Below are 72,089 nucleotides of genomic sequence, written 5' to 3'. Positions count from 1 at the left end.
CTTTTTTTCTCCTCCATCTCCTCCATCTCCAGATTATGCAAACACTTCATTGTTTGACTTGATAAGCAACCCTTAATTGCCTTAATCGTTATATTTTTTATATAGACCAGAATACAAACACATATTGCTTAATAATTCATCAGAAGGCATGAGGTGGTGTGGTATATGGTCAATATATACCACGGCTAAGGGCGGTTCTTATACACGATGCACCAAAGAGTGCCTGGATATAGCCCTTTGCCGTGGTATATTGGCCATATACCACTAACACCCGAGGTACCTTATTGATATTATCTGGTTACAAGTGTAATTAGATCAGTAAAAATAAATGTTTTGGTCATACCTGTGGTATACGGTCTCATATACCACGGTTTACAGTCTATCAGAATTCAGGGATTGAACCATCAGTTTATGATGCAGCTTAACGCAGTTTTGCGGCCGGGCGAGCATCTGGCTAATTGGGTATTTCACGTGTTGTGGAACGAGGAGGCAGTAAGCAGCATGTCAGACACAGACAAGGGGGAGCGGAGGAGTCGAGGCAACGGGAAAGAACACAAGAGGAAAAAAGTTTGGTCTTCTAAAGGCTGCCTGTCAAAGGACAGACAGACCGAGAGACAGACTTGGAGGGAGGTAGAAGGAGGTAGGGAAGAAAGGCAAGTATAATTGGGGAGACAGAGTGGATTATATTCCTCCGCACGTTAAAAGGTGCTTCAGAAACCCAGGGAATGGAAATAAAAATATTGTCAGGTTGTTTCGATGGTCACAATCGGTGGATTCTAAAGCTACTGTATATAACACAACAAGACCCACTAAGTGGATACCAACATCTAGAACAAGTACTGACACAAACACATGTGCACATTTGCAACATCTCATGCCGACTACTAAATTAAACAGAGAGGACAAAAATGATAGACTGGCCACAGAAGCCATGGATGATGTACATTAGCCAATCAGGATGCACCATGTCCTTGAGACGCTCCAGGAGCTTACCATATCACACGTACTTGCCGTACGGTTCACACTGTAGGCTGTGGAACACTGCAGTGGAACCGTTACAGAGGAACACAAAACACTGCAGATCAGTTTACATGGACAGGATTAGACCAAGGGGGTGGTTTATCACAGATACAGTAGATTAGAACATGGAAACCGTATTGATGAGAGATGGATCAGCTAAGTAAAGGCTTTGGTTTCTGGGCTAGTAGTGATGTCCTGATCAACTCTGTATTTAGCTGGTGAATGGCTTTATGAGTTGTGAGGATGTTTTTATTTTTTGTACCACTGATTTAAAGGAAAGATCGTGCATCTCAGAGATATTATTTTAATGTGTAGGCGAACTATTGCCGTTCAAGCAGACAGAAATTTGGACAGTATGACGTAGCCTTGTGATAAAGACACTGACTACATTGGACGTTAATAGGAATATGACTTTTAGATGGTTAAAATGTCTATCATACATGTCAGATTTCAATACTGGCAGATGTCATAACGTGGGAGGTTGTCTTCTCTCGAATGAGCCATTGATCGTATTTTTGCAATATTGTACCTCGAGAAATGTATATTTTAACAGACGGTCCATGCATTTTCTACTATTTGTCTGCCTCTTCAGGCCAGGGCAGGAACCAGTTCAGGGTACAGAACTGAAAAAAAGAACGGAATATAATCAGAACCAGGAATGAAAGTGATCTATACAGATCTTTTTGGCCTTCCTGTGACATTGGGTTCTGTAGGTTGTGGAAGGCTTCCCGAAACATTTGATCTAAGTTAAACAATTTAAAGTTAATGCTACTAAATACTAATTTAGTGTATTTCACTCAAATCTGACCGTGACTCCATTTTGTTGCTCCCGGCCTATAGACAAACTAAAACAGGAAACGCTCGTGCCCAGGTCAATACAACACTGGTCTGACCAATCGGATTCCACGCTTCAAAATTGCTTCGATCATATGGACTGGGATATATTCTGGATAACCTCAGATAATAACATTGATGCATACGCTGACTCGGTGAGCGAGTTTATTAGCAAGTGCATCGGAGATGTCGTACCCTCAGTGACCATTAAAACCTTCCCTAACCAGAAACTTTTAATCATGGAAAGGTGACCGGAAACACGACCGAATAAAAACAGTGCAGCTATTCACTCTGCAAGGCAATCAAACAAGCAAGCAAACCGTCAGTATAGAGACAAAGTAGTCGCAATTCAAAGGCACAGACACGAGAGGTATGTGGCTGGGTCCACAGTCAATCACAGATGACAAAAGGAAAACCAGCCCCGTCGCGGACACCAAAGTCTTGCTCCCAGACAAATTAAACCACTTCTTTGCTCGCTTTGAGGACAATACAGTGCCACTGACAAGGCCCGCTACCAAAGCACGTGGGCTCTCCTTCTCCATGGCCAAAGTGAGTAAAACATTTAAATGTGTTAACCCTCAAAAGGCAGCCCTAGCTGCGTCCTCAGAGCATGCGCAAACCAGCTGACTGGTGTGTTTATGGACATATTCAACCAATCCCTATCCCGATCTGTTGTCCCCACATGCTTCAAGATGGCCACCATTGGTCCTGTTTCCAAAAAAACTAAGGTAACTGAACTAAATAATCTCCCCATTGCACTCACTTCTGTCATCATAAAGTGCTTTGAGAAATGAGTCAAGGACCACATCATCTCCACCCTACCTGATACCCTAGACACACTCCAGTTTGCTTACCACCCCAATAGGTCCACTGATGATGCAATCGCCATCACACTGCACACAGCCCTTGTCACGTTCTGACCTTTATTTCCTTTGTTTCATAGACAAACAAACAGACTGCCCACCCAAATCACGCCCTGACCATACTAAATAGATACAAAACAAAGGAAATAAAGGTCAGAACGTGACAGTACCCCCCAAAGGTGCGGACTCCGGCCGCAAAACCTTAACCTATAGGGGAAGGTCTGGGTGGGCGTCTGTCCGGGGTGGCGGCTCTGGCGCGGGACGCGGACCCCACTTCACCATTGTCTTAGTCCGCCTCCGGAGTCTCCCGCCTGTCCGGCGCTGCTGCCGAAGTCTCCCGCCTGTCCGGCGCTGCTGCCGGAGTCTCCCGCCTGTGCGGCGCTGCTGCCGGAGTCTGAGGCACCAGAGCTCCTCAGCCCAGAGGCGCCAGAGCTTCCGCCCCTCTGTCCCGAGCTGCCGCCCCTCTGTCCCGAGCTACCGCCCCTCTGTCCATTGAGAAGAGTTGCCATGGTTAGGAAGCCACGGAGGTGGACAATTCGCTTGAGCGATCAAGGAGGCCTACAAACCTGACTCAGTTACACCAGCTCTGTCAGGAGTAATTGGACAAAATTCACCCACATTATCGTGGGAAGCTTGTGGAAGGCTTCCCAAAACATTTGATCCAAGTTAAACAATTTAAAGTTAATGCTACTAAATACACTGCTCAAAAAAATAAAGGGAACACTTAAACAACACAATGTAACTCCAAGTCAATCACACTTCTGTGAAATCAAACTGTCCACTTAGGAAGCAACACTGATTGACAATAAATTTCACATGCTGTTGTGCAAATGGAATAGACAACAGGTGGAAATTATAGGCAATTAGCAAGACACCCCCGATAAAGGAGTGGTTCTGCAGGTGATAACCACAGACCACTTCTCAGTTCCTATGCTTCCTGGCTGATGTTTTGGTCACTTTGAACTTTGAATGCTTTCACTCTAATTGGTAGTATGAGACGGAGTCTACAACCCACAAAAGTGGCTCAGGTAGTGCAGCTCATCCAGGATGGTACATCAATGCGAGCTGTGGCAAGAAGGTTTGCTGTGTCTGTCAGCATAGTGTCCAGAGCATGGAGGCGCTACCAGGAGACAGGCCAGTACATCAGGAGATGTGGAGGAGGCCGTAGGAGGGCAACAACCCAGCAGCAGGACCACTACCTCCGCCGTTGTGCAAGGAGGAGCAGGAGGAGCACTGCACGAGCCCTGCAAAATGACCTCCAGCAGGCCACAAATGTGCATGTGTCTGCTCAAACGGTCAGAAACAGACTCCATGAGGGTGATCTGAGGGCCTGACGTCCACAGGTGGGGGTTGTACTTAGAGCCCAACACCGTGCAGGACGTTTGGCATTTGCCAGAGAACACCAAGATTGGCAAATTCGCCACTGGCGCCCTGTGCTCTTCACAGATGAAAGCAGGTTCACACTGAGCACATGTGACAGACGTGACAGTCGAGAGACACCGTGGAGAACGTCCTCCAGCATGACCGGTTTGGCGGTGGGTCAGTCATGGTGTGGGGTGGCATTTATTTGGGGGGCCGCACAGCCCTCCATGTGCTCGCCAGAGGTAGCCTGACTGACATTAGGTACCGAGATGAGATCCTCAGACTCCCTGTGAGACCATATGCTGGTGTGGTTGGCCCTGGGTACCTCCTAATGCAAGACAATGCTAGACCTCATGTGGCTGGAGTGTGTCAGCAGTTCCTGCAAGAGGAAGGCATTGATGCTATGGACTGGCCCGCCCGTTCCCCAGACCTGAATCCAATTGAGCACATCTGGGACATCATGTCTCGCTCCATCCACCAACAATGCACCACAGACTGTCCAGGAGTTGGCGGATGCTTTAGTCCAGGTCTGGGAGGAGATCCCTCAGGAGACCATCCGCCACCTCATCAGGAGCATGCCCAGGCATTGTAGGGAGGTCATACGGCACGTGGAGGCCACAAACACTACTGAGCCTCATTTTGACTTGTTTTAAGGACATTACATCAAAGTTGGATCAGCCTGTAGTGTGGTTTTCCACTTTAATTTTGAGTGTGACTCCAAATCCAGACCTCCATGGGTTGATACATTTGATTTCCATTGATCATTTTTGTGTGATTTTGTTGTCAGCACATTCAACTATGTAAAGAAAAAAGTATTTAATAAGAATATTTCATTCATTCAGATCTAGGATGTGTTATTTTAGTGTTCCCTTTATTTTTTTGAGAAGTGTATTATTGAGTTTCCTGTTGAACAACAGCTCTGCAGGAGACATACCATGTTTTAGTGGAGTAGCCCGGTGGTTTAACAAAGCTAGGTACGGATCTATCTTCGAGTCGGGAGCTTTCTTAAGCAGTAGTTTCACTGTTTTGACACCGTTCTCGACTAACCCATTAGTTTGTGGGTACAGTGGGCTGGATGTGACATGCTTGAACGCGTACGTACAGTTTAGCAAAATCACTGAAAGCTGAACTGTGAGGCATTTTCCATACGGACTATGTCTCCGACCCCATGACGAGTAAGGAATTACTTAATGCGAGTTATCAACTGACTAGCAGTAGTGTCCTTCAGCAAAGCTCTCTGGGTAATGAGTGTAATAGCGCATCAATAATGCATCTCCTGCCCTCAAGAGAAAATAGATATATTCACTACTTTGCCTCATGGTCTCAATACCTATTTTTCCTCATCCCACATTGGCTCTGCTCTGTTTGACCTGTATTTCTAGTATGTTTCACAGGCTCTGAATGTCTACTCTATATCAGCATTCACCTTGGGCCAGAATAACACTGCTTCTGCACATAATTTTGACCTTTCCATCCCTAGATGGCTTTTTCTGTAACACACTTGATATCACAATTCTTAAACCCTTAAATAGAATTCCATCAAGTAGAGATAGCTCATCCCTGTATTGACCACAAGGGTATGGTATAGCTTGTACAGACCACTCACATGTTATGAATTGAATCACCTTTTGCAAACATCTTCTTTTGCAGTAGCATGTGATATAACTGTCCACATTCCATCTGAGACTGGGCAAGTCTTTCTGATAAGGTTTACATGTATGGTCTCGTCCTGCTCGTACATCTGGTTTGGTTCTGAGCTGTCAAAAGCTCTGGACAATGTGTCTGCCACTAACAATTGTTTCCCTGGCCTGTACTTGAGTTGCAAGTCATATTTCAAGTTTTGTAAACAGTCTCTATACCCTTGTTGGTGTGTATGTTAGACCCTTCTTTGCAATAGTAACCAAACGTATGTGATCTGTTTCTGCCAACACTGTTTTACCATAGATAAACACATGGAATTTCTCACATGCATGTGGCAGTGCCAATGCCTCTTTCTCAACCTGAGCACAGTTACACTCAGAAGTTGTCAGAGCCCTGGAAGCATATGCGACTGGGTGCCATCTAGTGCCATATTGCTGTAACAACACTGCACCTAAGACTGCTTTACATTTACATTTTACATTTAAGTCATTTAGCAGACGCTCTTATCCAGAGCGACTTACAAATTGGTGCATTCACCTTATGACATCCAGTGGAACAGTCACTTTACAATAGTGCATCTAAATCTTAAAAAGGGGGGGGGGGTGAGAAGGATTACTTATCCTATCCTAGGTATTCCTTAAAGAGGTGGGGTTTCAGGTGTCTCCGGAAGGTGGTGATTGACTCCGCTGTAGGCAGGAGTGTACACTATGCCCTCCACCACAATATAGTATGCACTTCTTCTTTGGGAATGTTGGCAATATAGTGAAAAACACATGATGAGCTGTATGAGTGACGAGTCCCAAAGCTCAGCAAAAGGCATCTTCTTTCTAAAAACTGACAGACCGATGTTTTCAGACAAGGCACTAAATACACTATGTGGCAAAAGTATATGGACACCCCATCAAATTAGGGTATTTTGCCATTTGCTGAAATGTGAATCAAATTGAGCACGCAGCCAAGCAATCTCCATAGACAAACATTGGCAGTAGAATGGCTCTTACTGAAGAGCTCAGTGACTTTGAACTTGGCATCTTCATAGGATGCCACCTATCCAACAAGTCCGTTCATCAAATTTCTGCCCAGCTGTCCCGGTCAACTGTAAGTGTTGTTATTGTGAAGTGAAAAGGTCTAGGAGCAACAACGACTCAGCCGCAAAGTGATAGGGCACACAAGCTCACAGAACAGAACCGCCAAGAGCTGAAGCGCATTACAATCACTCAACACCCACTACCGCGTTCCAAACTGCCTCTGGAAGCAACGTCAGCACAAGAACTGTTTGTCGACAATAAATGTTCGTCGGGAGCTTCCTGAAATGTTTTTCCATGGTCGAGCAGCCGCACACAATCCTAAGATCACCATGCGCAATGCCAAGTGTCTGCTGGAGTGGTGTAAAGCTCGCCGCCATTGGACTCTGGAGCAGTGGACAAGTGTTCTCTGGAGTGATGAATCACGCTTCACCATCTGGCAGTCTGACGGACAAATCTGGGTTTGGTGGATGCCAGAAGAACACTACCTGACCCAATGCATAGTGCCAACTGTAAAGTTTGGTGGAGGAAGAATAATGGTCTGGGGCTGCTTTACACAGTTCAGACTAGGCCCCTTAGTTCCTGTGAAGGGAAATCTTAACGCTACAGCATACAATTACACTCTAGATGATTCTGTACTTCCAACTTTGTGGCAACAGTTTGGGATAGGCCCTTTCCTGTTTCAGCATAACAATGCCCCTATGCACAAAGCAAGGTCCATATAAAAATGGTTTGTTGAGATCGATGTGGAAGAACTTGATTGGCCTGCACAGAGCTCTGACCTCAACCCCATCGAACACCTTTGGGATGAATTGGAAAGCCGACTGAACCAGACCTAATCGTTTAACATCCGTGTCCAACCAGTGCTCGTGGTGGAATGGAAGCGAGACCCCGTAGAAATGGTCCAACATCTAGTGGAAAGCCTTCCCAGAAGAGTGGAGACTTGTCGCAGCAAAGGTGGGACCAACTCCATATTAATAATGCCAATGATTTTGGAACGAGATGGACTGTGTCCAAATACTGTTTGCCATGTAGTGTATGTAGGTGATTAGATGTGTGATCCTCTTCATTTTAACTGTGCACATTTGTCTTTTTAAAAAAAACTGCTAGCTAGCAGTGTTGATTACGTTACGTTGCGTTAAAAGAACGACAATAGCTGGCTAGCTAACCTAGAAAATCGCTCTAGACTACACAATTATCTTTGATACAAAGACGGCTATGTAGCTAGCTATGTAGCTAGCTACGATCAAACAAATCAAACCGTTGTACTGTAATGAAATTAAATGAAAATGTGATACTACCTGTGGAGCGAAGCGGAATGCGACCGGGTTGTTGAGTTCTATTCAGAAGACGTTGGCTAGCTGTTGGCTAGCTAGCAGTGTCTCCTACGTTAAGGACGACAAATAGCTGGCTAGCTAACCTCGGTAAATTAAGATAATCACTCTAAGACTACACGCTCTAAACTACACAATTATCTTGGATACGAAGACAGCAAAGACAGCTATGTAGCTAGCTAACACTACACTAATCAAGTCGTTCAGTTGAGTGTAATAGTTTCTACAGTGCTGCTAATCGGTGGACGTTTGCTAGCTGGCTAGCTGCTGGGCAGAGCAGTGAAGACTACGTTAGGACGACGAAATACGATAATTACGCAATTATCTTTGATACAAAGATGGCTATGTAGCTAGCTAAGAAGAAATTGCTAAGATTAGACAAATCAAACCGTTGTACTATAATGAAATGTAATGAAAAAGTTATACTACCTGCGGAGCGAAATGCAGATGCGACCGCTCGCTCCAACCCGGAAGTAACATTCTTTATAGGCATCTGCTGAGATTTTGGTTTTTGCGCTTTTCATCATAGAACCTCAGCACTGGAGCTTGCGTGATCAATGCCTTGAGCTCCTCTTTCTGGTGATTACTGCTCTGTAGTTTTACACAGTAGATGTCTCACCTGACTTGTGTGAGTTGCCAATTTACATCTACCTCCAGCACCAATGTGCATGTCCCTGAAGTAGCAATTGCTTCACTACTGTAATTTTCTGGAATTATGTTGACCTGTGCTCCAGAGTCAAAATCGAACACAATGTCAGTTCTATTAGACTTGTAGGTAGCAGCCCTCATCTGGTCCTGCAAGTGTGACTGTTCCCACATAGTGTACTGTATTTTTTGTCTCTGCTGCTTGCATTTGAGTGCAAGTGTTTTTTCATGCCACCACAGGTGTAACACCCTTTTCTATATGCTGGGCACTGGCGAGGTCTGTGCTCTCCTCCACAGTTGCCGCACAAGCGCTGGTTCCCTGAAGTGCGCTGCTGACTGCTGTAGGGCGCTGTCCTTCGAAGTCAAATCAAATCTAATTTTATTTGTCACATACACATGGTTAGCAGATGTTAGTGCGAGTGTAGCGAAATGCTTGTGCTTCTAGTTCCGACAATGCAGTAATAACCAACAAGTAATCTAGCTAACAATTCCAAAACTACTACCTTATAGACACAAGTGTAAGGGGATAAAGAATATGTACATAAAGATATATGAATGAGTGATGGTACAGAGCGGCATAGGCAAGATACAGTAGATGGTATTGAGTGCAGTATATACATATGAGATGAGTATGTAAACAAAGTGGCATAGTTAAAGTGGCTAGTGATACATGTATTACATGATATAGTGTACAGTTAGCCGTTTAGAAGTAGCTCTTCCTTTGCTAACATACTCCACCTTGCATACTGTGTCACTACGAACACCACTGTCCATTGACCATATGTGACTCTGAGTCACCTTTCAAGCTTAACACATTTGTATTGCTCTTTCAATTCATTCTCATAAACTAACTTTTCTCTCAGTCCCTTGTCGCTCAACCCAATAATAATTATATCAGCGAGTCTGCAATTTGACCAAAATTACATGGCTGACATTTCAGTTAAGTCCATAATAAATTCCTCAACAGTCTCTGTTTTATTCGGACATCTACTTTTGAAAACATAACTCTCAAATGTCTTGTTTCTTCTGGGAGTACAAAAAGACAGAAATTTGGCTAATACCAGTTCATAATCTGCTAGCTCTTCATCCCTTATCGTCTTTTTCAGCCACTCCTATTTCCATCATTTGAACTGCTTCCATTGCTCTTCAGCATTGCCGTTAAGTTTCAGTTCTGTTGGAGGCTTTAGCTGCTCCATGTCGTTAGCCAGTTAGCACTGCAAAACGACTAGGTACATGCACTGCACGCTCCGTTAGCTCTGGCGTGGTTATTTTTTACATCAGTCTGGTTAGCCCAGTGGCTAGATAGCTAACATCAGCTAAAGTTAGTTAGTTGACGTGAAGCCTCTTGGCACCGTTAAGCATTTTTTACCAAAACTCCATGATGGATGAGTTAATGGTGAGTTCTGTCACTCCTGGTACCATGTTGTATTTTCTTGTCGAAGAAATACTAAAGAAAACAACAGTTGTTTAAAACACAAGTCCTTCTTTATTCAAGTTAACTGGAGTCATGCAAGTATAGTGCATTGAGCTGAGATTTTAAGCGGACTGCACGTTCCTTAAGTGATCACGTGGCCTCTGATACGATATGCCACAAAATGTACAAGCAATAAATAATGTATGTTTGTGTGACAATAAAACGGACTGCTAGAAGGTGGAAACATTGTATCTAACGGTCTATAGCGCCAAACATCCCACCACGAGCAGGTTGGCCTGTGAGACAACCACAGTCATTGGTAACGATGTAACGACCAAATGTTGTGAGCTGATAAAATGCATGTTAAATTGCTGCTTAAAATGTTGTTTCGAACCGTGCTCAAACAAACAACCCAATATCATAGAACTCGGGGCGGCACGGTAGCCTCGTGGTTAGAGCATTGGACTAGTAGGCGAAAGGTTGCAAGTTCAAATCCCCGAGCTGACAAGGTACAAAATCTGTCGTTCTGCCCTTGAACGGGCAGTTAACCCACTGTTCCTAGGCTGTCATTGAAAATAAGAATTTGTTCTTTAACTGACTTGCCTAGTAAAATAAAGGTAAAATTAAAAAATAAAAAATACTTCAGGAGAACAAACACATTTGCCATGCACATCTCTGATCATGCATTTGTTTCGACCAGATTTTCTATGCAGGTGACTTTTATGAACTTCAGCTGAGACAATTTTATAAACCTATGATAGAGTTGTAAGAATGCAATGTTTTTTGTGTTATTGACTAATTCTAGAGATTTGATTAACTATTGGATTTCAAGTAAAAATATTACATATTTTATTGTAAATACATGGGTCTTAGTTATGAAATAAAAAATGTAATTTCTTAACTCACTCCAAAATAACTTCACAGAGTCACACTCATAAAACATGTGTATAACAGTTTTCCCTTCTTTATCACAGTGTTTATCATTTGTCCTCTAAGTCCTTATTCTAATTATTTTATTTTAGGTACTTCAACTTTTGAAACTCAATTTAATGGGTTTCTATACAGATGGTGGGGCATTTTAACCTGTTAAAATGATACTCCCGAATCTCTATGATTAATAAAATATTTCCTTGAATGTACTTTTAACAGAGCTGAGATTTACTTCAAAGTGCACTCACCCTATTGCTTACACCAATCAAGTTGTTTCATATCTACACAAGTGCCTAGGGAGGAGAGGTTAGGGTTACTACTGTCCTAACTATACTTACCCAATAAGTACATGACCTAGAGATATCCCTTATTGGGACAGTGGTTAGAGTGTTCGTCATCGGTGTTTGAGACTTGCTAGGGGAGTCACCCTACTGTAATTCTTAGCAATATATGCGAATGTCATTATTTTGCAACAGTTACAACACACTTATCTGGTCTAATTAAAATGTGTTTCTCATTGAAATATGGGAATCTGTAGAATTACCACTTGCATGTGTGGGTATGGATGTGTAGAATTCCCACATCCATACCCATACATACAGTAAGAGCCGGCCCTAGCCTTTGGGAGCAAAACATTTTAGCAGCCCCCATCTTGACAGTGGAGAGAAAAAAGTTGTATAGTTAATTTCCTGCAATTCTACACATTTTGCCATGGGGAGGAGATTTTTTTTGCAATTTTATAACACATTTCCTTCAATTCTACACATTTTTCTATTGGGTGGAGAGAAATGTTTATGAGAGTGACTAACAAAATCAATGGCGGCCTCCCGGTCGGTAGATCGACCTTGATTACAGCAAGTATAAATAGCTGGCTAGACTCACATAGGCTAATTGAGTGACTGACATAAGAAGAGAACCTGCTGATGCACAACCATATTTCGAAATTGCACCTTGTGCATTCCACTATTCTAACTCTCAAAGGTAAGTTGAGACCCCATGGACTCTACAAGGTGTCGAAAGCGTTCCATACGGATGTTGGCCCATGTTGACTCCAATGCTTCCCACAGCTGTGTCAAGTTGGCTGGATGTCCTTTGGGTGGTGGACCATTCTTGATACACACAGGAAACTATTGAGCGTGAAAAACACAGCAGCGTTGCAGTTCTTGACACAAACTGGTGCACCTGGCACCTACTACCATACCCCGTTTAAAGCCAGTTAAATATTTTGTCTTGCCCATTCATGCTCTGAATGGCACACATACACAATCCATGTCCCAATTGTCTCAAGGCTTAAAAATGAATATTCCTACCTTCATCTACACTGATTGAAGTGGATTTAACTAGTGGCATCAATAAGGGATCATAGTTTTCACCTGTATTTACCTGGTCAGTCTATGCTATGTTTTGTATACTCAGTGTATATCATTAATTTCTAAGTTCAAAAATGGATGTTCTGCCGATTCCACCTTTAACATATTGTGATTTGTCCCAAGTGATTCTCTTGCAATTTTTTTTCTCCACATAACTTGGAGATGGAATTCTGTGTTGTTTTGGTATAACTGGCATAATCATTGCTTAAATTGAAAATGTGAGAAAATATAGACATGCTACATCAGCAGCATCATTAACACCTGGGCCATATTTAGACTGATGTGATTCCTATTCAGAAACACATGTTTGTTTTACATGGTATATGTTGTGTCGATTTCACAAAGACATACAATTCTGTTTGAGATGTTCAGCTATCTAGAATTCTACCGATTCCCATCTTTAAATGAGAAACTAATTTTAATTTGATCAGAAAGGTGTTGTAATTGATGCCAAGTAATGACGTTAATATACACTGAACAAAAATAGAAACGAAACATGCATTTTACTGAGTTTACAATTCATATACGGAAATCAGTCAATTTAAATTAAATTCATCTATGGATTTCACATGATTGGGACTACAGATACCTAAAAAAAAGTTAGGGGCGTGGATCAGAAAACCAGTCAGTATGTGGTATAACCACCATTTGCCTCATGCAGCGTGACACATTTCCTTCGGATAGAGTTGAGTTGATCAGGCTGTTGATTATAGCCTGTGAAATGTTGTCCCACTCCTCTTCAATGGCTGTGTGAAGTTGCTGGATATTGTCGGGAACTGGAACACGCTGTCGTACACCTCAATCCAGAGCATCCCAAACCTGCTCAATGGGTGACATAGCTGGTGAGTATGCAGGCCATGGAAGATCTGGTACATTTTCAGCTTCCATGAATTTTGTACAGATCCTTGTGACACGGGGCCACGCATTATCATGCTGAAACATGAGGTGATGGCAGCGGATGAATGGCACAACAGTGGGCTCCAGGATCCAGTCACAGTATCTCTATGCATTCAAATTGCCATCGATAAAATGCAATTGTGTTCGTTGTCCATAGCTTATGCCTGCCCATTACATAACCCCACCGCCACCATGGGGCACTCTGTTCACAACGTTGACATCAGCAAACCGCTCACCCACACAACACCAAACAGGATGTCTGCCATCTGTCCAGTACAGTTGAAACCGGGATTCATCCATGAAAAGTACACTTTTCCAGTATGTCAGGGGTCACCGAAGGTGAGCATTTGCCCACTGAAGTCGGTTACGACGCCGAACTGCAGTCAGGTCAAGACCCTGGTGAGAATGACGAGTACGGATAAAAGCTTCTCTGAAGCGGTTTCTGATGGTTTGTGCAGAAATTCTTTGGTTGTGTAAACCCACAGTTTCATCAGCTCGCCGGGTGGCTCGTCTCAGACCATCCCGCAGGTGAAGAAGCCGGTTGTGGCGGTCCTGGGCTGGCGTGGTTACACGTGGTCTGCGGTTGTGAGGCCGATTGAACGTATTGCCAAATTCTCTAAAAGGACATTGGAGGTGGCTTATGGTAGAGAAATTAACATTCAATTTTCTGGCAACAGCTCTGTTGGACATTCCTGAAGTCAGCATGCCAATGCACACTCCCTCAAAACTTGAGATATCTGTGGCTTTGTGTTGTGACAAAACTGCACACTTTAGAGTGGCCTTTAATTGTCACCAGCACAAGGTGCACCTGTGTAATTCGATATTTTATTAGATATTTTATTAGGATTCCCATTAGCTGTTGTGAAAGCAGCATCTTCTCTTCCTAGGGTCCACACAAAACGGTCCACATGAAACATGACATAATACAGAACATTAATAGACAAGAACAGCTGAAGGACTGAACTACACATAATTTTTTAAAATACACACGTAGTCTACTTATAAATACATACACACAAATTATCTAGGTCAAATACGGGAGAGCCGTTGTGCCGTGAGGTGTTGCTTTATCTGATTTTTTAAACCAGGTTTGCTGTTCTTTTGGGCAATATGAGATGGAAGGGAGTATAAATAAATAATGTTCTGCATTTGGGTACTGTGAAAAGTCCTCTGATTAGTGAAGTGATTGAAGGCACTGAGGAGACATGAAGTCCAAACCTAAAATGAGAGACCCAAACAGGATTGTAAAGTGGCCGACTGGTGTCACCGTAACAGCGCATTTTTATTTAACCACAGTTTTCTACATTACTAGTCCAACTCTATTTTATTTTTGGTATGTTCAGCTCAGTTCAGTAAAGCTTTATTTCCAACATTGAGGAATTGGATATGTAATAAATGTCAAAAATGAAATTATCAAATACACAAGAACCTATACCAGTGTTTCCAAAACTCGGTCCTCTGGACCCCAAGGGTTTTTGCCCTACACAGCTGATCAAATAATTAAAGCTTCATGATTAGTTGGTTATTTGAATCAGCTATGTAGCCCTAGGGCAACAACCAAAAAGTGCACCATTTGGGGTACTGAGGACAGAGTTTGGGCTATACACTCAAACATATTTTACAATACTTCAATCTAATATACATGTTATACAGTACATACAGTGCCTTGCAAAAGTATTCATCCCCCTTGGCGGTTTTCCTATTTTATTGCATTACAACCTGTAATTTAAATGCATTTTTATTTGGATTTCATGTAATGTACATACACAAAATAGTCCAAATTGGTGAAGTGAAATGAAAAAAATTACTTGTTTCAAAAAATTATAAAAAATTGAAAAGTGGTGCGTGCATATATATTCACCACGTTTACTATGAAGCCCCTAAATAAGATCTGGTGCAATCAATTACCTTCATAATTAGATAAAGTCCACCTGTGTGCAATCTAAGTGTTACATGATCTCAGTATATATATACACCTGTTCTGAAAGGAGAGTCTACCACTAAGCAAGTAGCACCATGAAGACCAAGGGGCTCTCCCAGCCAAGGCTGCCAGTTGTTTGGTTGGCATAAACCAGGAGAAGACAGGATATGTCACACCCTGATCTGTTTCACCTGTCCCTGTGATTGTCACTTATTTTCCTCAGTGTATTTATCCCTGCGTCAGTTTGTCTTGTATGTTTTCCAAGTCAACTAGCGGTTTTTCCTGTTATTTGCTATTCTCCTTTTCTTGTCCTCCCGGTTTTGACCTTTGCCTGTTTTTGGACTCTGTACCCACCTGCCTGACCCCTTAGCATTTTTCCTATTTTTTTTTTTGGGGGGGGGGTTGTTGTATCATTTGATTTACACAACATGCCTACCACTTTGAAGATGCAAAATATTTTTTTGTGAAACAAACAACATAACTATTCACCGTCCCAAAGTCCATACTTTGTAGAGCTGCCTTTGTCGAACACCAAACATGTTTGCTTATTTCTTTCTTTAAGCAAGGGCTTTTTTTCTGGACACCTTTCTGTAAAGCGCAGCTCTGTGGAGTGTACGGCTTAAAGTGGTCCTGTGGACAGATACTTCAATCTCCGCTGTGGAGCTTTGCAGCTCCTTCAGGGTTATCTTTGGTCTCTTTGTTGCCTTTGATTAATGCCCTCCTTGCCTGGTCTGTGAGTTTTGGTGGGTGGCCCTCTCTTGGCAGGTTTGTTGTGGTGCCATATTCTTTCCATTTTTTAATCATGGATTTAATGGTGCTCTGTGGGATGTTCAAAGTTTCATTTTTTAAAATTTTATATCACAACCCTGATCTGTACTTCTCCACAACTTTATTCCTGACCTGTTTGTGGCTGGACACTTTGCTGCTTTCTTTTTTCAGTTACTGTATATTACCATGTTTGTAAATACGTAGGTAGCTTTTTTTATCTGACAAGAAAATGAAGCTAGATAGAAATGTAGCTTACCCTGCATAAGGGCTGGGAAACAACCCTTCCCCCCCATAAAACTGATATAGGATTAAACTGACTGTCAGATTCAGTTCCTCTTCTCTTTGAGTGAACCAAAGCAAAGACTTGTGGCACTTCTAGATATATTATTTTGTGGTGGTGGACTGTACAGGAAATGGTAACGAGCTTGACCTCAAGGAGGACAGAAAGGGAAAGGGGATACCTATAGTCAGTTGTAGAACTGAATGTATTCAACTGAAATACATCTTAGGTCTTCCATTTAACCCAGTAGGCCTTTCCTGCACTGAACATAAGTCCGAAGTATTATTTTGTATAGTATATATAGGTTTTGAGTTGTTGGCATGTAAACCAGGCATGTAAGCAGGCATGCGATCTTCAGATCATGTCAATTGTGATTTATGAAAGGTGTGAGTTTCTTTTAGAAAAAGACAACATAATGATGCTTGAGACATGTTATAGCTGTGCCACTTTAAGGTGAAGTAGTAATAAACAGGCGGTCAGTGTTTTGAAGTACAGTAGACCTAGGCCAGACTGTAAAATAGATAGCCAGTACTGGACAACTTCTCACTTCATGACACTTCTCTTTACACTCTTTACGCAAGCCAGGTTTGCCAGGTCCAGCAAAAATATCTAGACAATAACCAATCAAAACCAGCCCAAATGTTTTTTTCACAGCAAGAGAGGAGTTGCCACATTCGTCCAATAAACCCTTTTTCCAAAATGCTATCGTGCCAATGAAGGAGTATCAATGTAACTTGTAACGACATTAGAAGCTACATTTTCGTCAAAATAATCATTATTGCGAGCTGTGACATAAAGAAATTTGAATATGTTGCAAGAATATCTGGATACAGTCGTTAGCCGTGGTATATTGGCCATATACCACAAACCCCCGAGGTGCCTTATTGCTGTTATAAACTGTTTACCAAAGTAATTAGAGCAGTAAAAAGTTTGTCATACCCCTGGTAATTCAGTCTGATATTCCACAGCTTTCAGACAATCCGCATCCAGGGTTCAAACACAGTTTATAATTGTAAATAAATCCCTTTTGCACATGTGCATAACTATAGATAAATCCAACAGGCAACTTTGAGTGATGACAGTTGGACAGAGGATCTCAATCTCTCTGCAAGAAACTCTTGGACGAACTAAAAAAAACAAATGTTATGTGCCAGATGTTAAGACTACAACTGTTATAAATGGACCATTTGCGAGATGTACTTGTCATTTCAATAGGCATACATAGTAAAATCTGGGTTTATGATTGCAACTCAACTTTGCCATGGTTTGCTCAGCTGCAGGTAGTCTATAGCCATTGATATGCCTACATCTAATTTCAGATGTAAACTGAAGTTATAGGCTATTTATTGAATATGTTTGCCAGCTCCAGATAGGCTACACAAGTGATAACGCAATTTTAACATATTTATTGTATCCAGTGGTGGAAAAAGTACCCAATTGTCATACTTCAGTAAAAGTAAAGATATCTTTAATAGAAAATTACTCAAAAGTGAAAGTCACCCAGTAAAATACTACTTGAGTAAAAGTCTAAAAGTTTTTGGTTTAAAATAAATGTCATTTCTAAAATATACTTAAGTATCAAAAGTAAAAGTATAAATCATTTCTAATTCCTTATATAAAGCAAACCAGATGGCATCATTTAAAAAAAAAATGGATCACCAAGGGCATGCTCCAACACTCAGACGTCATTTACAAACAAAGCGTGGCGTGATGTTCTCTGAATAAGTGTGTGAATTAGGTCATTTTCCTGTCCTGCTAAACATTCAAAACATAACGAGTACTTTTGGGTGTCAGGGAAAATGTATGGAGTAAAAAGTACATTTTCTTTAGGAATGTAGTGAAGTAAAAGTTGTCAAAAAATATAAATAGTAAAGTACATATACCCTAAAACACTACTTTAAGTAGAACTTAAGTATTTTTAACTAAGTACTTTACACCAAATGGTTGGCTACAGTCGCCTACAATGACAGATGCATATGTATCATTCGCCACATTTAATGTCAGTTTCATTGAGGACTTTTTCCCCACAACAGAAACACTAGAGGGAGTTCCATAACTTCTTTTTTTTTTAAATGTCCACTAGCACAAATCTCCTCTCAACCCTTGAGACCCAAGAACTGACCTTGAGTAAAAACACTTCACTTGATACAGTTTCTCCATAGCGAATTTGTCAAATGCGCTCTAGCGCGCCAAAAGTTTTTTTTCCAGTGCTATGTCGACAATATTTCTTAAACGCGCATCAGTCCTAGCATTTAGCATGCTTTGTTGAAAACGGGTTGGAAATAAATAGGTGTCGCCTTAATGACAATTTTAAATAGACTTAACTACAAAAGGTCACGACATGCGCATGTGCTGCTTTGCCTCCTCACTCACGTGACTCAGTTGCAGCGCTGTCGTAACAAACCACTTCGGTCCTCCCCACAACTCAAGTCACTTAATCACTCAGAGACAGTCTGACTCAATGCCGGATAGTCAGCAGGTCACAGTAAATATATATTTCTCTCTGCAAGAAAGACATTTTTCATAAGAGCAATGCCACGGTGGAGGCAGTGAGGTAGGCCAAAAACCGGCGAACAATACATTTTCACCCGCGACATAGTTTGTAATGAAGAACAATTAGCAAAAAATACGCGGACATGGCAACCCTGCCGCAAGCCAGCAAGCAGTAAAAAGAGCCACATGACCTGGGTAGAAACAGAGATATTCGAAAAAGAGGAGAAAATAATCCCATCGACAATTGTCTGCAAAACGTATAACGCTCCGGCCAGCACCGTCGACCAATTGCGTTCACGTTGTCATGCTGCGTCAAGGGGTTGCTAAACTAATCGTAACGCAAACTAATTCTAAAAGTCAGGATATGAGAAACCTGACTGTTTTCGTCGAAAGTACGCAATGTTACGATTACAAAACTATACGATATTTCAGAGAATAAATTGCGCATCTCATATCTCAGAAAATATTTGTAATATTGTACTTTTCGTTCACGTAATTTATGTTTTGGAAGAAAGCGCCTAATTGACTCCGATAAGCACCTGTGCCAAAATCTCCCATAATACACCGCGCGGCTCATTGACAACCCTTGGGCAAAGACACAAAAGCGTTAATACAATTCCCATCTCCTCAAAAGTGAATATCTCTGGTAGAAGGAAGTCGCCAGTTAGATAGCAACAGCGTCAGAATACCCGTATCCAGCAGAAATCAGATCTCTCTCGCGACTCCCCATAAATCGGGTGGAACGACGAACAAGTTGGTGGAAAATATAAATTAAACATGTACTTAAAACTTGTTTACGTTACATTAGTCCTTGCATTGGTAGCTGCAACAACAGTTGCGAGCGTAGGTAAGTTTGCGACCTAGTAAAGCACAGCTTGTTTTTGCGCTCTCTGCATAAGAAAGCCTGCGAGCTAAGCGCTAGCTCGTATACATAAATGCGCGAGCCGTTTTGAGTGCATATTTATGCCACTTTTCTTTCTAGTTGCCCCGAATGTGACATCAAACTGTTTCTAAAAACGATTTGTGGGAATCATACGTGTTGTCAAGTTTGTTCGTTCTTAATGGTAGATGTGTAACGTTAGCCAGCTGAGCTAGACCTCTAGTCTTTTTTTCAGACTGCGAGCGACATAGCCAACGTGGGCTACTTGATTTCGTCATAGCTGCTACTGTTCGCTTTTAGGACAACATTACTGAAGTCAGCAACCCTGAAATAACAGGCACATATGTATTTGTTTAATAAGAGTTTTGATTAATTGTCCCTTTGGACAACATAATTTAGAAGATGGGTGGTTAGTGAAATGGCCAGCTTATGTTGGCCAGATGGCCCTTGCTTGCCTGTCATCCTTGCGTCACATTTTAATTTATATTGCGTTATTAATCTATAGCTATATTTGCCAAAAAAATATCACAGGTCAAGCTACATAAGTCACACGGACAGAGGGGCAATACATTTTAATGTCCGTCATTGGGACAGCGGGTTTCTCAGTCCCTCTCTTATTTCCATTAGTTACATGCACAGGTGTTTTAAATGTCATAAACCAACGTTGGCGATTGACATGACCAGGCTCACCTCGTAGGCATTCATCTACCAGAAATTATATCTAAGTAACTTTACTGCTCCCTGTGACTAACGTGCTTACAGTTGATGAGTATCTAATGTGCCTATTAAGTAAATATCTCCCTGGCAAGTCCAATTAGGTCTATATCCATCAGTTGGGCTAATTCCCTCATTGGTGACAATTCTGGTCTATTACAACTAACCTTTGTATACACTTCTAATTACTTGTATGTTGATTGATGTTTCCCCTTTCAGATGATGGATGTGCTGAACTCGCTTGTGACACTTGTGTCGGTGACTGTCAATGGTTGAACTGCACATGTAAGTAGTACCTACCCGTTAAAGCTGGGTGATATGGGCAAAAATCCATATTGTGATAAATTGCCTGAATTGATGTAATAACAAATGGAACGCTAAGTTTATAACATTAATGTGCACCACTTTTTTTTTAAATACGCATTATCCTTTATACTGCTGCTACTGGTTTGATGGTTGTAGCCATCAATTGTCCCATTAACAATCACCCATATTAGGAAATGTATCAAGCTACACATTTCTCTAGTATAGTCTATGAACGATATCCACAAAATGCCTGCGGTAAGTGGTTGGTATGGCAGTGTCGATCATTTTCTACATTTGTGCGATATTGTAATCAAGAGGCATACATTTTGCCCTTAATGTTTAAGCCTTATAATTTCCTAGGCCATGTACTGTATTTTGGGGTTATGATCATTGAACTACCAGACAGTACCAGTCTCTTAAGGTAGATTATAAGCCACTGGAGCCTGCCTTTTGACCAAGTCATTCCAAAGGATCAAGATTGAGCTATTTTGAGATTCAGGTAAAAAAGGAATTGGACGGGCCTCCCGAGTGGCGCAGTGGTCTTAGGCACTGCATTGCAGTTGCTAGCTGTGCCACTAGAGATCCTGGTTGGAGTCCAGGCTCACTCTCAGCCGGGCCACTACCGGGGGTCCCATGAGGTGGCACACAATTGGCCCAGGCTCGATCGGGTTAGGGTAGGGTTTGGCCGGCAGGGATGTCCTTGTCCCATCGCACTCTAGCGTCTCCTGTGGTGGGCCGGGCGCGTGCATGCTGACATGGACGCCAGGTGTACTGTGTTTCCGCCGACACATTGGTGTGGCTGACTTTTAGGTTAAGCAGGCATTTTGTCAAGAAGCAGTAAGGCTTGGGTGGGTCGTGTTTCATGGGACGCATGACTTTCGACCTTCGCCTCTCCTGAGTCCGTATGGGAGTTGCAGCGATGAGGCAAGACTGTAACTACCAATTGGATACCACTAAAAAAGGTGTAAAATACAAAAAGGAATTGGATAATGGGCAGGTTGCACAAGGCAGTGAACAGACACATTTGTGTCCTCCATTTAAGTGTCAGCTTAGGACATTTGGCCTTAATCCCTTTCGCACCAGCCATTTTAGAGTAGAGAAATATATCATGGTCTTTGGACAAGAACACTTTTCTACGTAGTAATCTCATTATGATAATGGGAGTGCCGGTCAGACTTGAGAAATGTCTTGACTATGCAGGATAGTGTGCGTATGGGATCTCAAATGGAGATGTTTGTTTTTAGGCTTCGGTCTTTGCTTTGGTCGATTGTGTGATATATTAAGCTCCTATAGGCCTGAGTCATACAGTATGCAGTATAACAGTCTTTATATAGCCAGCCTATTGCTTTGAGGTTGTTTGCTGCTCCGACTGACTCAACCAAACTCTCCTCTCCCACCAACTCTACTCTCACAGTTTGCCTGTTACTGTGGCATTTTAGTCCAAGCCACTGCTTTATTTGTTTGCCTGTGGATGTTATCAGCCCAGTAAATGGGATTTTCTAAGCCAAGCTCAGATCCTAGCCCATGAGCGCTGCTAAATGATAACGGTGAACAGCTGTGTCATTCCCGTGTGTGTGATACTCGGAAGAACCCAAGCAAATCTGCTTGTGGGTTTTTTTTTTTTTAAGAGGTTGAGCCACTTAAGCTACCAAGGGTTGTGGGATGTTTTTATAACTCTGTCTGTCATGATTTGCACAATTAACACCAACATTGCAAACCAACTAGACAGTCCCCTAAAATACTGTCAGTTGTGGGTGTGGTAAGTTTTGCTTATAGTCAAGGTTCCAGGCATACTAGCCTCCTTGACTATGTGGAATGAGGACTGAGCTGGATCTAGGCCCTCAGAGCTTGTCACTGTTTGAGAGAGTGAATGGATTTGGGACTTCCGTGTGTTCTACTCGGACACACTCTCCATGTCACTGTGTGGACCTCGATGAAGACTGTTCCAATCCCAGAGATGGGAGAAGACTGGTCGAATGTCAGGAAGATGACGAGAGGGAATAGAGGAATGAGAAAATGTATTAGGACAAGGCAGAGAAATAAAAATCTAGATGCTGGGAAACGCAATCTACAGCGTTGGAAACAACTGCTGTTGTCACTGCCGCCACTGTTGAAGAGAGGAGGTTCTCAGCTTTCTGTAGGTAGTTAGCTCTATCGCAGCTGTTTTGCAACCAAGATATGGCTTTGACATATGAAGCGTGGGAAATGCTCAACAGCCATTGAAAGTGCATAGGACTCATTGGGTAGTAGGCAAAAACTGCAAAGTATTTTTCTTATTATTTATACTATTTTTAGGACATTGAATTTACTGTTGGATTCAAACATGGCTACCAGTAGCGGGTATTATGTCAATTTAGTGATCTCGCTAATGTGTTTGGCGTTTACAATTCTCAGGAGGTGAATTCGCCCCAAATAAATTTGCCTGTGATATTAGTGCACATAAAGACGTAGGCAAATTAATCTCTATTAAATACAATTTCTGTAGGCCTATTTTAACAGTAAAATATAACGATAATAGCCTAATTGTCAACCCAAAATACTACTAAGCTCTATGGAATTACATTTACATTTACATTTAAGTCATTTAGCAGACGCTCTTATCCAGAGCGACTTACAAATTGGTGCATTCACCTTATGACATCCAGTGGAACAGCCACTTTACAATAGTGCATCTAAATCTTTTAAGGGGGGTGAGAAGGATTACTTTATCCTATCCTAGGTATTCCTTAAAGAGGTGGGGTTTCAGGTGTCTCCGGAAGGTGGTGATTGACTCCGCTGTCCTGGCGTCGTGAGGGAGTTTGTTCCACCATTGGGGGCCAGAGCAGCGAACAGTTTTGACTGGGCTGAGTGGGAACTGTACTTCCTCAGTGGTAGGGAGGCGAGCAGGCCAGAGGTGGATGAACGCAGTGCCCTTGTTTGGGTGTAGGGCCTGATCAGAGCCTGGAGGTACTGAGGTGCCGTTCCCCTCACAGCTCCGTAGGCAAGCACCATGGTCTTGTAGCGGATGCGAGCTTCAACTGGAAGCCAGTGGAGAGAGCGGAGGAGCGGGGTGACGTGAGAGAACTTGGGAAGGTTGAACACCAGACGGGCTGCGGCGTTCTGGATGAGTTGTAGGGGTTTAATGGCATAGGCAGGGAGCCCAGCCAACAGCGAGTTGCAGTAATCCAGACGGGAGATGACAAATGCCTGGATTAGGACCTGCGCCTGTTTTAAGGTCACACCAAGGATAATTTTGCTATGAAATTTTTATTTTACTTTTTATTTTTTTTAGAACCATTTGAAGTATACAAAAAAACATGTTTTAATTGTTTTTGGCCTTACTGCTATTAGCCCATACAAATGCATTGAATGACAGATTCACTACATGGAACTACATAGTCCCCACCCCAAAAAAAATCTCTAGAAAGTTTGTTGAAGTGTCATACCTATTTTAGGTCCCCACGAGTATAGAAGAACATAACATGTGTCCTCGCATATTTGAGTATCAGATCTGGCTGTTCTTTCACATCCACTTGTGGTAGTGGTCGGTTTCTGTCTGTGTACAGAAGAGGTCGACCGAAAAGCCGATACCGATTTAATCGGTAGATTTAAATAAAAAAATTAAAAAAAATATATATATATATATATATATATATATATATAATTACAACGATAATAAATGAACTCTTATTTTAACTTAATATAATATATAAAATTGGTCTCAAATAAATAATGAAACATGTTCAATTTAGTTTAAATAATGCAAAAACAAAGTGTTGGAGAAGAAAGTAAAAGTGCAATATGTGCCATGTAAGAAAGCTAATGTTTAAGTTCCTTGCACAGAACATATGAAAGCTGGTGGTTCCTTTTATAACAGGAGTCTTCAATATTCCCAGGTAAGAAGTTTTAGGTTGTAGTTATTATAGAAATTCTAAGACTATTTCTCTCCCTACCATTTGTATTTCATATACCTTTGACTATTGGATGTTCTAATAGGTACTTTAGTATTGCCAGCCGAATCTCTGGAGTAGATAGACTTGAAGTCATAAACGGCGCGATGCTTGAAGCATTGCGAAGAGCTGCTGGCAAACGCAGGAAAGTGCTGCCTGAATGAATGCTTACAAGCCTGCTGCTGCCTACCACTGCTCAGTCAGACCATTGTCAAATCATTGACTTGATTATAATATAATAACACACAGAAATACGAGCCTTAAGTCATTAATATGGTCAAATCTGGAAACTCATTTTGAAAACAAAACGTTCATTCTTTCAGTGACATACGGAACCATTCTGTATTTTATCTAATGGGTGGCATCCATAAGTCTAAATATTACTGTTACATTGCACAACCTTTGATGTTATGTAAAATCCTGGCAAATTAGTTTGCAATGAGCCAGGTGGCCCAAACTGACTCTGCGTGCAATGAACGCAAGAGAAGTGACACATTTTCCCTAGTTTAATATTGCCTGCTAACCTGGATTTCTTAACTAAATATGCAGGTTTAATAAAATATACTTCTGTGTATTGATTTTAAGAAAGGCAATTTGTGTTTATGGTTAGGTACATTCTTGCAACGATCGTGCTTTTTGCCCAAATGACTCTGACAATGGAGCAACTCTCTCCTGCTCGCTTTATTAACCCCTTAGAGTTGATGAGCCCCTGCGGAAATGTAAGAAGCATCATAACTTGAAATCGTGGCTTCTGATTTTAAATCGGTCGACCTCTAATTTACATGTCTACTATTCAATCCCTTGCTTCATTCTAGCTAGTTAGTCTGGTTGCACATCTAACTATAGCTAGAGCATATCTCTATTCTAGCAATGGATAGTTTTTGGCTCTATAGAATCATTTAATAAGATTAACAATGGTTAGCTAGGATATACTGTCAGTCAGCTAACCATTTACTGTAACAGCAGTTTATTAATCAAGTAAATACACAGTAAATCTAATGCAGAAATTGAGAACTCCTACTGTGGCATGGTATGGGCAGCTATTAATTGATAAAAGATTCCTAGAATGGAGTTATAAGGGTGACCAGAACCTTTTAAAGTACAGGAAGTGTTGGCTGTGCACTTGACCACATATAACCCCACCCACATTTTAGGTTTTTCTTTATTTTTCCTATGCAAAAACAAACGGTCAGTTTTCACTATAAATGATCGAACTACACGGATCGTAATCTTACATCAGGAATCTTGATTTCATGACGTCCATGAAGTAGGCTAATTTATCTTGACTGCCATAACCTAGACACCAAAATGTTCTGTCAATCCTCGTGAGATACATGAATTCCTGCACTTCAGCTGTTTTAAAAATGTGTGCAGTATCACACAAGCTCTTCAACAGATTTTTCAGAAAATCCTTTCCGCTGGTGTTGTGCGATAATGTCACCACGTAACTAAACAGCTACACATTTACATTTGAGTCATTTAGCAGACACTCTTATCCAGAGCAATGTTATTCATATTGGCCCTCCGTGGGAATCGAACCTACAATCCTAGCGTAGCCAGCACCATGCTCTACCAACTGAGCCACACAGGACCAACCCATCAAACACGCATCAAACTATTATTTGAAGTGACAGTATTGATTTGTGTAATTAATCATATTAAAGTTCCTCTTTCTGTTTTGAAGCATTGGATTTTGCAATCACATATTATTTTGGATATCTGTGCCCTTGAACACTGTTTTCACATCGTAACCTAGGGAAATATGAAATATTATTGTTACCGGTGTGAAATGGCTAGCTAGCTTTTTAGCAGGGTGCGTGCTAATAGTGTTTCAATCTGTGACGTCACTCTGAGACCTTGAAGTAGTTTCCCTTGCTCTGCAAGGGCCGTGGCTTTTGTGGAGCGATGGGTAACGATGCCTCGAGGGTGATAGTTGTTGTGTGCAAAGGGTCCCTGGTTCGAGCCCCGGTAGGGGCGAGGAGAGGGACGGAAACAAAACTGAATTAGGTTCCAGTAAACTTCCTGAGATCTCCATACAGAAAGAGTCCAGCAGCAATATCCAGGAATTTCACCGGATCAAGGTCTATGTGTAATTCAATTGTTAAATGCTTAGTATATGATATAACAAACAGTATCATGCATATAAGGAAAGGTAGTGCTTTGTCACATGATTTGACAAATATGGGAACTCAAAGCATAGGCTTTTGATTAAACTCATGTGTTCCCCATTTTATATCTTAATGTGAGGGAAAAAAAGGCAAATGTATTATTGACTTTGAAACAGCGCCAAACAGTTGTCCTCCACAAGAAATTCTCACTCGTACCCTCTTTTTATAGAAAGATCCACTTAAGTAAAAATACTTTAATGTTCATTTTAGGGATATCTTACTTTAGTGCTTTATATTTTTGACAATTTCACTTCACTACATTCCTAATGAAAACAATGTATGTTTTAATCTGTACAATTTTGACAAGTACTTGTTACATTTCAAATGCTTAGCAGGAAAATTCAAATTCATGTGTCTGGTATGCTAAATATAAGGGATGTAAAATTATTTATACTTTTACTTTTGATACCTTAGTAGTATTTTACTGGGTGACTCACTGTTCCTTGTAATTTTTTTATTAGGGTACGGTGTCTTTACTTTTACTCAAGTATGAAAATAGGTTATTTTCCCACTTAAGTTCCTGTCTCGATGCGCGGGTCTGATTTATTTGGATTAGTTTTTTGTTGCAAATGACAGTTACCATGACTACCACCTCAAAATGTTAAGGAACAGTGACAGGAAATGAGTGTGGTATCTGTGTGCTACATCCGTGTGAATGCGCACATCTTATCTTGTACAGGGTCACCTGTACAACTGAGTGTGGAGATGTGGAAAGAATCCGATTTGGGTTCTTAGTAGCGATGGGGGAAAATATTTGATTTTTTTGTTGAATATATTGTATTGTTTTGACACTTATAATATTATTTTAGCCCTAGTCTGCTGTACCTGCACCAAAACTCCAGTATTTTCCCTTCATAGCCGGTTCTAATTTTTTTTTAATTACGTAGGGAGCCAATTTGTTTTCAGCACTTCTATTTCCATGTCTGATCAAAATACATTTTCTCATGGCTCTCGTCACACTGCAGCAATATTTTTAGATCACTGAATCACAATGTAATCACAGTATCGAATCGGAATACACACAGAATCGTGAGAATTGCAATACATAGTGAATCGGCACCGAAGTATCGTGACTATATTGTCTCGGAAGGTCCCTGGTAATTCCCAGCCTTAGCTCTTAGTGGCTGTGTGAACACAGCCATAGTGTGTGTGGCCTATTCACTCCTCTCAGCAGCCACAACGACATAGACAAAATCCTATAGCACCGTGTGTCACACACCAGAACAAACAACTTTCACCACTACTCCAGTCACTCTTAAACACACACACCCGAACTAACTTCTCTAACCACACAGTAGGTCTTAGGACTGAACTAATGCTTCTCGCAGATCGCCTATTAGATATGAACTCGGCAAATCTGAAAGCTCACAGACTTCCTATGGTGGTAGTTCTAAAGTACACTACAGACCCAGCTCACTTAGGCCTAGGTAATAACCCAACTCGCTTTGGTGAGTTTTTCAACCCCACTGTTACTATCAGATTTGTCTTTGATTTAGGGATTTCATGTGCACAATGCATTTCCGTCAGAGTGACACCATTTTGTTCTGAAGGCTGTATTTTAATGCCGCAGAGCGACGTGTCAGCTGGTTTAGCTCAGTGGACTTAAAGGTCTTGATGTAAGAAAAACGGAAGGCGCACTTACGCGTCGGTATTATGAGCCTTAAGGGTTTCTCATCTTAACAAGCGTTGTCTCTGCTCTCACTGGATGCCCCTAGCATGTCATAATCCTTCTGGAATGTGTGAGTGAGTTTCATCCTTTACAGCTGCCTGTGAGGTAACGGACCCTTCTACCCCCCCGGCCAATAGAATGTCTGCTGGATACACTGATAGTAGTGGGGTCACAGACACTTTGTAAGGGTAGTGGCAACACTCCACGTACAGAAAAGGAAGGGTATAAGAGATCACCAAGGTTTCTGTTCATGTCAATGTTTTGCTATGAGCAGCAGCAAGTCAACTTAGGCTAATTGTCTTCACACTGTTTTTATAGTGAGGCCAGACCAGATTGGTCATATGAGAATCTGTGTCAAAACAGAGGTGAATATCAGACACTATTTTTTTTCAGCAGAGAGCTGTCATAGGTTTTCTGTTTTGGTTCAGTTCTCCAGTTTTGGCTGTGGTTGTTGTGCATGATGTCACAGAATAGTAAGTATAGCCCTACCTAACTTTTTACTGTATGATAAGTGTGGTGAAAATCAATGTCTTGTTAAAGGACCCTTGACTCTGACAATGGAACAACTCTCTCCTGCTCGCTTTAGTAACCCCTTAGAGTTGATGGGCCCCTGCGGAAATGTAATTAGCATCATAAAAAAAATCCCATCAAAATCTTGTCAGTTTAAGCTGGCGATATCTTTTTTTTTTGGGGGGGCTGCCTCGCAATCCGCCACATCCGCCGATGTTGCTCTTCTGCATCTGTGGTGAAATGTGGCAGAGCTAGATGAAATGTCTGTCGTGTCTGAACGGTTTGGCCTAGATAACTATTATGACCCCTCTAAGGGAAGGTGAGTCTCTCACAAACATGTAAATGACTGAAGGTAGCTGGGTACCAAAAAATGTAATGGCCATTGCCCCCCCCCCCTGAAAAAAATAATAATATATATTTTTTATCCATGTCAGAAGCTGTTATTCGTTGTGTTTCTATGGGCTAATTGCAGCGAGGACAAATCCAATGTTTCAAGTGATACGCTAAGGGGTCCTAAAATTTGAAATCGAACAGCTGAATGATCCATGGTATAAATCTATTTTTTGGGGGGGTTGTTTTAAGACTCTTAAGGATTAAATGAAGACTAACAGAGTTAGTCAGTGTCACTTCTCGTAGCTGATGTCCAGAGCAAGGGGTTTTGCTCAGAGGCTAGGATTTCTGGTCCTTTCAAGTCTCTTCCTGTACCTCCACACTCATCTCACTTTTTTTTTTATCACTCTCACACATGCACCCCCGAAAGGGCCCTTGACTCTGACAATGTAACAGTAATCAGTAATGGAAAGATCATGCATTGGGGGGCTCTGACTCAGGACTTTCCAGGAAGGAGGAGGACTAGGAGAAGGAACACAGAAGGACTCCTGAGCTGACAAAACCATTTAATTAACATCTCACCTTGTGCTAATTCATTTGACTGAAAACAAAGGTGATCCTTGTGTTTTTAAACTGCTCGTGTTCCATGGGGTGTCAGGATTAGTGTAAGGAATCTTTTGGAAATGATCACATGAATATATTTTCTTGTCTTAGTGTGTGCTCTACAGGAAACAATCATCTTTTATTTGTGCTTGTGTTTTTCTTTTATCCCCCTGTTCAGTTAGAGAAACTCCAACTGTCTCCAATGTTTCCTGTGTCAACATCTCGTCCATAAATGGTCAGAACATGACCGTGGGCAAGTGCTCTAATGAAACCTGCTCAGGTAAGGACTAATACATCACCTGATTCAATTAAAGGCCTCTCCAGAGGGATTAGATGTTGTCATTCCACTGACTCACTTTGTTAACATGACAAGTCTACCTTCAACAGTAAGTGACTGATCTAGAGATATGTAGAGATTCTATATATTTGTTCTGTGTTCTTAGTTGCTTTGTCTCAACACTCTAAAATGCTTCCCTTCTTTCCTAATTCATTTTTGTCCCTGCCATTCTTCACCCCATGGCTCCTTCCTCCCATCCCTCATCCTTCCACTGGTCCAAAAGGATTAAATGGGTGAAAGCTGTTTAAATTAATTCACCCTATTACATTCACCAATCTTGCCCTGTCAGATCACAAGGGAAGGCACGAAGGAAAGGGAAGGAATCATTTTGGGACTTTTCAGACATAGACACCGCCATAACATGGCGATCTTCTTCTTTCCTGCTTTTTACCCTGTCTATCTCATGGTGTCCGTCGCTTCAATGGGATCTCCACCTGTTGCTACTACAGTTGTAACTGACATCCCTGCCCCACCCACAATCTCCCACTCTCCTACCGCTGCTCCAGTTACCCATACGGCCAGCAATGCAACTAACAGCAGCACCACTGAGCCCGAGCCCACCCCAGGTAACCAGCATCTCGCCTGCTCCCTTCAAATCGGTGTATGTTTACTATGTGACTTGATTCTTTTGAGGGAGTTTTTGTATGTCAAATTTAAATATGGTGAAATGGTCAACTGTTTTTGTATGTCTAGTATATATGCATTTAGTGAAATGATACTAAACTGACATCTCACCGCTGGTTACAGCTGACCTGACCACTGCAGTACCAACTGCCCTGCCTGCCACTAACGGTACCGTCCCAGTCTCTGCCGCAACCCATGCTTCAAGTAAGTTCCCATGCCAGCCCAGCCTGGTATGAAATCAAGACAATTTTATTTATGGCTGCTTGTAGAGCACCAAGGATTCCATAGAAAAGTGTTACTGAATAAAAACTGGATTCCACCTGTGTATTATCAATATGGTTCTAAATCCACTTAACCCTGGCTAGTGGCTCATACAGTGAAATAACCAACTTGGCGCTCTCCCTCCTTGTGCAGACGTCAGTGTCACCACCGCATCACCTGTGGGGCCCTCTCCAGCGCCTCATAAGAATTCCACATTTGACGCAGCAAGCTTCATTGGGGGCATAGTGCTGGTCTTGGGCCTGCAGGCCGTGGTCTTCTTCCTCTACAAGTTCTGCAAGTCCAAGGACCGCAACTACCACACCCTCTGAAGAACCCTCTCCACTTCCACCAACCACAATACCTACTCTGGGGCCCACTATGAACACCCGAACCCCTGGCCATTGTGATTATCACAGTGTTTCCGATCAGTGTTTTTCCCAAAAGCCTAATGCCATTGCGGTGCCAACCTGTGGTTTAGGCCTGTAGCGTAAATGCACACAAGGTTATAAACTGTACACACCCACAAGTGCGCCACATCTTTTACTGTACGTAGTTTGCTGCACATTTCTCACACCCTGGTGCAGCTGAAGTGAACTCCAGCGCAGTGGCATTTGAGCCTTCAACAGAGGATTACATCACTATGGATTCCCCGTCTCTCGTCCCCTCTTCTCGCTCCCCACCCACCCATATCTCGTTCCCCCTCTCCTATCCTATTACCCCCCTCCCCCCTCTCCTGCAGTGAGTCATTGTGGCTATTCTCCTGTGTGCTGACTGGATGAAAAGCAAACTTGTTTACTGCTTCACTCCCCTGGCCCTTCATCTTACTGTTTTACCTGCCTGCCATTAATAGACCCAATAGTAATTTATGTAAACTTTCAATTCTGCTGGTGTATAGTGGGGCTGCCACAGCGTTGGAGTACTAGCTTGTTCATGCAGCTTGGTAGTAACGCTTTGGAAACACTGTTTGATTGAGATCCCCTCCCCCTTTCTTTTTTGGAACTAAATGACTGGATGATATAGCATAGCTTTTTTTTCTTGTTTGTCATGGGACAGATCTGGGTAGGTGTCTTCACAACTCCTTTATGAAGAGTTTGTATTCATCTGATGGCAGAGATTAAAGTAAGAATAAAAAGGAGAACTATAAGCAATGGTCCATCCTCTAAGCAGGGCCTTACAGTGTGACCACTTTACTCACATATGCGTGTAAATAATTTGCTGTGTGACCTGGATTTTAAAAAATGTATTTAGGAGCACCAATGCACGTAGGAAAAATTATGATTCTAGCTTTATTACCTAAAATATTTAGCATTGTGCTATTAAATTTCTTTGTGTGCCTGCATTTTTCAAAAGTCAGTGTAGAGCCTTGCTTAAGTAGATGCCCCCGTCTTAAGTGGCGGATGAGTTGGGCTCTCTTGGTGTTAAGACTGTGTGTGCATTTGGCCAACACTACACACTGCCAAAAGAGCAGCTCAATGCAATAAACACAAGTCAACCCCTAATTTCTACAACCCCCCCCACACACACACACACACAAAAATCTTTACTGACTTCAGCCAAACATATTGCAGTGATGAGTCGGACCACTAGACTGAAGATGACCCCTTGACCCACCACAGGAATGAAATCACAATGAGCCAAGTCTTTAGGACACGGTTGTAGGGGTCTACAGATAAAATATTGTTGTAAATATATGGGAGTGATAAATCTATCAGAAGTATAAATGATTGAGTTGGAAGAAGATAAGACAGCATGCACCTTGATGCTGACTATTGGAAGCAAAGTGCCTTTAATGTTAAATGTCTGTTACTTAAAGTGGGGGGAATGAGGGAGATTTATGATGATGCTCCTCTTCCTCCTGGCTGAGGCTTGATTGTTGTGAAGTAAAAGCAGTCTGGACACAGGACAGGAGCAGTAACGCGAGAACAGAACCAACCACCTCCGTTCCATTTTAATTCAGCCAACCCAGGTAGTAAACTGAAATTCCACATTTTCCTCAGAAAATGATTGGGAGTGATTTACATTTCAGTTGACTTTATGAATTGACTGAATTGAAATGGAATTGAGCCCAAACCCTGAGAACCTTAGTATCCCAGCTGTACTGAAGAGCCTTTTATTATTGAAGAGTAGATAGATACAGTAGTTGCTCATCGTGGTTTTGGATGGATGGATGAAGACCTATTAGGTTTAAATTGATTTAGAATGGCATTGGTTGAAAAGTGACCCCTATGCAGACTGAATATATTTTGTTTCATTAAATGTAGGGCCTAAGTTCCACACAGCTCCCTAATGCTAGTTCCCCCTCATTGTACACACACATTCTAATGACTTGTGTTTTTAAAAATAATAATGGTGGAAAGGCAACACTTGCATGAATGCGGGATACAGTATATTGAAAGCAGGTGCTTCCACACAGGTGGGGTTCCTTGGTTAAAAAAAGCAATTAACAGCTCATCATGATTAGGGTCATGTATTAAAAATGCCCAGTTGCCCATTATTTTGGCTACCATTGCTAGGAAGAAGAGAACTCTGACTGATAGAGGGGTCTCAAAGGAGCATAGGTTTAAACGGTGTGTCTCACAGGAGGTTGGTGACACCTTAATTGAGGAGGATGGGCTCGTAGTGGTTGGAGCAGAATCGGTATATAGTATCACATCTCAAACATGGTTTGATGCCATTCGTGCCGTTCCAGCCATTATTATTATGAGCTGTCCTCCCCAGGCAGTCATTTTAAGCTTAGTTAGTAAATTTATTTTTTTTGGAGTCATGCAAAAAATTGGATAGAGTTTTGAAAGTGTCAAATAACTGACTTAATAATAACTGGTCCCTGAACTTTTAATGTTGAGACATTGTCCTTTGCATTTTGGGGGTTTTCTTTTCTCCTTTTGAGGCACCTTTTAAAAAAAAAAATTAAAAAAAAATGTTTATGTAGTGCCAAGGAGAGGAGATGGGTGTTGGACTACAGAAAAGCAGTGACTAATTTTCCCAAGTTTAGAGTACAAACAGTATGGGTCTAGTTTTTTGATTAGCTTGCTGCTAATAGTGTGACTTTGTCCCCTTTGTACATAGAGCTATCATGTCATTCAGTTGATTTACCTTAAAGGTTTGAACTTTCAATCCTGTAAAGGCAAGATTGAGTATTCTTTGAGTTTTTTCAGTAGCATTCACTTGCAATGGCTTCTTTTTTTCTGCATTAATGCATGTCAAACAAATGGAAATGTAATATTTTCTGTTGAATTATGCTATTGGGGCATCAGACACTTAAAAGAAAAAGAACCACTTGATTAATTTGTCAAACAATTTGGTAGAGAAGAGTATGCCTGAACAATGTGTGTTAATGTCGAAGTTCTCAGTCTTGGCATGGAAAATGGAGTGCGGCACTGACGGTTTTGTTTTGTACTTTTTGCCTTCCTGTTGCTGCCAAAAATGTATGAATGCTTGTGAGAACTCTTAGCTCAATATTTTCATAATTATGAAAAAATATCACCTTGCTTTGTATGGAACACTCAGTGTAATTTAAAAGTGCCCGTGTCGTTCATTGGCCTTGATTTAATGTATGTTCTTGATCACCTTAGGTTTGCCTTTTAAATATGAATCTGCAGTCACCCGATGGCATTAGGCTACATCCCAAAGACGACCCCCCCCCCACCCTCCCCTGTGCATTCACAGTATGCTGAACATTGAGTCCTCTACTCTCACTCACACAAAGGAACGTTAATGGCCAAATGTCAGGTGAAGGCAACTGATAAGCATTTGTGAATCCATAGAGCATTCTGAGTGTTACTTCACCATTATTTCTCCTTTTGCCATGGTCTTAAGGACACCATGATTTAAACTGTCTGCATGCTGTAGGAACACACAATGTAGCAGTGAGTATTTTCTTTCAGTGTTTGTCACAGGACATTGCCAGTACCCATAGCAACAATTTTTTTCTTCAGCTCGGGCAAACTAAGTCACATGGCCCGGCCCCTCTCCATGCACCTTTTCAAGAAAAGTGCCTTACTCGGTTGAACATATTAAGATTTGTATTTTTGTCTTAACTTGATAGTACACCCAGTAGATATTAAAGGGACTCCGCACTTCCAGACCCCTTGTAAAGATTCAATCAAAGATGCTTTGAGTGGTGAGAGCAGCTTTAAATGTCTTTGTTTTCTCAGTCACGCTTGACTTTGCGAGCTTAAACCAGACACAAGAATGGGTCAGCTGGCCAGATGCACAGGCATGTCAAATTGTTGTGTTCCATGACTTGGCTACATTCCAACATAGAATTCAATTTACATTCTTGACCTGAGAATGTAGCTGTCTTTGGAACAATGGCACCCATTACTATTGTACATCTCAAACCCAGTTTGCTGATGTTTACATGTCTATGGCTCTGGAGCAGCCACCATTTTCTGTGTGAAGCTCTGAAGCTTATGTTTATAGAGCTTTTAAAATGGAGTTTTTGTTACTTTCTATCACCTTGATTTTAGTCCAGTTAAATAAGAGGTTCTAGGTCTTATGGAATGATTCTTCTGCGTTGCTCTCATGTGCACAAAGATGCAGATGAATATGTACACGTACAGTTGCTGTTATATTTAGCCATGATGCCTGCTACTCTGTTTTATGCTTGTTTTATATCCATTTAGCCTGGAACTTGATTTGCCTTGTTTTCTTTTATTAGTTTTTGCCATTAGCTTGAAGATGTTAAATTCAATAAAGTTTGAATATTGTTGAACATGGACTTTGTGTATTTACTGTTGCTGCAACTTCTGACGTTTCATAGCAGGGAAATCTTATTCAGAATGCAGTGCAACATGCTGTAAATCACAAACCAAGACCGCTACAATGGCCTCTACACTGAAACAGTTTGGTAACCAAGGCCTTGAGTTTGAACCTCTTATCAGGTTGGCTCAGCAGCAGAAGTTACAGATTTCAGAGATTAGCTGCTGGACTAATAAGAAGTGCCAACTGCATTCGGTGCCCCAGAGTGAAGATGTGGATGTTGGCGACAGTCAAACATAAACACAGATCACTCTTGGCTTGGTGGTCTAGCCGTGTGCTGGAGGTGTCAAGTTGCCCACAACTCCTGTAGAAAGGCAACGGGTTTTTACTGATTTATTCTGCAGCATTGTCTCTCACATAGACATGCACACCTGTCTTGTGCCTATCCAGGGTAGTAGGGGCAAATCCTGGCCAGAAAAATACTGTTCTCTTTTACCCCTTCTCTCTATATCGCTCCTACTTAGTGCTCTCGCACACGACAGGATCTCTACCACTGGCTGTGTATGCAAACAGTGACCTTGATATGACTGACTTATTGACAGAGTTAAGGCTGCATTACCCATTAAGGAGCCATACTGGCACATTATATTGGACCAAAGATGTCACTCACTCTTGCCCCTCTTTCTCTCACAATTCTTTTTTTCCTCAAACATCCAGTTTAGTGTCCACTCTCTCAAACGAACAGGATATTTGGTCAGTTCCCAGGGTCACAAGTCCTGCTTACTTAGCAGAAAATGCTATTGGGAGAGAAAGTGTGTGTGAATAAGTGCATGTGCATTTTTGAAGGTGTTTGTGCGTGCCTGCGCTGTCGCTGTGTTAAAGATAATTTATGCTTGATCTGTCAATGGGGTCGGGGGCTCCTTATGGATAATGTGAAGCAATTGTGGAGCCTCCAGAGGCCAAATTGAGCTCCATATCGCGTTGCCATGCGCCTCCCAAATGTTGTAACAATGCAGATGGCTCCGTATAGCTCAGCATTGACAAGTTTGGTTGGCGAGAGGTCCTGAATAAACAAACTCACTTCCTTGACAACTTCACAACAGATCTGCGCTGCTCCGTCATCTACCAATGCATCGCCTTTTAGAGGGTTTCACTCTGTTCAGGAGCAGCACTCGAGGCTGGCATTCTTTTCCTTACAGGAAAGATGAGGTGTTTTGGACACAAAATACTCTGTCCTTTCTATCTTTCCAACACTAACAATCTTACGCCCTGCACTTAAAGACAATTTATGCTTCATCTGAAAATGTGGCCGGAGGCTTCGTATGGAGGGTGGGATGCAATTGTGGAGCCTCCGGAGGCAAGCAAGAGGCCAAATCGAGCTCCATACTGCCTTCCTGTGCATCTCTCAAATTTTGTAACAATGCAGAGGGTTCCGTAGCTCCGTATTGACATGATTGGTTGAAGGTAGGTAGGGGCGGTACGTCCTGTATAAACTATTGACAACTTTGACAACTTCCTTTAGAATAGCTCTGAAAGCCCTGACATCTGCAGAGGCTGCACCGCAGTAAATGCTAAACGGCCACTTTGGAATAACCATGCAGCGCCTTTTAGTGTGCAGTGGACATGGATGGTTGGTTCTTTTACTTTAGTCAAATCCATCTCTGATCTATGTCCCCAGATGCCCTTATACAGAAGAGGGCAGAAATTCCCAGTTAGTCTTATCAGTTTCTTGATTACTGATCAACTCACTGACAGGGAATTTGTCTTGTGAAATCATTCAAGTCAACATGCTTCACTTTAGTTACTTTTTAGAGATGGTCAGTAACCCAAACAGTCAGAAAAAAAGACCATTATTATTTTTCATGTTTTTATTTTATTATAATTTGAAAAGACATTGAGTGCCAATTGTACAGGGACTGTGTTTTGGGACTTTCACACACACACAACAACATGCCTGGCACTGTAACAATACAGACATTTCTCTGGGCTTCCCCTCTGGCTGCTACTGAAAACCATTCTGTCTTGTCCAATGGCCAGTTTCAGATAGGGCAGGAGAGGGAGGGAGGGAAAGTGAAACCAGATTAGGAGGTTGAGAGAGTGAGAAGGGGGAGTAAAATCAGAGAAAGTAAGGGAGTGGGTAAAGCTGGTGGTGGAAGAGGTAACTGGTGAGAGAGATGGAATGATAGAGAGAGAGAAGGAAGGAGAGGTAGAGAATGGCCAGGGCTCATCTGAGTTAACTTGATTTCTGCTCCCAGTGCTAGTCGACAATCTAATAAGGAAGTACGAAACAAAACACTGGATTCAGTAATGCTCTCTTATCCCCTCTCTCTGTGCAGAGTGATGCAAGCTCCGAATCACACAGAATATACCAGAACCCAGTGATGGCAGAGATATGGAAGCGAATCATACGGCTGGTAAAAACAACGAGTGTCAGCTGAGCCCCTTCTCCCATGACTCAGGGCCCTGTGCAATTCCATTTCAGCTAGGGTTAGAGACCAGCCCTGCCAGATCCCCATTTTCACTTTTTTACAATTTAGATTTTGCTTTTAATTGAACCCTGAGTAGACCAGATAAAGCAGACCACTGCCCTATTACCACACACACACCTGCAGGTCAGGACCAAAGTTGGGGTCGATTAATAGTTGGACCACTGTTTTTTGGGGGCATCTGGGGAGTTTCTTTGGTAATTATGTGTCTGAGACTGAGACAACGCCTGTGTATCTGTTTGTAAACAAATATAAGTCTCCATGTCCCTAAACCGAACTCATAATTTCACAACAAGCTGTAATCAATTACTGACTGATGAGTTGAAGTAGAACTGGAGGCCTTGCTGTGCATCTAGTTTCCTATCCAGGAGAAAGATTGCCATCTAGTGGATATTGACTGTATGTGACCATTAAGCCACAAAGCACTGGACTGAAGTAGTGTTGTCAAATCTGCCTTGAATAGTTGCATTAAAATCTGACTAATTTAGAACATAAGAAAATAGTCTGATGCTGTTATATTAAGAGTGTTTATTAGACAAAAACATACAAATGTCACAATAGTTAAATCATTACAAAAGGACTATTTTTGTGCATGTACAATGTGTATGACAAACAAACATACATTACAAATACAAGTAACAAAAGGTTACCCTACAATCATTCTAATAAAATATCTTTGACATTTGGCCACGCAGAAGCTGACATGTAAAAACCACAATGAGGAACCCACAATGCTTTGTTTGTGTGCTTCCCTAAGCGGGTCCTGAAGGACCCCTATATGCTCCTGAGTGACTACAGCCCCTGGTTCGATTCCAGGCTATATCACATCTGTACGTGAATGGGAGTCCCATAGGGCGACGCACAATTAGCCCAGTGTCGTCCCGGTTTGGCCGGTGTAGGCCGTCATTGTAAATAAGAATTTGTTCTTAAATGACTTGCCTAGTTAAATAAATGTTCAATAAAAAATAAAAAATTGTGTGCAGGCTTTCATCTTCATATCACACTGATCAATCGGCATCTCTTAATAATAATCAAGCGTGGTTTGAGATTAACCTGTTCACAGAAGGATCCTCCATATCCAGTTGTGATACATGTTGATAGCTACAGTATGTCTCCTAGGTGATATCATCTTTCTTCAGGCTGGTTCACAGTGTCTAGATTCTCCTGACTCACCCCTGCTCTCACCCCCCCCCCCCTCCGGCGAGGTGGTCTTAACAGAGGAGTAGGGCAGGGGTGTCACCCCGCTCCCCCTTAGCCCTGCTGTCTTTACAGGGGGAGGAGATACAGTATTATTAGACATATCAAAAAAGCCCTTCCCCAGTCCCCACCAATCCTCCTTCTCTCACTTCTCTTTCAGACCCAGAACATCCCCTTATTCCATTGTTACTCCCATCTCTGTTATGTTATATTGTCTGCTAGTTCTGGTGGGGGGAGTGGGCTGGTGGAGCTTCATCATGTGGAGGACATTCTGCATGTTAGCATGCACCGAGTGGCTGGGGATCGTCGACTGAGAAAGGGAGAGAGAGAACGATAGGGAGAGATGTGGTCAGTCACAGAGATGTTCTCTCAACAAACCTAATATTGATATACTTGCAGAGCAAAGTAAAAAGAGGACGTACTGTTGCGGGTAGTACCCTGGAGGCGGTATTGGATTTCTTCTTCTTTGGTTTGACCTCGTCAGAGACAAGTTGAGAGATTAACTTTTAATCTACTAATATAATATATGATGAATCAAAGGGGCTTGGAACAGGGGCTTGTCTGACATTTTTCATTTATCAGTCTAACAAGAATTGACAAGAATTGAAAACACCTTTGTGTTCAGTCTGGATCCATAATTAAATCAATTGAATTGCCACTTCAAGCAACTTTAGCTCAATATTTGGCCATGTAGAAAATTATGATTAATTATATTTTCATACCTTCATAAAGTTGTCAAAGCTGGAGCAGCCTGTTTGCAGATGTTGATGATGATGAGATGCAGAAAAAAAATGCAGATTTCTGCATGTGTCACACAGGTTTCGGTTTTGTGAGTTGTGTGTGTGTGTGTACATGTATAAAGAAACGGAAAAACATGTCTGTCTGACACTTGCCATCTGGTGACAGTCGTGAACGGGACATCAGTCTGCACACGTCCCACTGTGGTACTCTCCCCATCACAGACTGAATGTTTTCACAATGATTAGTCCAAATGATGAAAAACCTCAAACTATGATGTCATTCTCTCCATACCTTAGCTGAGGAATGCTCAACTCCGTTCTCTTATAACAGAGTTGAGTGTTCCTCAGTTATCCATACCATTGTGAAGGACTCTATATATTCAAATAGAAAAATGCACATTTCTATATTCAAAGAGTTGTAAATGTTGGCACTGTTGCAAACAGTATTTTAAATGCATCTGTGTGTCACCTGATATATAGAATAGAACTTCTAAAATTGTGCACGTCTAAAATTGTGTTATTATACATTTCTAATAAACAAGGGGAAGGGGGCCCTCTGCTCAGCAACAATCACTATGTTTGCTGGGAGGTGTAGTTTGTTATTTCTCTTCATCCCATTTTTGAATGGGTCCGATTGCTAAAAGAAACAAACTTCCATGTTTCCCCTGCAGTGGGTATTGGCCGCCTTTCACGATGACTATTGGCCAAAATATGGATAGATCTGCCTATATTTGGTTACAGAGCAGACCATTGGACATAAGGGGCGGCAGTGTAGCCTAGTGGTTAGAGCATTGGACTAGTAACCGAAAGGTTGCAAGTTCAAATCCCCGAGCTGACAAGGTACAAAATCTGTCGTTCTGCCCCTGAACAGGCAGTTAACCCACTGTTCCTAGGCTGTCATTGAAAATAAGAATTTTTTCATAACTGACTTGCCTAGTAAAATAAAGGTAAAATAAATAAAAAAAATAAGTCTTGCCAATCAAGTGTCAACCCAAGATGCTGCTTTTTTACATTTTATTGTATAGATTTTTTTATGAACATAACAAATACAAAAAACAGAAATATACCCTCAAGAATACATAAACCTAACAGACAGGGGTATTACATATCAAGATTCATTTTCAATTTGTTAAATAGTTCCAAGTTGCTGCTCTGTAGTAATGAAATATGCTTTGGTGTCTCACTGCCGCATGAACTGTGGAAATAATGTAAATTAACTAAGTATTTGTCTATGACACTCTTCGTTTGCAAGATGTACTGAAAGATGAGGCTACGGTATATAACTGCTGGTATGCTAAACTATATATTTGTACTCAATAGGTGCTTGTAACCATTCACTGTTCATAAAAGGGTCGAGACCGAGAGAGCAAGAAAAGATTGAATGGACCATTTGGCTAGCTAACCAACTGTAAACCATATACCACATGTTTACAACTAGCTAATGAAACCACTAAAACAATGGCTGTGTTATGGATACTGTTAGACCAGTGCCAAGCCTTTTGGAAGTACAAAGGAAGCATGTTTTTTTGTGTGGTTTTTTTGCACAACACATTATAAGCTGCTAACGAACTGCAAAACAGCTAACGTTAGCTAGATTTGTACAGCTAGCTTGCTGTACTCTGCAATAGTGCTACTGTAAAAGCAGGCTTCCATTGTTGGCATTAATCTTCTGGTTTACAAATGACTGGCTTTCACACAGAGTGTTCAGAAAACTGTTCTGCATTGTCCATTGATATGCATTTTTGTTAATTCCCTCAGCTTTAGACACATATCTTGACAATGCAAACAATGTCCTTTTTATTCAGTCAAAATGTGATCTTTTCTTTTGCATAACAGGGGGAAACCCTCCAGCCACATTGTTCAAGTTTTGACATATTTGTCAAGAACATTCATGAATATTTGTACCAGCTGCAGTCTATTGAATGCATTTGGTGGTAGGCTATAGATAAAATATTTTAGCATCTGAGTATTTTACAACGGTTGGCATTTCATGCACTTCCAGTGGTGGAAAAAGTACCCAATTGTCAAACTTGAGTAAAAGTATAGATGCCTTAATAGAAAGTTACTCAAGTAAAAGTTAAAGTCACCCTGTAAAATACTACTATATTAGTCCAAAAGTATTTGGTTTTAAATATACTTAAGTATCAAAAGTAGAAGTAAAAGTATAAATAATTTCAAATTCCTTATATTAATTAAGCGAAGCCAGGGGCACACTCCAACACTCCAATATTTTCTTTATGAATGAAGTAAAAGTTGTCAAAACTATAAATAGTAAAGTACAGACACCTCCAAAAACGACTTAAGTAGTACTTTAAAGTATTTTTACTTATGTACTTTATACCACTGTCCACTTCATATGCCACGAGAAATCAAGACAATCCGAATACCATGGACATCCCGGATCAGGATGCCACGGCCAGATGGGACGCGCTGGGCAGCCGTGACGCGAGATCCAGAGACACGGCAATGGAGCACATCAGCCAGGAGGTGAGGGACCCATACCAGCTACTGTTCCCTCTCCTCCAGCTACCGTAGGTCACCGCACCAGCGACCTGAACGACATCCTGGCCCATCTACTCATGCTGTCCATGCGGTGCCCTTTCGATGATGTCAGAGAGTGTTGCTTTTGGCTGCTACAGAATGTCCAGGTTGGAGAACGCGCATTGCAAGGTCGACAGATGTGGTGCTGCTCTGATGCGGCAGCGGCTGTACCACTACTGTTGCCAATTATGCAGTTGTTCGTGGTGTTCTATGTCCCAGTCTGTTTTCTAAAGTGTTAGAGTAATGACAGATTTCCTCTTCTTCATCTGAAGAGGTGTAGCAAGGATCGGACCAAAACGCAGTGTGGTAAGTGTCCATGTTTTAATAGTATAAACTGAACATGACACAATACAAAATAACAAAGTGAATATATACAAAACAGTCCCGTGTGGCACAAACACTGACACAGGAAACAAACACCCACAAACCAACAGTGAAACCCAGGCTACCTAAATATGCTTCTCAATCAGGGACAACGATAAACAGCTGCCTCTGATTGAGAACCATATCAGGCCAAACTCAGAAATAGAAAAAACATAGAAACACAAACATAGACTGCCCACCCCAACTCACGCCCTGACCATACTAAATAAAGACAAAACAAAGGAAATAAAGGTCAGAACGTGACAGTTAGTCTACATCGTCTTTCTGTTTATAAATATACATCATGTAGGAAGAGTAGTTGGTCTGTAGCAATATGTTTAGCCTACAGTCATAATACCTTTAATCGTGTAGCTAGGCAGAGTGAGCTCTTTTTTTTGTTGTTGTCTGGTTATTATGCCCTGTGCACACCTGATCTCAATGGATCACCATTGACAGGTGTGGGCTGCAATGGATGGAGATTACTGTACACTATCATAATGCTGAAGGGGCTCCTGGCAACTGTATTATTGACTACTGAACATGGTCAAAAACTATGTAACCAGCAAAGCACTAAAGGAAAATGACAATAACCTAATCTCTGATCTTGACCCTATCTCCTGTTTTCTGTCATAATTATACTGGTCGTTTAAAAACTATAAATAACAGTATCAGTGCATAGGGAAGCTTTGCCGTGTTAATCATCATAGGGGTGTCTTTGACTATTATAAATATTGCCATTTGTTGCATGCATGGGAAAATAGGTTAAACAATGCACCCTATAGAATAGGCCATAAATGATTTGTAATTTTACATAAGTTGGTGAACAGAGTCTGTATCCTCTCCAGATAAAAGTTTATCTGTCTATAAGAACAAACCATCAGAACAGCTCATGACGATATGGGATTATAGGATTATATTCATTATAGACAAAACCCTGTTAGGTTCCAGGATTAATTCATGTTTGTGTCCAAAAGTGTATCCGTGTGACAGAGAGAGCAAGAGGGCAAGGGTCAAAGAGAAAGCTGCTTTGTGGTTTAACAGTGTGCCACCGAGGGTATGCACCACCGTCTGGCATTTCCAAATTATGTTAAGCTGCCATTGTTGAGGGCTTGCCAAAGGTTGCATTTATAAGCCCTGCACATCTGCCCCTCAGCATCCCTGTGCTCTGGTCCCACAGAGGTTCAGGCGGATGGGCCTTTAATTCTGGCGGATCTGAAGATTAAGAGAAAATCTTGGAGAGCACAGGGCAGGCAGTCTGGCTAGTCTAATCACACAGCTGCCCCCCTCCAACAATATTCTCCAATGTGAGGGTTTCCTGCTTAGTGAGAAGAATCCTTCTGTAATACCCCTGTAGTTAACAACCCAGGAGTTATATCAATGACCTTTGAATAATGTAGTTTCCTTTCAAGCATGAAGTGAAATCATGTCTTAAGGCCTGAGAGAATATTGGGTTAGCTGTTTGTAAATGGAGGCTATTTTTTAAAATAGAAATAGCTTCTCTCTTTCAGACACATCCTAAAATACAATCTGCATTTTACAGAATTGCACATGACATAACATAAGCAGCTGTCGTGTGCTATGTTTTCCGAGGAGGCAGCTTCTGAATATGTAGGACAGTGTTGACAGTTGCAGTGAAAGGAGTGGGCTCATATTTTTCTGGTGTTGTGTTCTGTACTGGAGACTGCTGGGGGAGAAGGGTTAGGGGAGCATGGTCCAAATATGTCTGCGGGATAGTAGGGCTGGGCAGGGGGGTCGAGTTCTACAAGCCGTCACTGTATAGGGGGTTCAGAGAGGTCAACGCTCTGAGGTCAGAACAGACAAAGTGAAAGTGAACACACACAAAGTGAAACAAGGCAACAGTAAACATGTCATCCCCCAAGACTAATCGGCCATTCAGTGTAATTGAGTTTCATTATGGGGGACAATAAATGATCTCATTTGATCCTGTTTTACGATGTTATTTAGTTCCTATTATCTACTGTACACTGAACAAAATTATAAATCCAACATGTAAAGTGTTGGTCCCATGTTTCATAAACTGAAAAATAAAAAATAATTGTGTTTGCAACATGCATCGAATACAAAAGATTACCGTGAAATGCTTACGTACAACCACTTAACCAACAAGAAAAATAAAAAGAGTTAAGAAAATATTGACAAATAAATTAAAGTTTAATAAATTACTTGTTGGTTATTACTGCATTGTCGGAACTAGAAGCACAAGCATTTCGCTACACTCGCATTAACATCTGCTAACCATGTGTATGTGACAAATAAAATTTGATTTGATTTGGTCACATGGTGGCTCCGAGAGAGATTCTCGCATAAAATACAGAGGTAGCCATTACTCCAATCGGTCCTAATGAAAAACTAAAATTGTACCGACGGATATATTATCGAATAGATATTAGAAAAACACCTTAAGGATGGATTATAAACAACGTTTTCCATGTTTCTGTCAATATTATGGAGCTAATTTTGAATATTTTTTTGCAGTTTTTTTTGTTGCCGTTTTGCAGTGATTTTGTTGTCAGCACATTCAACTATGTAAAGAAAAAATAATTTAATAAAAATATTTCATTCATTCAGATCTAGGATGTGTTATTTTGTGTTTATTTAATTTTTTTGAGCAGTGTATAATGTCTGAAACTGTTGCTCGATTCTTACTCTTATACATGGATAAACGCTTCACGTCATTAAAAAAGACGTCCTTTGTCGTTTCTGTTTTGTTTGTACAGCTTGCTTGGCCCCGTTGTGTCAAGTCATTCTGGTTCACACTGGCCATGTGCAATGTCATTAGAATCATCAGATATTTCTCCCTCTGTCACGGATTCCATGGTTGCCCTGAGTTTAAGATGTAATCCAGACACAGGTATTCTCTTTTCAACTCCCTCTGAATTTGCAATGAAAAGCCAGAATTGTATTCATCTCCTTATCATGATCTGCTTCTACCAGATATTCCACTGATTTCAAAACTCGGTCATCTTCTTCCATGACAACAATACTGTTGATCGCCGTTTCTTCCCAGTCACTGTGATCATAAGACTCTTCTTCAATTAAAATGTTTTCCCTAAGTCAGGTATTTCCTCATCGTTTAATTCATTTTCAGAGTCAGAGAGATTCAGCATGCTATAATTGTCCTCCTGAAACTATTCCATCACAACTTTTTCCCACTGACATTTGTTGATAGCGCCTGATAAATTCAGGGTAGAAATGTTATTGAGCGCAGTAGCAACATATTTGCAGTTCTCCATGCTAACGTTATAGCTTTTGAAAAAAACTGCAGTAGAAATGATTATCTACACATAACAAGCAGCTCATTTTATAGACAGAAGATGCTACACGGCAGACCAATCCGAAACTCATCTCTCGGCATGTCCAGCCCATTCATTATCTCAGCCAATCATGGCAAGCGAGAAGGTTCCTTTCTTTTTCTGTGGCAAAACCAACTAGACTCATAATTTAACAAATGTATTTGTATTTACAGATGGCATACAAGTTTGTTATTAAGGCACATGAAAGTTAAAATGTGACCCGATTTCAGGAAACTAGGCGTATGTCGCAAGTCGCGACTTCACAGGAGAGCTGTTTGAACATAAAAAATACTTTCTTATCAAAATACATTTTTTGGCAGAAATGCCTTCTCGAACATGTAAACTTTCATGTGCCTTAATAACAAACTTGTATGCCACCTGTAAATACGAATACCATTGTTAAATTATGACCTTTGTTGGTTAAGCCACAGAAAAAGTCAGTGACCTTCCCACAAGCCGTAATTGGCTGAGTTAATGAGTGGGCTGGACGTGCCTAGAGAGGAGTTTGGATTGGTTTGCCATATTGAAGGCAGCTGTCTATAAAATGAGCTGCTTGTTATGTGTAGATAATCATTTCTACAGCTCGTCAGTCTGTGTTGGTAATCCTGTCGAATGCAGCTTTAAAAAAAATGCATTGTGTAGTGGAGCTGCATAAGTGTTGCTCTCCGCTTTCTGGAGGATCAAGTTTTGAAATCAGTGGAATTAGAGTATGATAGCTAAAGAGATGGAGAAAACACCTGTCTCTGGATTACATCTTCAAACTAAGGGCAACCGTGGAATGCCATTCCTGATTGGGAGATGCGTCCATCATGCATGATGATGTAGACAGGTAAGATAGTCTAGCTAGTTAGCTAGCTACATTTTCAGATATTACACATTTCTAATTTTAACAAAAAGTGTTTTCATGGCCTCCCGGGTGGCGCAGTGGTCTAAGCCAGAGATTCTGGGTTCGAGCCCAGGCTCTGCCACAGCCGGCTGCGACCGTGAGGCTCATGGGGCGACGCACAATTGGCCCAGCCTCGTCCGGGTTTGGGAGGGTTTGGCCGGCAGGGATATCCCTGTCTCATCACGCACTAGCGACTCCTGTGGTGGGCTGGGCGCCGTGCACGCTGACCAGGTCACTAGGTGTGCGGTGTTTCCTCTGACACATTGGTGCGGCTGGCTTCTGGGTTGGATGTGTGTTGTGTCAAGAAGCAGTGAGGTTGGGTTGTGTTTCGGAGGACGCATGGCTCTCGACCTTCGCCTCTCCTGAGTCCGTACGGGAATTGCAGCGATGAGACAAGACAGTAACTACTACCAATTGGGGAGAAAAAGGGGTAAAGAAAAAGTGTTTTCATTTCAAGATAAAGTGTACTGTTTGCTAGCTAACATTAGCTGGCTGGCTCCCTAGCTGATGTTATTATTTGTTTCCCAGAGCAGTTTTCTTTTCTTGTTAGAGCCTAATGTTATCTAGCTAACATTGGACCTGGTTGGCTCCCAGCACGGTGACATTGTTGGCACTTTGTTCATTTTTGTTTAACTAGCTATGTTAGCTGGCTCGTTATCTAACGTTACGTGACTTGTGTGTTCTTAAACGTTGTTTACCTAGCTAGGTTCATACTGTATGTCTTGAGCTAAAGTGTCAAGCTAGCTAACTTTAGCTGGTGGGCTCCCTAGCGGACGCTATTATTCGTTTCCCAGAGCTGTTTGCTTTTCTAGTTAGAGCCTAATGTTAGGCATTGTTGGCACTTTGTTCATTGTTGTTTAACTGGCTAACTTTAGCTGGCTGGATCGTTAGTTAACATTACGTGACGTGTGTACAACACCCATTGAATATGGCCGGTGTCAATAAATGTCTGCAAAAAAGCGTAATGACAATGTTGCCAGCAGAGCTGGTTAGGCTGTTTACATGTAATCCAGAGGTAAACAAATCATCAAGTGTGTCAAGTGTGCGCTCCGAGAGCGAAACGAGATGGGCTTAGGGTGAGGGTGTGAACGATGCTGAATGGGTGTAGGTAGACAAATAAGAGCTCTTCACTAGATACCAAAACATTCAAAGGCAAATTTCTCAGAAGTGAGTTTATAAATTGAATTACTTTCCCATTGTTCCTCAAATGCAGTGTATGATATACCATTTTGTAGCTCTGAGTCTCTACCTTTATCCAATGTAAAAAAAAAAACACAATTTCACATTTTGCTACATAAGACCGAATCCAGCTGGTGAGTATTCCTGCCAAAAAAAAACACATTTTGGTCAAAATTTTGAAAAAACGTTCAAATGCCTCTCCTGTGAAGTCGTGACTTGCAACATACTTCTAGTTTCCTGAAATGAGTCACATATTTTCTTATTGTATCAATAAAGAGAAATGGAGAGAACAGAAGACGGCAGATCTCCTGGATTATTGTGATTGCTCAAACGAGGTCAGACAAATTACATGGTGGGGGGAGAGAGTATTAAGGCAGCGCAGCGACCTTTGGCACAGAGATGCTCTCTCTGTGTATGGAGAATGTGATAGTGATATAACACCCTGGATTTACAGCTGGCTGTCTGCAGGGCCTGTGTAGTAGCAGGACGGAGGGGTTTGGGCAGCCTGGCCTGTGGGAGATTGGTCTGTTTCTCAGGATGCCAGCAGACTGAGTGGGTTGGGTCTATGGGAGACATGTCATCAGATCATCTGACAGATAAACTGTACCTGCATGCGGGAAGCTTTTGTTGTATGCTGAAATGTGTTTCATGTTAACCAACCATCTCCAAATATGTTTTTCACATCCTATGTTTTTCACATCCTATGCTCCCATCCCACACCTAGACCTATATTTTGAACATGCGTTCGGGGCACCGCCTCACACATAAACTCCAACCACCCAAAGACAGACTCCTCCCGAGTCACACAATGCTCAGTGCAGACTGCTGAGAGGGAGTGGGGAGTGTGGGAAGTGTGGAACTAGATCAGAGTCAACCCCATTGGAATCTTTATGGAAATTATGAACACTTCTTATCCACTACATACAAGCACAGGGGTGAGGATTTTGTTTATTTCCCAAGCACTAAATAATTAAAGCTTGACGATGATTAGTTGAATATTTGAATCAGCTGTCTAGTGCTAGGGCGAAAACAAAATGTTTTTGGGGGTCTGTATTTGGGGTCTCTAGGACCGAGTTTGGGAAAAGCTGTCTCACTGTAATAATAGATGGGTGTTTACTACATGCATTTCTAAATGTAGGGCTGTTTTTATTCCTCTCAATGTTTAGCCAAAGTGCATTTTATACTGGCGTAGAGGGATGGAGGCTGAGGTGGGTGGATGGGGTGTTGCTATGGTACCAGTGGTAGGAGGGGCATTATAGGGTGTCCATTTGGTCCCATTTACCAAGGGACTGGCCTGGGCTTATTTCTGGAAGAGCTATTAAAAAAAAAGGGAAAGAGAGCAGGCTAGAAAGTGGGAGAGAAGGAATGAAAAGGAGAGAATAAAATATTATGTTCAAATGGAAGAAGACCTAGAATTTGAAAATAAGGAGAGGGGGAGGGGGGTGACAGTGTTCACGGCACACTGACTGTAATGTCTTTCTCTCTGTATTCAGTCAGCAACCTTCAGTGGAAATCTACCAGCACCCCACAAGTACAGTGCAGTGCACACCCCTCTCTCACCCCCAACCTGAGAAAGACAAGGAGAGATGGGAGGGGAATGAAAGAAGAATACCAAGAGAGATCGAGGTAGACTGAAAGGCATGGAGAAAGAAAGCCCATTAGAAACACACACACACAAACACACACACACACAGACACACACAGACACGCACGCACGCACGCACGCACGCACGCACGCACGCACGCACGCACGCACGCACGCACGCACGCACACACGCACGCACACACACACACACGCACGCACGCACACACACACACACACACACACACACACACACACACACACACACACACACACACACACACACACACACACACACACACACACACACACACACACACACACAAAACAGCCTCCACTGTTCTGGGAAGGCTTTCCACTAGATGTTGGAACATTGCTGCAGGGACTTGCTTCCATTCAGCTATGAGTATTAGTGAGGTCGGGCACTGATGTTGGGCAAATAGGCCTGGCTTGCAGTCTGCGTTCCAATTCATCCCAAAGGTGTACGATGGTTGTGGACAGGGCTACAGTGGGGGAAAAAAGTATTTAGTCAGCCACCAATTGTGCAAGTTCTCCCACTTAAAAAGATGAGAGAGGCCTGTAATTTTCATCATAGGTACACTTCGACTATGACAGAAAAAAAATGAGAAGAAAAGAAATCCAGAAAATCACATTGTAGGATTTTTTATGAATTTATTTGCAAAATATGGTGGAAAATAAGTATTTGGTCAATAACAAAAGTTTATCTCAATACTGTGTTATATATCCTTTGTTGGCAATGACTGTAAGTCTTCACAAGGTTTTCACACACTGTTGCTGGTATTTTGGCCTATTCCTCCATGCAGATCTCCTCTAGAGCAGTGATGTTTTGGGGCTGTTGCTGGGCAACACGGACTTTCAACTCCCTCCAAAGATTTTCTATGGGGTTGAGATCTGGAGACTGGCTAGGCTACTCCAGGACCTTGAAATGCTTCTTACGAAGCCACTCCTTTGTTGCACGGGCGGTGTGTCTGGGATCATTGTCATGCTGAAAGACCCAGCCACGTTTCATCTTCAATGCCCTTGCTGATGGAAGGAGGTTCTCACTCAAAATCTCATGATACATGGCCCCATTCATTCTTTCCTTTACACGGATCAGTCGTCCTGGTCCCTTTGCGGAAAAACAGCCCCAAAGCATGATGTTTCCACCCCCATGCTTCACAGTATTAAATTCTTTGTCCTCCAAACACGACGAGTTGAGTTTTTACCAAAAAGTGATATTTTAGTTTCATCTGACCATATGACATTCTCCCAATCTTCTTATGGATCATCCTAATGCTCTCTAGCAAACTTCAGACGGCCCTGGACATGTACCGGCTTAAGCAGGGGGACAAGTCTGGCACTGCAGGATTTGAGTCCCTGGCGGCGTAGTGTGTTACTGATGGTAGGCTTTGTTATTTTGGTCCCAGCTCTCTGCAGGTCATTCACTTGGTGCCCCGTGTGGTTCTGGGATTCTTGTGATCATTTTGACCCCACGGGGTGAGATCTTGCGTGGAGCCCCAGATCAAGGGAGATTATAAGTGGTCTTGTATGTCATCCATTTCCTAATAATTGCTCCCACAGTTGATTTCTTCAAACCAAGCTGCTTACCTATTGCAGATTCAGTCCTCCCAGCCTGGTGCAGGTCTACAATTTTGTTTCTGGTGTCCTTTGACAGCTCTTTGGTCTTGGCCATAGTGGAGTTTGGAGTGTGACTGTTTGAGGTTGTGGACAGGTGTCTTTTATACTGATAATAAGTTCAAACAGGTGCCATTAATACAGGTAACAAGTGGAGGACAGAGGAGCCTCTTAAAGGTCTGTGAGAGCCAGAAATCTTGCTTGTTTGTAGGTGACCAAATACTTAGCTTTAATATTGCAAACAGATTGTGGCTTCTATCAGTGTCTGCATCATTTCCAATCCCCCAAATATAGTTTTTTTAGATAATACAGTACCAGTCAAAAGTTTGGACGCCTACTCATTCAAGGGTTTTTCTTTACTTTTTACTATTTTCTACATTGTTGAATAATAGTGAATATATCAAAACTATGAAATAACATATGGACTCATGTAGTAACCAAAAACGTGTTAAACAAATAAAAATAAAACATAAAGATGGCGCCGGAGGAGATGGCTGCCGCTTTACGGTCTCCTAACCAATTGTGCTATTATGTGTTTTTGTTTCGCGATATTTGTAAATTATTTTGTACATAATGTTTCTGCAACCGTATCTTACGGCAGAAAAGAGTTTCTCGATATCATGACAGCGATCACTCACCTCGGATTAGACAAAGATTTGCAGGACTCACACGGTATTCTCCAAAACATCCCACAGCGCAGACATCCCAATTATTCGCAAAAGGAAGTGACGCAGAGGACGAAGAGCCGGATGCCTCGTCCGGACCCGCAGAAGGCGAGTAGGAAAGCTGCCGTTACTGTCAATATTACTCGCCAATGTGCAATCATTGGACAATAAACTAGACGAAGTACGATCACGAATATCCATCCAGTGGGACATCAAAAACTGTAATATCCTATGTTTGATGGAATCGTGGCTGAATGACGACATGGATATTCAGCTAGCGGGATATACGCTGCACCGGCAGGATAGAAGAGCACAGTAAGACGTGGGGGGGGTCTGTGCATATTTGTAAACAACAGCTGGTGCAAGAAATCTAAGGAAGTCTAGATTTTGCTCGCCTGAAGTAGAGTATATTGTGATAAATTGCAGGCCACACTACTTGCCTAGAGAGTTCTCAGCTATACTTTTCGTGGCTGTTTATTTACTACCACAGTACAGATCACCTGCACTCTACACACAGAGACACAAAGCTCTCCCTCACCCTCCATTTGGTAAATCAGACCACAACTCTATCCTCCTGATTCCTGCTTACAAGCAAAAATTAAAGCAGGAAGCACCAGTGACTCGGTCTATAAAAATATGGTCAGATTGAAGCAGATGCTAAACTACAGGACTGTTTTGCTATCACAGACTGGAACATGTTCCGGGATTCTTCCGATGACATTGAGGAATACATCACATCAGTCACTGGCTTTATCAATAAGAGCATTGAGGACGTCGTTCCCACAGTGATTGTACGTACATACCCAACCAGAAGCCATGGATTACAGGCAACATTCGCACTGTGATTGTGGACTACAGGATTGTGGACTACGGGAAAAGGAGGACCGAGCACACCCCCATTCTCATTGACTGTAGTGGAGCAGGTTGAGAGCTTCAAGTTCCTTGGTGTCCACATCAACAACAAACTGTAAGGGTCCAAACACACCAAGACAGTCATGAAGAGGGCACGACAAAGCCTATTCCCCCTCAAGAAACTAAAAAGATTTGGCATGGGTCCTGAGATCCTCAAACAGTTCTACAGCTGCAACATTGAGAGTATCCTGACCGGTTCCATCACTGCTGGTATGTCAATTTCTCGATCTCAAGGCACTTCAGAGGGTAGTGCGTACGGCCCAGTACATCACTAGGACAAAGCTGCCTGCCCTCCAGGACCTGCCAGAGGAAGGCCTTAAAAATGATCAAAGACACCCAGTCATAGACTGTTCTCTCTACTACCGCATGGCAAGCGGTACTGGAGTGCCAAGTCTAGGACAAGAAGGCTTCTCAACAGTTTTTATCCCCAAGCCATAAGACTCCTGAACAGGTAACCAAATGGTTACCCAGACTATTTGCATTGTGTGCCCCCCAAAACCCTATTTACGCTGCTGCTTGTCTCTGTTTTACTTATATGCATAGTCACTTTAACTATACGTTCATGTACATACTACCTCAATTGGCCCGACCAACCAGTGCTCCCGCACATTGGCTGACCGGGTTATCTGCATTGTGTCCCACCACCCGCCAACCCCTCTTTTTACGCTACTGCTACTCTCTGTTCATCATATATGCATATTCACTTTAACCATACCTACAAGTACATACTACCTCAATAAGCCTGACTAACCGGTGTCTGTATATAGCCCTGCTACACTTATTTTCAGATGTCTTTTTACTGTTGTTTTATTTCTTTACTTACCTACACACACACACACACACACACACACACACACACACACACACACACACACACACACACACACACACACACACACACACACACACACACACACACACACACACACACACACACACACACACACACACACACACACACACACACATCGCTGCAGAAATCTGTGGTAGCCATGCTGGTTGAATGTGCCTTGAATTCTAAATAAATCAGTCAGTGTCACCAGCAAAGCACCCCACACCATCACACCTCCTCCATGCTTCACTGTGGGAACCACGCATGCAGAGATAATCCTTTCACCTACTCTGCGTCTCACAAAGACAAGGCGGTTGGAACCAGAAATCACTCATTTGTACTCATCAGACCAAAGAACAGATTTCCACCGGTCTAATGTCCATTGCTCGTCTTTCTTGGTCCAAGCAAGTCTCTTTTTCTTATTGGTGTCCTTTAGTAGTGGTTTCTTTGCAGCAATTGGACCATGAACCCGGTTTTGATTTCGTGTGGTGTTCTAATCAATTGCATTTACCACAGGTGGAGTCTAATCATGTTGTAGAAACATCTCAAGGATGATCAATGTAAACAGGATGCACCTGAACTCAATTTCAAGTCTCATAGCAAAGGATCTGAATACTTATGTAAGTAAGGTATTTCAGTTTTTTATGTTTAATACATTTGCAAACATTTCTAAAAACCTGTTTTCGCTTTGTCATTACTGGGTATTGTGTGGAGTTTAATGAGTATTTTTATTTTATTTAATCCATTTTAGAATAAGTCTGTAACGTAACAAAATGTGTTTGAAAGTCAAGGAGTCTGAATACTTTCCGAATGCACTGTATGTGGCACTGTGTAACAAAACTGCACATTTTAAAGTGGCCTTTTGTTGTCCCCAGCAGAAGGTGCAGTCAGCTTCTTAATATATATGACACCTGTCAGGTGGATAGATTATCTTGGCAAAGGAGAAATGCTCACTAACAGGGATATATAAATGTGTCCACAAAATTGGAGAAAAATAAGCTTTTTGTGCGTATGGACAACTTCTGGGATTTTTTATTTCTGCTCATGAAACATGGAACCAACACTTTACATGTTGTTTTTATATATTTTTTAGTGTAGTTGTACAGCATTCTGACAGTACAGTCCATAAGGACACATACACACACACACACACACACACACACACACACACACACACACACACACACACACACACACACACACACACACACACACACACACACACACACACACAGGTAAAAAAACAAATATTTATGTTTTTTTAATACATTTGAAAACATTTCTACAAACCTGTTTTAGATTTTTCAATGTAGGGTATTTTGTGTAGATTGAGGAAAAAAATGTATTTCATCAATTTTAGAATAAGGCTGTAATGTAACAAAAATGGGTCTGAATACTTTCCAAATGCACTGTATATATATACTGTAGCATTCTGTTGGTTGCAATTTTGTATTATGATTTAAATAGAAAAATTAAAAGTATTGAATCCGGCATCGTTTCATGTATTAGTTCATAACCATGTGCCATGGAATCGATACATTGAAAAACTCTTCCTAACAATTTTGCAAACTGAATGGCACAACTGTCAATTTTTTTATCCTTAAATTGAACTGGTATATCGTTTTCTTTAACCAATTTTGGTCTTTAATGCAGGGCCGACAGACAAGTTCCTTACTTTCTCCCCTTTCCACTTGCCTCTTCCATTTTTGTGGTAATTTTCATTTTCAAATAACCGAAAGTGAGAGGTTGCAATCTGAATAAAGGGAAATAGGCCATTCTTGAAAACTGGGTGAGCCATTCTTACTAATCTGCTAGAGAACCAGTTCCTTTTTACCCCCACCAAATTTTATAGTTGGACTATGTATTCGGGCAGGTAGCGTTCTCCTGACATCCGCCAAACCCTGATTCATCCATCGGACTTGCCAGGTGGTGAAGCGTGATTCATCACTCCAGAGCACGTGTTTCCACTGCTCCAGAGTCCAATGGCGGCGAGCTTTACACCATTCCAGCCGATGCTTGGTATTGCGCATGGTGATCTTAGGCTTGTGTGTGACTGCTCGGCCATGGAAACCCATTTTATGATGCTCCCGACAAACAGTTATTGTGCTGACATTGCTTCTAGAGGCAGTTTGGAACTCGGTAGTGAGTGTTGCAACCGAGGGACAGGCGTTCTGTGAGCTTGTGTGGTCCACTACTTCACGGCTAGTGCTCCTAGACGTTTCCACTTCACAATGACAGCACAGTTGACTGGGGCAGCTCTAGTAGGGCAGAAATTTGACAAACTGACTTGTTGGAAAGGTTACATCCTATAATGGTGCCACGTTGAAAGTCACTGAGCTCTACAGTAAGGCTATTCTACTGCCACTGTTTGTCTATGGAGATTACATGGCTGTGTGCTCGATTTTATACACCTGTTAGCAACGGGTGTGGCTGAAATAGCCGAATCCACTCATTTGAATGGGTGTCCACATACGTTTGTGTGTGTACCTTTTCACTGTATTTCAAACTCGACATTGTATTCTTTAGGCAACTTAACCACGATAATCTTTAGGTTTACATCACTGCAATAATGTGCAGAATAAACAAGGCTGTTATTATATCCGTGCACTACAGGGCGCCAGATATCCACGCTTCACCACCTTGCTTTGGCCTCTTGCGCTTCAAGAAAATAATTTCCCATGCACTGAACTGAATGATAGCAATGCCTGTGCATGGATTTGACTTTTTTCTGCCTGCCCTGGCCAAGCAACAAACATCCCGTGTGTGTCTGTTTCTCTCAATTAAATTCAAAGGGCTTTATTGGCAGGGGAAACAAATATATGTTTACATTGCCAAAGCAATTGAAATGAACAGTACACATTACTCACTAAAGTGTCAAAGGAATAGAGACATTCCAAATGCCATTATGGATATTGTCGTGTCTTTGTCTATGCCGGATTAAGTGATATGACATACTATTCTATAAAATAATTTCTCCGTAATTAATTATTACCTGATTGAGCTAATTATGTAAATGTAATTAACTAGAGAGTCGGGCACCACAAAATAATATTTATAGAGCTGTTATCTTCCGAATAAACTCTTAAAGACTCTTAAAGGTCAATAGCAGTCAATATCAATCGTCATCTTAATTCAGTCTCATCTGACATTTGTAAATTATTGGTTATCTGCACGACACCTGGCTAACAATTTGAATCAGCAATACAAATTTGGGTTTAAATATTTATTTACTAAATACCTAACTAATCACACAGAATTACACGTACACATAATTAAATCATAACTTGATTTAATTACGTGTATGTGTAATTCTGTGTGAATACACATGCACATGATTAAATCAAGTTATGATTTAATTATGTGTATGTGTAATTCTGTGTTACACATACACATAATTAAATCATAACTTGATTACAAATTACGTCATACAGTAAAACGTCCCTGGCGGGCGGAACAAATATGACAGCTTGTTAGACAAAGGAAAAGGGCTGGGTTTGAGTGAAAGAGTGAGAAGACTGAGGGACACAGGGAGAAGCTGTGCTATCGTAAATACAGTATCTGATGCATTCTAAATTACCGCCCATTTGTAAAAGGAAAATGCAATAAATATTTACTCTGAGCTGCGCTTCGGTAGGTTGGTGGTAGATGGAAGGCCGTGTGGCCCAACCGAGTCCTTTGAAGAATGTCTCTGGTTGTCAATTGGATACGTTGTAGTAACATCGTCGTGGGGTAGACGGGATACTCTGTCTGTTCCTTCCTAACCTGCGTTTGCATCTGCTGTTGCTAACTCAACGGCTAGGAGGTATCACTTCTGTAGTGAATAAGAGTTCAAAGTTCATACCATTCGCAACCAAAGCTCACACTGATGTTGGCTTCGTTCTGTAGTTATTATCTAAACCATTCTGACATAGGACCGTCATCCTCACATCTTTGGAACAGGAGGTTATAGCCCATGTCCCTTCACAGGGGTGGGCCACTGATTGAGCAGAGCCCTGTCTTATGAAAACCCAAATCTCACATTTTTAGAAGCTAAAATCACATTTCATCCCATCGCCAAAAATGTCATATTCAAACATTTAAATTGAACAACAATTCTATGTGAATCTAATAACTCTGAGGTGTAGACTTTCCACTGTAGAGTTTATGTCATCTTATCATTGATGAGAATGTCTCAGATGACAACCGAACTGACATCATATTCATTAAGTACCACCGCATATGTTCCATTGGTCAGATTACCAGAATCTAATTCATTTCCTCCCACCTTCTGATGTTCCCAGAATCTCTATGTTAACTAAGGGTTTTGCTGATGTAACCTCAGTAGGGTAGAGAGAGGGAAAATGGGGGAAGAGGTATTTATGACTGCCATAAACCTACCCCCAGGCCAACGTCATGACAATATGTACAATGTTATAATGATGTGCAAATAGTTAAAGTACAAAAGGGAAAAATGAACATACATATATGTATTTACAATGGTGTTTGTTCTTCAATGGTTGCCCTTTTCTTATGGCAACAGGTCATAAGCACACTGTTGTATTTCACCAAATAGATATGGGAGTTTATCCAAATTGGATTTGTTTTCAAATTCTTTGGAGGTCTGTGTAATATGAGGGAACTCTGTGCCTCTTATATGGTCATACATTTGGCAGGAGGTTAGGAAGTGCAGCCAATTTTGTGGCCAGTGTGCACATATCCTGTCTTCTCTTGCGACTGCACATATCCTGTCTTCTCAGACCCCATTCTGATGTATGCTGTGTTGGGTAACAACTCCAAGGCCTCTGTCTGGGATATAGTTTAGTTCTTGTTCGGGAGCTGTTGGGTCTTGGTGTTAAATATTTGGGTCTTCCTTGATTTTCTTGTTTGTGTTGATGACATCCCTGCATATGTGGTGTCCCTAGATGGTGAGCAGCTTGATTGTAAATCTGGTAACTGGTGTATGATATAAGGTTTAGGCTGGGTGTTATTTGGGGATATTTTCTTTGGTCCTGTTCTAAGTCTAGTTCAAGTGTTCAAAGTGATTCTGGTGTGCTGTAGGGGTTGTGTTTGGACCTAGGAGATCCCACACTTTGAGGCTAGTGTTAATGCGGTTTCAGACATTTTGTCTTGTGTTAGGCTAGGTTGTTACATTGTGTAGAGTTTTGTTAAGCCCACTTCATTGCATTGTGTTAGACTGGTTGAAGCTGTGGTGACAGTGTTATTTCAATGTGTGTGGTTACTGTGGCATTGTTTCAGGCTCGGTGTGGTGTCGTTGTGGGGGTATTGTGTGGTATCCTTTGGAGCATTGTCTCAGGCCCGTGTGTATGTGGTGATGTTTATGTTGGAGGGACCAGATTGTCATGATGATGACACCCCTGACCCCTGGTCACCACTCCCACTTCCCACTACCCTACACCGCTCTGCTAGACCTTTCTGTGTAGAGACTGATGTATAGGCTACCACTGTGTATGTTTGTTAACATGCATAGAGCTGGTTTCCCAGAATCCATTGAACATGCTTACTTAGTCCAAGACCATATCAGGAATTAAGGTAAGACTCAGATGCAGACACGTTGAATAAACAATGGTTTAATAGTCCAAGGGGCAAGAGACAGGTCAAGGCAGGCAGGGTTCAGTAATCCATAGATGGGGCAAAGGTACCGGTCAGCAGGCAGGCTCAGGGTCAGGGGCAGGCAGAGTGGTTAGACAGGCGGTACGGGACCGGGACAGGCGAGGGTCAAAACCAGGAGGGCGAGGAAAAGGAGAGGCTGGGGAACAACAGGAGCTGACAGGACAAATGCCTTAATATGTGTGGTGCTTTTGTGTTTTTCCTCCTGCCTTTTGGGGGTGTTTGTTGTTTGGGAGGCACATGGACACCAGACACTGTACCAAAATGTCTCTTCTTTTTGTCTATTTTTTGTTGTTGTATTTTATTAGGATCCCCATTAGCTGTTGCAAAAGCAGCAGTTACACTTCCTGGGGTCCACACAAACCATGAAGCACAATACAGAACATCAGTAGACAAGAACAGCTCAAAGACAGAACTACATAAAAAAAATGTTTAAAGGCACACGTATCAATGCATACACACAAACTATCTAGGTCAAATAGGGGAGAGAAGTTGTGCTTAATCTGTTTTTTTTAAACCAGGTTTGCTGTTTTTATTTCCAATATGAGATGGAAGGAAGATTTTATTTAACTAGGTGAGTCAGTTAAGAACCAATTCTTATTTACAAGTACAGCCTATTGAGGAACAGTGGGTTAACTGCCTTGTTCAGGGGCAGAACAGCAGATTTGTACTTTGTCAGCTCGGGGATTTGATCCAGCTACCTTTTGGATACTGGCCCAACGCTCTAACCGCTAGGCTACCTACCTCTCCTTCCAGCACTGGACCACACAACTGAAGAATAATCAAGATTTGACAAAACTATAGCCTGCAGAACTTGCTTTTTGGAGTGTGGTGTCAAAAAAGCAGAATATTGCTTTATTACAGCCAGACCTCTTCCCATTTTTACAACTTTTGAATCTATATATCTCCCTCACTAACTTTAAGCATCAGCTGTCAGAGCACTTACCGATCATTGCACCTGTATACAGCCCATCTGTAAACAGCCCACCCAACTACCTCATCCCCATATTATTATTAATTTTTTTGCTCCTTTTTTGCTCCTTATATCTCTACTTGCACATTCATCTTCTGCACTATCACTCCAGTGTTTAATCGCTAAAGTCGCTCTGGATAAGAGTGTCTTCTAAATGACTTAAATGTAAATGTAAATGTAAATTGTAATTATTTCACCACTATGGCCTAATTATTGCCTTAGCTCCCTAATCTTACTACATTTGCACACACTGTATATAGATTTTTCTATTGTGTTATTGACTGTGTGTTTGTTTATCCTATGTGTAACTCTGTGTTGTTTGTGTCGCTGCTTTGCTTTATCTTGGCCAGGTCGCAGTTGTAAATGAGAACTTGCTCTCAACTGGCAAACCTGGTTAAATAAAGGTGAAAATTAAATATAAATAAATAAATGTTTTTACCATGACAGTTTACAATCTAAGTAATTTAGTAATTTAGTCTCCTCAATTTGTTCAACAGCCACACCATTCATTTCCAGATTCAAGTGAGGAAGGAATGATTTGTACCAAAACAATGCTCTTAGTTTTACAAATGTTTTTCTAACGTGTATTGACTCAGGTGGGTGAATACTTATCTAAAGAACAGTGTTTTATTTTGAATTACAACTAAAAATAAAATAAAAATATTAGAATTTTTCCCGTTTGACATTAGAGTATTGTGTAAATCAATTACAAAAAAATTCATCACAATGAATTAAAATTTCAATTCCAGTCTGTAACGCAAAACCAATATGAACAAATCCAAGGGGGTGAACACCACCGACACGTCTATACATCCCTCCCAAACCCCAAACAGTTGCTAAGGTAACAACATGTCCATGCAGTACCTGTTTATATTGCAGCTGAATTCTTGTTTATTTGGACCAGTTTATTACTGGCCACCCATTCCAAAACAGACTGCAACTCTTAAAGGGTTTCAGTGACTTCATTAGCTGTGGTTTCTGATGTGTGTATAGTTGAATCATCCGCATACATGGACACACATGCTTTGTTTAATGTCAGTGGCAGGTCGTTGGTAAAAATAGAAAAGAGTAGAGTGCCTAGAGCACTGCCCTGTGGTAGACCACACTTTACATGTTTCCCATTAGAGAAGCTTCCATTAAATAAAACACTTTGAGTTATATTAGATAGCTCTGAATCCATCATATGGCAATCTGAGGTTGAAAAGCCATAACACATAAGTTTTTTCAACAACAGGTTCTGGTCAATTATATCAAAGGCTGCACTGAAATCTAACAGTACGACTCCCACAATCTAATTATTATCAATTTATTTCAACAAATCATCAGTCATATGTGTCAGTTCAGTACATGTTGAGTACCCTTCTCTATAAGCATGCTGAAAGTCTGTTGTTAATTTGTTTACAGAGAAATAGCATTGTATTTGGTCAAACACAATTTTTTCCAACAGTTTGCTAAGAGCTGGCAGCAAGCTTATAGGTCTGCTGTTAGAACTAGTAAAGGCCGCTTTACCACTCTTGGGTAGCGGAATTACTTTGGCTTCCCTCCAGGCCTGAGGACTAAGACTTTCCTCTAGGCTCAGATAAAAAAATATGACAGATAGGAGTGGCTATAGAGTCAGATACCATCCTCAGTAGCTTTCCATCTAAGTTGTCAATGTCAGGAGGTTTGTCATTATTGATCGATAACAATAATTTTCCACCTCTCCCACACTAACTTTATAAAATTCTAACTTGCATGCTTTTTATGCATGAATACAATTGCTCACTGTTCAGTGTTGTCATTCCCTGGCTATGTTTGCCTACTTTGCCAATTAAATAATCATAAAAACAATTGGCAGCATCAAATGGTTTTTAGATGAATAAGCCATCTGATTCGATGAAAGGTGGAATTAATGCTAGCCTAGTGGTTAGAGTGTTGGCCTAATAACCATAAAGGTTGCAAGTTCAAATCCCTGAGCTGACAAGGTACAGATCTGCCGTTCTGCCCCTGAACAGGCAGTTAACCCGCTGTTCCTAGGCCGTCATTGAAAATAAGAATTTGTTCTTAACTGACCTGCCTAGTAAAATAAAGGTTAAAAAAACATTTTTGTGAGTCTCAGAAATGGCTAATATACGAATGGTATCTGAAGTTAGCAAGTTATTGATTTCATGAACCTTATTTCAAAGGCAACATATGGGCTATTTTCAGCCCTTTCCTGGGTAGCTTATCAGAGATAGACATAATGTTGAAAAGAGCAAACAAAGCAAGAGCAAAAAATATACATTCAGCGGTCCGTTAATCAATTGGTCTGTGTGTGTGTGTGTGTGTGTGTGTGTGTGTGTGTGTGTGTGTGTGTGTGTGTGTGTGTGTGTGTGTGTGTGTGTGTGTGTGTGTGTGTGTGTGTGTGTGTGTGTGTGTGTGCGCGCTGCAATCCAATAGGAAGCTGCAATCCAATAGGCTTGGCTCTCTCATCCTTTCCAGGCTTTTGGGAGGGAGGGTGGAGATTGAACCTGTCATAGCGGATGTAAGCAATGTCCCCATGCACTCTGGCAGCTTTCATGGCTGTGATAAGTTCTTTCCTCGTCTGGCGCACAGCTTCAGGATAGTCCTCGTTGAGGAAGATATACGTTCCTCTCAAGTTCTTGGCTCTTTGCAGAACAGCTACCTTGTCCTTGAACCTCAGGAACTTGACCACTATCGGCCTGGACGTATCATCTCGGCCGGTGGTGGGTTTTCCAGTCCTGTGGGCACACTCCACCTCAATCTTCCTGTGGTCCATTTTCAATTTCTCAGAGATCCTTTCCCTCATTTTGTCCTCAGACTCCGTCCATTTCTCATGTGGAGATTCTGCAATTCTGTCCACAACCATGTTGTTCCTCTTTGATTGTTCCTCGAGATAATCTGATTTCTCTGACATTGTAATTATGGATTCACAAAGAGAACTGATGTCCTCTCTCAATGAATTACAGATTGTTGTCATCTTGCTGTTCTCCTGTTTCAACTCACTCAGCTGACCCCGGGAGAACTGTAAACTGTTCTTCAGGTCCTGGACCTCTCTGGTCTTGTCGTCCATTCTTTTACTGTTAGAATCCATGAGTATTTGGACAAAACACTACTTTCTTGTTGTTGTAACAACTGCTCTTTTTGTTAGTTTAAAAGATCCTTCATGTGTGATAGAGAGACACCATTGTCCTCAATGGTACTCCCGCCGGCTTTGGTCTTTGTCATGGTAGCTAGCAAGTTTGGTTACACTGTTACCCCTCGCAGTTCCAGACAGGGCAGGTCACGAGGAAGATTGAAAACAACAAACAGCAGGGATCTAGACAGTCACAAACCTGGGACAATCCGTGGTCCCTACCACAATGGCTAACAACATCGCGGGCTGTGTACAGGAAAACCCCGCTAGCTTGATATGCAGCTAGCTAACAGCTAGGCTAGCTGCGACGCTAAATAGCTCCTCAGACCCGTCCTTGGTCGGCAGGATCACTGGAAAGAGACAAGCAGTCCCAGCAACTGATGCAAACTGCTTCGCGGGATCCAAACTAAGAAGCTAGCTACCAATAACTTTCCAATACACTTTCAAACCACAAACTTTTCAAATAAACAAAGTCAAGTTCTTCCTCATTCCGCATTCACCAGGAAGTGACGCTTGGTGACGCCTGGTCTATGTGTCTGATGCTGTTAGTGTGTATTTACTGTACATTGTAACGGTTTTCTTTAGGTGAAGGAGAAGCAGACCAAAATGCAGTGTGGTTTATTTGATTCATGTTAAATAACAAAAGATAAACACGAACACTACAAAAACAATAAATGTGGAAAACCAAAAACAGCCCTATTTTTTTTAAATAAAAAATAATTTATTATCTTCAATACCATTCATTCTTTTACAACTCATAATTTACATACATACTCAAATAATGGTATTTTAATTAAACGAATTAAACCAAACATAAACCCCAAAGAAAACCTCAGGGGAGCATCTTCCCTCCCCGTCACCCTACAAAATACCATTCCCTATCTCCCCGTCCCTAATCTATCCTCTTACAAATCTAAATGACACCCAGCCCTAAACCCCCCTTCCATCTCTCCCGAGCAGCATGCTGCCCCCACTTCCTCTCCTCCCTCTTCATCCTCCCCCTCAAATCTCCTTCCACCCTCCTCACTATCCCTTCCACCCCCCAATCTCTCCCTGTCTTCACCATGTTCTGCCTTGCTTCCCACAGCCCCCGTTTAAAGAGACTCATGAGAAGCCAGAGCAGAAACCTGTCCCTATCCGTCCCTCTCGCTCTCCCTACACCCCTCTCTAACCTGGCCCACGTCAATACAAAATCCCCCTTTACCAAACCTAACAACACCCGTGCCCTAGCCCATACTACTCCGGCAAAGGCACAGTCCCAAAAGACATGGCGCACAGTCTCCGCCACAAGAGGATCTTGGACAGGTGGGGGATTGCACCAAACTATACCGGTACAAGATGGAACGTACCGGCAAACACTTATGAAGGCTCAACCAATTCAGGTCCTTGAGCCTGTTGTCCAGACCCCGCGACTGCACTCCCTCCCAGACCACTTCCGGGATGCCCACTACAGACTCCTTGCCTTTCTGACCTCCTCGTACAGGTGCCTATGATCTAAACCTACTCGGGCAACTTCAACCTCAGGGTGCGCACGCAGCCACTTGGCCGCATGACCAAAGTGCCATGGCAGGACCCGTGTTCCGCCCGAGGACCCGTGTTAGACCACACCATTATGCTTCTCGCCTGATACGAGAAAAACACCCGCAAGAGGTAACCGGACGGGTGTATCACTGGCTGAGCAAGCTCCGTTAACAAGAAAGAAACAAAAATTGTGTCCAGCTTGAGGGGGAAATGTGGTACCCCCCTACCTCCCTTCCCGATGGGACAGATCATGCGTGCCCTGGCGACCCACTCGCACCTGCCACTCCACATAAACTGAAACACAAGCCTCACTAGAGGCCTCCTCAGACAAGCCGGCAATGGGTAGATGTATGACAAATATAAAAGAGACGGCAACACATCCACCTTTAGGACCAGGACTTTACCCATAAAAGACAAATACCTAGCTTTCCACATTGCTAGCTTCCTCTGTACCACTGCGATACGCATGTTCCAGTTTAGCGTCGCTGAGCCGGAGGTCTCAAAATGGACCCCGAGAATCCTCAGGGACCCTCACAGAGAGATAACCCCCCAGGCACATCCGTTCTACCGCGCCATCTTCCGAAAAACTTGACGGAAGACTTTGCATGGTTCAGAACTGCTCCCGACGCTCGGGTGAAATCCCCAAAGATGGCAAGGGACCTTGTCAGGCACGAGTCCTTGCACAACAGCAAGGAAGTGTCATCGGCGTACTGCGTCATCTTAACACGCAGCCCACCACTTCCAGGGATCAGCAAACCTTCCACCCCTGTGTCTGCCCTAATGGCAGCCCCCAGAGGCTCCATGTACAGAACGAAGAGGAGAGCCGAGAGTGGGCACCCCTGCCTGACCCCAGACGAGAGGTCAAAAACGTCACCCAAGTGACTATTTACACAACTCGGCACCCCGCTCCGACATATAATGTACGAATCCATCCTATAAACTTCTCCCCAAATCCTAATCGACCTAACACTCTGAATAAAAAGGATATATTCACGCGATCGAAGGCTTTCGCCTGATCTAGCGCTGCTACCATTAAAGGCAGTCCTCTATCTTCAACCCAAGCGATGGAGTCCCTGATTAACTGTAGGTTCCATCTAATAGAGCGGCCCTCTACCCCACACGTCTGATCCTCATGAACGACGTAGGGAAGGGCTGTGCGCAACCGGTCTGCTAAAACCTTTGCAAGTAGCTTGTAATCTACACACAGCATGGTCAACGGCCGCCAGTTGCCAAGGTCTGTTACTTCCCCCTTCTTATATAAAAGTGACAGCACACCAACAGCCATTGATCCCCCCGGGACCCCCGTCTCAAGGATGGCCTTCAAGACTTCGAGGACCACTGGTCCAAGTATACCCCAAAACTTGAGATAGAACTCAGCCGGCAGCCCATCCATCCCAGGCACCTTCCCTTTTCCCATCCTCCTAAGAGCGCTCTCAACCTCTTCTAGTGAGATCTGGGCCTCCATCACTTCTCTAATGTCCTCCGGCAACCGCCTGGACAAGTGTTCTAAAAACACATTTCCCTGCTCTACATCTATTTCCCTTTCCTTAAATAAACCTTGGAAATGATCAGTTGTCACCCTGACCATATCCTCTGGTTCTCTAACTATACTACCATTTTCTTCCCTAACACCATGCATTACCTTCCTACTCTGTCTTGCCCTAACCAACTTAAAGAACATAGCAGAACAAGTCTCATTATGTTCTAGAAAGCCACTATGCGCACGCTCCAGGAAAGCTCGAGCCTTCCGCTCCTGCAACACCCTGAGCTGCGCCTTTAGAGTTGCGGATCTCTCCCAGTCAAACGACCCGCCGAGGTTGCCTGCCTCGTATTCGAGTTCAATTAACCTTTGGATACGATCCACCTCCCTCCTCTCCTCCCTTTTTTTCTCTTGCAATACCCTATTATAAAAGCCCTAATCCTCACCTTAACTAATTCCCACCACTCTAACACCCCCTCGCACATGGACCGGAGGCCCTCAAGCCTCCAAAAGAAACCATAAAACCCGTCAACAAAAGCCTGCTCCTCCAGCCCATCCCGATCTAGCTTCCAGTACCCCCTACCAAAGAGGCAGAAAATAAAATCCCTACCCCCGATGAGTGCACCCCCCCAACACCCCAAACCGACTCCCCCTTGTCCCACTCCCTCTTAAACCTACTAACATCCCCTCCATCCCTCAGGTGAACCTCCTGTAAAAAACAAAAATCAAATCCCACACCCTCCAAATAACTAAAAACCGCCCTCCTCTTAACAAAATCCCTTAAACCTCTTACATTTAAACTAACAAAAGTAAAATTAGACTCCATGAAAAAATAAAAACATGTAATACACTCAAAATCTAAACCCAGACAGAAAAAAAAACAGGAGACTCACCCGATGCTCCCCTGCTCCATATCTACCGGTGAGAACACCATCCGTAATCCGACATCCCCCCCTCTTCCTCCATCACACCATCCCAGGATGCAGGAATAGTGTTTGGCTCCGGGCTGCCCTGCACCCTGGGTCTACCCCCACAATCCTCCCCCTCCCCAGTGTTGCAGCTGGTTTGGAAAAAAATTGGGGAGACTGAGTCCCCAAACAAAAAACTCCCCACCTCCTCCTGTACCCAGTCCTGAGTCTTGTTAGGTGTGTCCCCACCCAACAGAAGTTGAGGGCCTGGGGAAACCAGCAGCAACCCAGAGGTTTCTCCCACCCCCATCACTCTCTTGGCCATCCCCTCCCCCTCACTGTCGGCCAATCGCACCCTCCTCTTCATTCTCTTCTTTGGTGATGGCGGCAGTGGAGCGATACCACCCTCCCCCCGCCAGCTCCTCCACCATACCCCTCATCTCTTCCACCAGGGCACTTTCCCCCCAGTCCACTTGCTCTTCCACCGTCTCCTTGTCCACCACTCCTCCCTCGCTTTCTTCTCTCTCATGCTCCTCCACTCGGTTGCCTTCTTCCGCCGCTTTTCCTGGTTCTCCTACTCCCGTGCCTTCCGTTTCCTTCTCTCTTCCATCCGCCGCTTCTTGCTCCTCCTCCTTCCTTGTGGCCTTCCCCTCTGGACCTGTACTCTGGTCATGAGGCGTGCTTCCTTCCCCTCCTCTTCTTCCCCCATCCCCCGCTCCTGCTCCCCCCAGCCGCAGACGCATATGACCTCTGACGGGCCGGGCACCCCCGCCACAGGTGTGCTGACGAGCCACACCCATGGCACGTCTTAGGCTTGTCACAATCCCTCGCCTCGTGATCCTCAGATGCACAAAATCTGCATTTTCTTGTACTGCACGAGGCGAATATGTGACCGTAGGCCATACAGCGCCTGCAAAATGGGGGCTGACGTGCATAAAACAACATCCCCCTGTCAGCCCCTGGGGAGAACATAGCAGGAGGATGGAGGTAGCCACCATGTCCCTTTGGGTCCTCTCTGAGGAGGGCCTGGAAGCCTCTCCTCCCATTCCAAAACCCAAGGGAGTCTTTGAGGTGCCTTGCTGAGGAGACGTTATCCATGTATCTCCCCAGAAAAGCCCTCACCTCTTCGTCCTTAACGTAAGGGTTGTAAATGTTGACAGTTACAACCCTAAAGTTATTCTTCGCCAGGCTTGTTATTTCGTAGTGGCACATCGGCCTCTCACCTCCCACTGCTCTTGCCCTTCTCAGGATATCATCGTGTTTTTCCTCTGTATATAGTGCCACGTCGTATGCTCCCTCCAACGAGTTGCCTTGGAAACAAAACACGTCCTTCACCGTCAGCTTTAGAATCCCCATCAATATTATCCTTCCAAAAGATTCCCGTCCTAAAGGCTCCAACTCCTTTTCCTTCCAAGCAAAACGAATCGTGTTGGCCAACCCAATCCCAGGGACCGACCGTGTTGATGTATTTAGCACCATCTCCGCAAGGAGAATGGCGCTCGTTCTCTTCTTCCAAAACAAGTAAAAAAGAAAAACCAAAGTGACTGAGCCCATCTGGTGAAACTACACGGAGACAGGAACAATCACCCACAAAACCCAACACAAAACAGGCTACCTAAATATGGTTCCCAATCAGAGACAATGATTGAGAACCATATCAGGCCAAACATAGAAATAGACAAACCAGACACACAACATAGAATGCCCACCCAGCTCATGTCCTGACCAACACTAAAACAAGGAAAACACATACGAACGATGGTCAGAGCGTGACATACATGGGTATGTATAATATGTAGGTTATGTTGGTCCGCATTGGCTCTTCAAATCCAATTTGATTTGTCACATGCTTCGTAAAGAGGTGTAGGCTAACAGTGAAATGCTTAATTATAGGCCCTTCCCAACAATGGAGAGAGAAAGAAAAGTAGAAAAGTAAAACTCACAATGAATATACAATGAGTAACGATAACTTGTCTGTATATACACTGGGTATATACAGTATATTCAGGGGTTGTAGTATGTGCCTCTCTGGTTGTAGACTAGATCTTTGTCATGACATGTACCCTAGTAGACACAACCCACGTGTCTTTAGAGGAAATATGGGTGTTCCTCTTTTCTCAAGTTGGCAGTTATTAAAAAAGAGCTCTGACCAATTGTGTTGTGAGGGTTCTTGCCATATCATGGACTTTGTCTTTTACTAAATAGGGATATCTTCTGTATACCACCCCTACCTTGTCACGACACAACTGATTGGCTCAAACGCATTAAGACGGAAAGAAATTCCACAAATGTATCTCTTAACAAGATACACCTGTTAAATCAAATGCATTTCAGGTGACTACCTCATGAAGCTGGTTGGGAGAATGCCAAGAGTGTGCAAAGCTGTTATCAAGGCAACGGGTGGCTATTTGAAGAATCTCAAGTCATAAAATATATTTTGATTTGTTTAACACGTTTTTGGTTAATACATGATTCCATATGTGTAATTTCATAGTTTTGATATATTCACTATTATTCTACAATGTAGAAAATAGTAAAAATAAAGAAAAATCTTGAATGATTAGCAACAGATTAATAAACTACTTTTGGCCAAGGGATCCGTGGAATAATTTTAGTGTGTAATACAATGTATATATTATCAATCTATAGGCTCACAGGAATAATGGTATCCACAATACCAATTATTTTCAACTCCAAACTATGCCCCCTCCCCCAATATTTTTTATTTACATAAAGGCACTGTAAAGTAGCTTTAAAACGGCAAAGTTTCTCTCTGCCTCATGACGAGATGTGAAGAATTGCAGAATATTAGCTAAAAAGCAGAAACAACAAAACCTTCTTTGCCCACTGACAAAATGTATAGAATTGCAGGAAATTACCTTAAAAAATGCAATATTTTCTTTCTGTCAAGAGTAAAACTCCATGTAGACTAATCACAAAAGGGTTCCCTGGCCCCAAAAAGTTTGCGATAACCTGTAGTAATCTACTGAGATGATATTCAAGAAATAAGTTGTTTCACGTAAGATGTCCATGCAGGAATGATACAAGATATTTTGATGTTCAACCCAATTCAGGGATTGTCATGAATTTTGGGATGACAATTAGGCTATTTGTCTTATATTTGACTCTTAAAATAGGGAATAATTTTATTTTGTTCAATGGAGAACAATTATTTTTTGTAATATCATGGGTTAAAAGGACTTTCTTGACAGGAAGCAATTTGTGGTGGGGGAAATAAATCAAGACTGTTACATATCATTATGATTTCTGATCATATGTTGCTCCTGAGTTGGTGCGGCGCGCTATCGACTGTGCCGCAAAAGCATGCTCGTGCAGCAGGGTCGATTTCCGTGCTTATAAACCCAGGGTCGTTACACTCGCGCTAGTTTGCGACTCTACGTCTTACAAGAACACACTCACCGGCCAAGCACACACACTATCACTTCTGACACCAATGTAATGAAACAGCAGGGAGCAGGTCTCAAACCCTCAACCTTTCGAGCCCGAGGTCCGGCGCGCTATCGACTGTGCCGCAGTCGTGATAATATGGTATTGTGAGGTCCCTGGCAATTCCCAGCCCTTAAAGCAATGGGGCAGAATGGGGTTCGCCAAAATAGAGCAGATCCATATTTTCTCTGAGCGGCTTTCAGGCCCAGAAGCACCGCTGGTCACTCTGCCTGGATAGAATTCTGCCCCCCAACTAAATTCATTGAAAATGAATGGGCAACTCCGCTGACGCTTCATGTCTGGAAAGCTTTTAATTCACCACCTAAGTTGAAGCGTCCACATGATTCCCAGCCAAAACAGTTCGGTAGAGTTTGTGCATATTTTAGGACATTCCATGACGTTTTTGATCATTTTGGACTTCGGTGAGGGTTTTTCATTCAGACACACACATTCTTTTCTCGGGGCAAGCTGAAGTACGGAGCCGAAGTCTACGCCCCTTCGATGGTGATTGGTCAATGGTAGGGATTCTTCAATAAAGTCTTTGTTGTCATTCAACGAGAGACAACTCGTTTTCATGCACATTTTTTTCATTGAAAAATACTGCATCAAACATCTTAGTTAGATGTCAAATCACGCAACAAAAACATCAACATTAATGACATTTCTTGAGTTATCTATTTTAAGGAACTATATACTGGCTTTGTTGTCTCAAAATGGACAAACAGTACTATCTCTGCTTTTCTTCTTGTTTTTTAAGCTAAATTCTTTTTAAGGGAGTATGCGAGCACGCTCGTTTGGTTCGGCTAAGGCGCTAGCCGAACTGAGGCTTGCTGACGCCTTAAGTGGAAACTCCAAACACATTAGCTAGATTGCTAAC

The 72,089-nt window shown here is 42.2% G+C and overlaps 1 protein-coding gene and 1 long non-coding RNA gene across 4 annotated transcripts; both read left to right on the top strand.

The window, feature by feature from the left end:
- The first annotated feature begins 19,382 nt into the window (after positions 1 to 19,382).
- Positions 19,383 to 35,842, top strand: LOC118375096 (sialomucin core protein 24-like). 3 transcript variants are annotated; one of them, XM_035761591.2, is made up of 6 exons: positions 19,383 to 19,644; positions 20,611 to 20,676; positions 30,085 to 30,186; positions 30,750 to 30,809; positions 30,991 to 31,071; positions 31,282 to 35,842. In XM_035761591.2, the coding sequence occupies exons 1-6, from the start codon at positions 19,575 to 19,577 to the stop codon at positions 31,455 to 31,457; spliced, it is 555 nt and encodes a 184-aa protein (XP_035617484.1). In that variant the 5' UTR covers positions 19,383 to 19,574; the 3' UTR covers positions 31,458 to 35,842. The 3 variants fall into 3 exon arrangements, with proteins under 3 accessions (XP_035617484.1, XP_035617485.1, XP_035617483.1); XM_035761590.2 differs by having other exon boundaries at positions 19,386 to 19,644; positions 30,693 to 30,809; XM_035761592.2 differs by lacking the exon at positions 30,750 to 30,809.
- A 1,140-nt stretch (positions 35,843 to 36,982) lies between these two features.
- On the top strand, positions 36,983 to 39,291 carry LOC127909406 (uncharacterized). The gene is made up of 2 exons (XR_008071029.1): positions 36,983 to 37,293; positions 38,166 to 39,291. It is a non-coding gene; the product is annotated as an uncharacterized LOC127909406 (long non-coding RNA).
- The last annotated feature ends 32,798 nt before the right edge of the window (positions 39,292 to 72,089 follow it).

Source organism: Oncorhynchus keta, chromosome 19, assembly GCF_023373465.1.
Source record: "Oncorhynchus keta strain PuntledgeMale-10-30-2019 chromosome 19, Oket_V2, whole genome shotgun sequence".
Classification (NCBI taxonomy): Eukaryota; Metazoa; Chordata; class Actinopteri; order Salmoniformes; family Salmonidae; genus Oncorhynchus; species Oncorhynchus keta.
The sequence above is the reverse complement of the archived record's forward strand: the minus strand, read 5'-3'. Positions and strand labels throughout refer to the sequence as shown.

Bases quoted from the DNA above. Each gene is read 5' to 3' on its own strand.
- LOC118375096 (XM_035761590.2), top strand. From the start codon at position 19,575: ATGTACTTAAAACTTGTTTACGTTACATTAGTCCTTGCATTGGTAGCT. The intron at 19,645-20,610 runs GTAAGTTTGCGA...TTCCCCTTTCAG, and splicing joins AACAACAGTTGCGAGCGTAG to ATGATGGATGTGCTGAACTC. The intron at 20,677-30,084 runs GTAAGTAGTACC...CCCCCTGTTCAG, and splicing joins TCAATGGTTGAACTGCACAT to TTAGAGAAACTCCAACTGTC.